This window comes from Anopheles nili, chromosome 2 (assembly GCF_943737925.1).
Source record: "Anopheles nili chromosome 2, idAnoNiliSN_F5_01, whole genome shotgun sequence".
Classification (NCBI taxonomy): Eukaryota; Metazoa; Arthropoda; class Insecta; order Diptera; family Culicidae; genus Anopheles; species Anopheles nili.
Genome location: NC_071291.1, coordinates 22,309,129 through 22,369,911, shown reverse-complemented (window position 1 = coordinate 22,369,911; position 60,783 = coordinate 22,309,129). Strand labels below are relative to the sequence as shown.

Below are 60,783 nucleotides of genomic sequence, written 5' to 3'. Positions count from 1 at the left end.
GTGTATGGGGAGTTGGGAGTGGAATTTTCCTCTCGTTTTCCACCGATCAGACTGCACAATTTTGGCCCCGAACACTGGCTGCACGCTTCCGTTACGCTTCACCTGCACCCGGTCCCTTAAATACGTCGTTCTGAGCGTGGTTCAAGAACTGGTGCGATGGCGTGATTACTTTTTCTGCACCGCCCGCACGTAACGCTGGGGTGAGCAAACAGGCACAACACACAAGCCACCGGAAGAATCCCCACCGAAGGGATGCATCATCATCATCATCATCATCATTGCACCACCACCGGACCTTCCACCGTCACCGGCCGGTTTCGGTTCACTGCGCAACGCGATTTTTGCCTCGTTCGACGTTGTTTGATTTACCAAAAGCCTCAAATGCCGGGAGTCTTTTCACTGGTTTCGATGGTAACGCGAGCCACCCGGGATGATGATGGCGCGTTTTGGAGGTCGCGTTATGCACGATTTTCCTCACCACAAAACCTGCACCGTTCCAAAACTGCACACCATTTTGCACCGTTGCCAGGTAGGCCCTCCGATTGTAACCGCACTCACGGCAGCACTGGGCAAACGGGGTTTAAGAAGAAGAAAAAAAACCAAACACCCTTTTAATGTTATCACACAACCCCCGACGGGAAAACGCGACGAAATGTTGCACCACTAAACCGACGAACGACGGCAAACCCGGATGGCATCCGGCGGATTCGACACCAACGCTTCGACTGACTCAACACCGGCCAAACACGACCCACCGTCTCGTGGACCTACGGGAAGGGTCCTCGAGGAAGGGGGAGACGACCTCGAGGGGGTCGGTTTCCATTATTTCCCAGTGGTGGCATTTCCAGCCGTGTTTTTCCACCCCTTCCCAAACCCAGACCCCCAACGCTAAACCCTTCGATGAGCAACCGGCGATGTGTTGGATCACCACCACACGCAAGCCGGCACCCTAAGGGTTTTGGGGGAAAAAAGGAAAACCGAGCCACGCGAGAGTCAACAATGCGTAACGCTCTCGCTCGCGTATCGGCACGCCAAGCCGATGGCACGCCGCATGAATTAAGCGCCCTTTCCATGCTCAGGAAACCCTGGAGGCGAAATGGTTCCAGCGCATAGCGCAGCATAAGGTGCGCGTTCGCCCTGCCGTGACATATACGCGCCATATGGATCCACCACACACAAACACACACACACACACGGTGAGCGCGTCGAGAACGCAATTATCTATTCGGCGTGGGGTCGTTCGCTCGCATTCTCGCATCCCCGATGTGCCCACCGGACGTGCCAAACCGACCGTTGTTGGGGGTTTTCCATCACCCCGAAAAATGCAAATCAACCCCTCGGGTTCGCGTGTGCATCCCTGCAGGCGAAGCAGATGTTCTTGAACTGTGTGGCGCGTTGGCCCCCATTGGCCATCATTGGCGATGCTAATTAATTCCAATGCCAACGCCGGCAACCGTTCCGAGTGGCAATTTTGGACAAAAGCGCACAAGCGTAACGAGCGTGGGGAGAGATCGCTCAGCGCAACCGACCCTTTACCGGTAAGGGTGGTCGAAAAATGAATAAAAAAGGCCACCCCAAATGAAAGCCACCCACTCGCCATTACACATGTCATTCGCGGAAGCTAAACAAAAGCCTACCTGTTGCATTTTTTCACCTTCTTCAGCACTTTCAACCACGAGCGCTTGCGACATCCCGCGCGAGTTCGTCGCCTGGCGCGTTACATAAATATGTAAACATAAAGCCGGCTGGCTTGTCAGGGCCCGCAATGAAGCCGTCCAGTGGGAAAGTGGTGAGCTTCGAGCTCGAGTTCTAATTGGCCGGCCGGTTTGGGGCTTCCGTGCAGACTTCCGGGCAGCGCAAAGTTTTCCCCCGTGTGTCCGGCGGCCCGGCTTTTCCTCGGCGCCATTGTTTGCTTACGAGGCGTGCGCGTGTTCGCGAGCCTTCCGCCCTGCTAATTGACTCGCCTCCGGTCCGTGGCACAAGTTTCAGTCAGCTGCTCCTTCGTGTCTTCGCAGTCTGGCAAAACGTTGGTGTGGCGGTTTTTTCTTCTTCACAGAAAAACACTCACACTCACACACACACTCGGGCCGGTTCGGAAGTTTCGGGAACCACAGGGCCCCGCAGGATGGTCCGGTTTGTTTTTCCGGCTATCTCCGCTCTCGTTCAATAAACTCAATTTATTGCCACCGTATTGTTGGAAGGCGAAGTTTATGGACTCGGTTCGCTGCACCGCGCGACCATCGGGTTGGCCTTTGCCGGGGTTTTTTTTTTGTTGTTTCCTGAACGCTTGGTCCAAGTTCACTGTGCTCCCGATTTGGTTCGTTTCCGTTGGCAACCGTTGGTTTCCGGCCCACCATCCGCGCCTCCATTCCGGGGGAAATTCGCTCGACTTTCGCGTGCCAAACACGTGGCAGTACGAGGAAATAATCTTTTTGCTGCCACCCACCCCAACCGGGATGGTTTAGACGATGTGAAATATTGCCTCGACAGGAGCTTCGATAATAGTAGCGGCCATTAATATCGGTACCGCGTTCCACCTCGCTGCTGGTTGGGGAGTGATAAAAATGTTTATAGGGTAATGAAATGATATTGCAAACGATTCGCTTGTTCGATTTGTGGCATCGAAAAATCACACTCCTCGCTATATATGCTCCCATTTTGTGTGAAGGAAAAACGACGCTCCGTGAATCAGCTGCCCTCATCAGCCGCGTAAAGCAACTACTAATGACGCGACTCTGGTGCCGTTTCTTGCGACTCTGACAGCTCTCGGGTGAAAAACTCGAGCATTAATTTGAAATCAAAAGTTTATAATTGATAAGCTGCCGTGTTTTGCTTCACCCGGGCAGGTCATTAGTGGCAATGTGTGGCTCGTTGAAGAACGGTAAAATACGGGAAGAAATGCAAGAATTCGCAACAAATCCCACATCAAAACCATTCGCCTCTTTTTGCGCCCGAAGCATCGATTGAAAAGGTGCAACGACATAGCTCGTTCGTGCCACTGAAATGTGGTTTCTTTGGCCATAGTGCTAATGGAACTTGTTTCAAAGTTTACCCTGTCGAGCACTTTCCTTCCCAGATCGAGCACTGAGAGAAGATAAATTAAGCCAAGAATATTCAAACCAAATATTTAAATTCCATGAAGTAATATCCCGCTGCCCCAAGCTCGGCTACTCCACAGCCCACACGGCACGGTACACTTACACGAGAGCCGGTTCCGGAAATGGGAACCGTGGAGAATGAAGAATGCACTTCATAAATAAGCCAAACGGCCACAAATGACAAACGACGGTGGGCCATAAGATCGCAATAATAGATGCCCGCCGCCAATATGGTTAGGGCCAATTTAGCACGGTTTCCATTCGGTTGAGGTACTTTTCCACAGCCGGCAACACACCCACGCGCCTTTTACGCGCGTACCAACGCTTTTACGCTGCTGCTGCTGCTGCTGCTGCAAAATGTGATTAAAATACGACCCCCGCTTGGATGAAGACGTCGACGAGCCCTTCCACCCTGTCCCCTGCCCCCCCTCCGAACCACGCTTATTGCCGAGAGCTGACGACAAAACGCTAGAAGTAATTGATTTCCACGCCCCGTCCCGAACCTCGACGCTTCCCGGTACGATTTGCTTCCACGTTCACGTGCGCAAATTGTACTTCCGGGCTCCATCACGAGAGCACACATGCATGCCAATCTGCCATCAAACGGATATTAGCTAAGCTTTCACGTAGGGCCTGCTCCTCGGTTTCCTCGACATCTTCCACCTGCCGACAGCTTCCTGCCGCCGACGCCACATACCATTACGTGCCTTTACGTGTGGTTGTCTCCGGGAACGGGTGCCATTAATCTGCACTTCTGAAACCGAACCACCCGGTGGCACGAATCTATGCCGTTGGCTAATGTAAAATGGCTCCCACACCCACGTGAACATTCGTTACATCAATCTTTATTTGGATACGTCTCTTACAAGCTAGAGCTGCCGTCTGGAGACGGTAAATGGTATCATGTCAGTATGCCTTTTTGGAAGTCCTTTGGGAGCTGGAGTGTTCAGGTCGCGTGTTCAGGTGACACTGTCAGGACTGTCGGCGTTCTCGTTGCACTCCAGGATCGACTGGAAGGTGACCAAATGCTGTCCACCTGCATCACTCGAGCTTCGGCCCAGTTTGGGACGTGCCAGGACTCGCTCTTCGTCCTTGCCAGCTGGTACGTTCATGTATTCTGAACCGCTGATACTGCCACCCTGTGTCACAGGCAAATTTGACGGGTACATGACGTAGTGGGCCTCCTGTCGCGGTCCGGAATTAGTCCATCCTGAGCCAGCACTGCCACCACTGCTGCTATGGCTACTATGACTGCTAGCGGTGCTAGAACAGCTGCCATTGCTGCATCGGTTTAATGTTCCAACGAGTGTACCACAACCCAACCGGACACCTCGCACTAGCTGAAGTTCCTCACTAACAGGCCGCGGTGATGGTGGCACCATGTAATTCTCGTTCTCCGGTGTACCCTTGGGCCAGGACTTGCTGTGAGAAAGCCGTCGATCTCCAGCACTCTCGGTGGGTGTGATGCCACCCGACGATGAAGCGCGACTTCCGGTTGGTTCCGAGCTATCACTTGCCATACTGTGCAGACTCAGGGAAAGACTCTGTGGTCTTACGACGGCGTACGCGCTTCCTGACGTACCACCACCCAGCGAGAACTTGATTTCATCGCACACATCCGGCGTTGCACGTTCACCGGAAGTCGAACCGGTGGCATTCTCACCACGACGCTTCGATCCACTCCCCTTTCCAGAGGGTTTCGTACGCGAGAAGAAACTCCTCATGCGTTCGAACGGTGTCGGACGCTTCAGTTTGTCCTTTAGCTCGCGCTGGATCTGCTCATAGTGCTCTCGCATCCACTGCAGCTGGTCCTGCTTCTCGCGGAAGCTGCGCTGCACGTCGTTGCGGTTTTTCCACAGTGTCACCAACTGTTCGACCTCCTGAATCGAGAACACGTTGTTCTTGAAGTCGGAGATGATCTCGAGCAGCTCATCATCAACCGACCGGCCAGCTCGGGGTTCCTGCACTGGTCGTGGCACACCCGCAGTCGTCGTACCGTACGTGTCCTCGGTTGGTTGCTCCTTGCGGAAGCTCAACCGCACGTGTGAACCGCTGGTCTGGTCGTCCTGTCGCGTGGACCGCTCGTCCGTTGGTTCCGGCACGTTACAATACGGATGCACCGGGATGTTGGACGGTTGTATCATGTAATCACTGGCTGCATCATCACACGCGGCGGTTGCGAGTGGTGGTGACTGACTGGGTGGAGTATAAGGGGCGTTTGAGGGTTGCAACAGGTAGTCTCCATTTCCTCCGATGGCGCCATCAGTCGATGCGGTCGAACCAGCCTCACAGCTCTCCAACAAATCCGAACATTCGTTGCTGAAGATGTCATACTTTGCTAACTCACCGGGTCGACCATTACACCGCCGAAGTTCGGGTGTCTTGCAGGCTACATCGAAGTTGTGCTCATTCTCACCACACACGTCCTTTTCGTCCGGTCCGGGTGGTGTTAACTCGCCACCTACCGACGATGAGTGTTCGTTCAGGTAGTGCATGTTGGCAACTTCGCGACCACCGGCGTCAACCTGATCCGCTCCATTAGCGCAGCTCATATCGATGTATCCTTCGGCCTGCTTGAGCGCATGCACGTGGGACAGGATCTTCTCGGCATCGGTTTTATTCTGGGCCGCAGGTTGCTTTGGCTGGATCATCACCTGGTCTGGGCCACTGACGCCCTTGAAGTAGTGGTACATCGTTGTCAGCTCGTTCATTTGCTGTTGCAAGAATCGAATGTAAAAGCATCAGTTAGTTGTGGGAGAAAACCGACAATACCAGCCAGTGTACTTACCGAGAAGTTCTTAAGCGCACTAGCGATCTTGTAGTGACCCGCAACTTCCGCGATGTCAGAAGGCGTTCGACCACCGATGTTTCGCATTTCACACGCAATCTCTCCACCAGGTGATTCGATCAGCTGCATGCACAGCCGCTCAAGACCCCATTTGGCAGCAAAGTGCAGCAGCGTTGGGTACTCCTCTGGATCTATAAATCAAGCAAGTGAGTGATCGTGCGTTGGTAGCCTGTCTGCACCACCTGCTATACTTACAGATGTCACGATGGCATCCCATCCCGACATCACTAGCACCGCCGTAATTCAGCAGGTTGTAGTTCGGTGGAACGTTCCTCAGAAAGCCCTTCAGCAACAGCAGATCGAGTTTGTCCCGATCGGTCGTCGAGAGACCAACCGACTGACAGATCAGCTCCATCGGGGCGTCCTTCGACGACAGGATCTGCTCAAGCTCACGCATCTGGCTCTCACACTTGAGCGGACGATACCCGAGATCGACGTTGTTCTTCTCCAACCGTATCTTAATCATCATCGAGATCTCCATACAGATTTCTGTGCGATCGCGTGAAGCACAACATAAAACGAAACAATAAAAAGCGTCAGTTGTCGATCTTCCCATGCATCCATCCATCCATCCATCCATATGCCACTTCCGGTCTCGTCTTCCCATCAGCTGCCCGGGAGCTGTTCCACGAAGAGCGAAGGTGGGAATGGAAAGATCCCAAGATCCGCGCATATGCCACGGACCCACCCATTTACCTGGCACACAGAACTGAATGGTGTAGGGATTGCGCCGCTTGATGTTCGTTATCTCGATCGTTTGGTCCGCCTTTTCCACCTTGATCTTTATCCAATCCTCCTTCGTGAGCGGTTCGTGCAGGATCAGCAGGATCTTGTTCTGGCCCACCTTCACCTTGCGCGGGAACAACACAAACGCCTCGTGGGAACGGTGTCCTGCGGTGATCGGCAACGCTCCTGCCATCGGTCCTGTCGGGGTCGTAGGTGTCTTCGGTTCCGAACCCGATGGCGTGCGCTGTAACACCGTCTGTTGGCGCAACGCCTTCCCAAGGATATCGGTAGCAATGCCAAGCAGCTCGCTCACAAAAGCCGTATCCTTTTCGCGCACCGAACACGTCCTCCAACGGCCATATCCTGGCAGGGCAGTTTTAGCAAACTCACTAGCGGCACTTTCGCTCACATCGAGCAGCATGCCAAGGACACGGTTCGGGTTAAGCAGTGAGCTAAGTTTCGCGTGCAAAAGCATCGATGAAAGGCCCAACATGGCCGGACACAGCACCACTATCTGTAGCTTGGTCGATTCGCACTGCTGCATCACGTGAACCGGCTGCGGGATGGCGTCCTCGTCGAGTTTGACGTGCAGAAACCTACACAATTCGGCGAGAGAGAGGCAAACAAAAAATACCCACAAAATAATCACTCAAAGTTCGTCAGCACGGGTCCGATAACGCGAGACGCGATCGCCCCGCGATACGATCCGGAACGCGTTGTCACTCACTTGAACGGAAGTCGGCCACGTTGTTTGGTGATCTTGTCAAAGCAAACTTTCAGATGGTTCACCCACAGCATGCCATGTTCGCTGTGGCGTGCCGTCACAAACAGCACGTCCATCGCGGCCACTGGCACTCCTGGAATGATGTCGAGATTAGTCACGGATTCGTGGGCGAGCCGGTACTGGGCGAGGTTTTGTGAAAGGGAGCAATTTTGCGATCGCGAACTTTGACGTGCCGCGGATGGAACGTCAACCCTCTGAAGGTACCGTGGCACTGCTGTGACGCGGCTGGGGCTTGAAATGTGACCCTGGCAGGAGGTCGCGCGAAGAGACAACTCTCGCGCGCTCGAGTCGTCGAAGCCGCCGGTGGATGAAATGATCGCTGGAAAAGCACGATCGCGCCGATCAACTGCCACCGCTGATCTTCGTCATCATCCTTGCGGACTCGCGGGGGTCGTAGACGGGTGGGGTGGGAGAGGGGAGGGTAGGTGATTTTGTGTTTGTTTAATGTGTTTGTTTTCCGGTCGTTCCTGTGTACAATGCAAGTCCGTGGTGGAACTGGCAGCGCACCACGAGCCAAGCCCGATGAAACGTGATCAAAATAAAGAAAAACAGCCCTTCCCTTCGTGGCAAGGGGTGGTTGACATGGGTGGCACGTGGAAAAGGGGAGAAGGGGAGGCAAATTTGAATGCATGGCGTAACGTTATTTTCTCTCTCTCTCTCTCTCTCTCTCTCTTCACCGGAACCGCACCACCGTTTCTTGCCGACCGTTTTCACCCCTCAACGAAGGGCAGGAAGGAAAGACCGTCTTCCAGAACGCGAGAAAGAGAGAGAGTGAGAGTGAGAGTACGAGCAAGAGAAAGCGAGATGTGTTGAATGACAGTATGTTGCCTAGAACAGCGGAGGGGGGGGGGGGGATCCTGTAAGGGGGTGGGCCAGATGATAGGGATGCCGTCCGCGAGTTCTAAATGGTCGCAAGCGAATGCGCGCGTGTGTGTGTGTGTGCGGAAATAGACATCAACCGCTCAGTGCGGGAAGCGCACGCCATACAAGGCGGAATGGCACTTTTCTTCGCTTTTCCGCCCGCGCCTTTTGCCAAGTGGGTGGGGGGTTGGGTTTTTGTTTTGTTTCCACGCACCGAAAAAGACAACAGCGCTTCTCGGGGAGACGCACTTTATGGAGAACGGAACCGGGGTTTTTTTTTGTTTGTTCGCTGTCTCTATTTTCGGGGAGATGGGAAGGAGAGATGTTTTTGCTTCCAGCACTTACCCGAATCGGATGCGTTGCCCACGGGATGGCAGGGGGCCTTGGGGGCAGGTGAGTTGGGCACCTGAAAGACACAAGCCAACACACCCCGATCATTCGAGTGGATTTCCCTCAATAAGGACTTTACGACGCGCTTCCGCTCCGATGGAAATGAAACCCGGACACGGACCCGGCACACACACACACACACACTTACCTCATCGATGGAGGTTTCATTTTTCAACATGCCCTCGCGCCCGCCATTGTGCTCGAATGGTTGCAACTGCTGCTGTTGCTGTTGCTGTTGATGGTGCGAATGAAGCTGCGCCTGCTGGCGATGCGTCGTTGTCCCGAAGGAATGTCGGCGGCGTTCTGGTAGCGTCCCCGCTCGGCCGGTCCTGATGCAAAGGGGGTAAGAGAAAGAGAGAACGGAGAGTGGGTTTTGGTGGAATGTTTACAAAGTGCTCTCGATTAGCGCGAAATGCGAGCCGCACTTACGCAAACGGCACCGATGGTGGAACGGCAGATGGTGGAGATCCCGCCAAGGGCCCCGACGCCACATCCGGTGAGACGCCCGAACATGACGCGCTGTTGCTTCGGTAGCGATAGATCGAGGATGGACCACGGGCGGGGCTGGTGGCTTCCGCATATCCCGCCCGATCGCCCTCGATCGTGGCCGAGCGTTTTAGCTTCGAGTAGGTCACCAGGCGCTTCAGATGGAAGAATCGGTGTTTCTTCTGCTCCGAGACGGCGACCGACGCACCATCGTCATTGAAGTAGTTGGGATTATCTGCAACGAGCACGGAGGGGGGGGGGGGGAGAAGGGAGCGAGGGAGTCAATTGAAAAATCGGACTCGAGCATAATCATGCAATCATGAAGCCAAGGCGATGGCAAGAAAGCAACAACAACAGAAAAAGTGCTCACCTGAACACAACGGGAGTGGCTCCATGATTGCACTGACTGCCTGGGGGTGGCTGGGAGGACGAGTGGGGGAAAATTTTCTCTGTCGCGAGAAAAACCAAACACCCTAACGGCACTGCATCCCACACGCCCACAGCTGCACTGAGCGAACGATGCGACTGCAAGTGAGTTCACTGGCTCACTCGACTGGCGATGATCCCGAGATGATCGCACACACAACAGGCACTTGCGCGCACAAATACACCCACACGTGGTGGGGAAGGAAAGCGGCAGTTCCGGAGTGTCCCAGAAAGGGCCGTAGATTGGCACACGGAAACCCAAAAGGGCCGTGTTGGCTGCCGTTTCGATCGATCGTGTGTTTGTTTATGTTGTAGCTTCGAAACTCACTCGTTCACTCGTGAACGATCCTCGTTCTCACCGCGTACTCACTCGTGACTCTGACAACGCACGCACGTCTCACACCCAATGACAAAGGGCAACTTTTCGGTGACACTCGAATGACCGGGGGCGATCCGAAAAAACCGATCGAACCGAAATCGGACATCCGACGCCCGCACAAAACACTCCCACACACACACAACCGCACGCCCTTATCTTGCGATCGCCACTTACGGGTGAACTCGCGCGACGTCGTTCCCGGTCGCGGTACTATCCTTAACTACGGCACGGTGACAAACGATGGCCAACCGACCCGACGGAGACGGCGAGCATCTGATCGAATTATCTAATCTAAAACTAAACTGCGCCCGTCTCGGGCAGGCCTGGCACACTGGCACGGAAAAGAGACATTTCTTCTCGCTTCCGTCACGTTCACGCGGCTTCTACACATCCTCGGCGGTCGTTCATCATCACGCGTGCATCGCGCAGTAGTTGAGACTGTGCGCGGCCACCGATCCTCCCGCCAACACCAGCATTGTGCGTGCGTTTTTACAGGCATGTAATGTTTACGTCGCGCTCGTTGGCTCTCGCTCGCTCCTTTGCGCACGACAAGCTCCTGGCGGGCTGGTGAGATTTGGTTATATTTTCGAGTATGTTTTCATGGCATCGTTTGGTTTGATGGAGGTTTTTTTTGTAGTTCTCGTGCCGCTGCTCGCTCCTTTTCTCGCGCTCGTTCCTGTGGTGTTCCATTCCGTTGCGCTGGGATGGCTTCGTTTGTGCTGCTTCCGCTTAGGACGCGCTGCTTATTGACATGCGCACCACATCGCCCTCATGCACCCCACATGCGCACGCATATTGTAAGCGTATGGTTTTTCGCGCTACACCGAGACCAGAGCGAGAGAACAAGAGAGAGAGAGAGAGAGAGAACGCGCGAGCAGGAGAGCAGGACAGTGCGTGGGGTTGGTTGAACCGATCAAGGGCTGGCAGAGGGTTCCGGGTTCCATTCGACGCGTCTGGAACCCATGTGCGAGCGCAGCAACCGCATCGCAGGTTTCGAGGGCCTGCGCCATGTGCTACGTGAAAGGGAAAGAGTAGACCGAGCACCCGCAATGGCCCATAAGCCACAAGGGCTGGAGTGCGCGGCACATGTTGCGCATCCCTGATGCAGGGAATATCCCCGATGCCGGAGCAAACAAACAAGATAGGGAGAGAAGGAGAGAAAATGCAAGAGGGAAGATGAGAGAGCATGTATGCTGATGCCGGTTTGAATGCATTTGCTTATGCTCGCTTGCATGCACCCTTGGTGTGGAAGATAGTGGGCTCGGATGACTCCACAGCGTGGTCGGAAATAATTTAACGTATTGCTTTACACTGTGTAACGGAAGTTGGGTTGTAAATTGTATCCTGCACGTTATTTGATTTCATAGTCAACCTTATCAGCGCAACATAACGATTATATTGCAAGAAAAATAGCCGGTAACCGTTTTCCTATGATTCCAGCAAGTCTGTTTTACGTTTAGGACCATGTGAGAGTGAACCACGTGTGCTTACGCGCGAAAACGATTATGAATTGTCATGGAAATTCAAAACATGGTTAAGCATATGCATTGCTTCGTTCAAACTATTTTCCGTAGGTAAAATAATTAGATGATACACATTATTGTTTTGAAAACTGTAAAATTGGAACAGAGTATTTTACATCCTGAGCCTAACGTAAAATGCAAACAAAGAATATTTCACAATTAAAATAACTCTAATTATAGTTCATTTCGTACTGCATTGAGAGCCACTGAACTTGCTGTCAAATCACAAACGTCACAAAGCGCGCGAAAGTAAACAATATTTACGTGATAAGCTCGTGCTTCATCTTGCTGCAAGTTTTCTATAAATTAGTGAATTCAGAAACAGCGTACAATCAGGAAATGACTCTCGAAGCAATCAAGTACAAAGCTGGTCAGCTGCAAATTCTCGATCAGCTTCTACTTCCCGCGGAGTCAAAATACATTCCCATCACCGGAGTTAAGGATGGATGGAGTGCGATTCACAAGATGCAGGTACGACGGAGCGTAAAGTAACCCTTACTAATTATCTTGAAAAAGTAAATAAATAATCTGTACAATTACTGCTAGGTGAGAGGTGCTCCGGCCATAGCAATTGTTGGATGTTTATCGCTTGTGGTCGAAATATACGATAAACAGTACGACACGAAAGAGGCTCTCAAGAAGGAAATCGTCGAGCATCTGGAATACTTGGTCACGTCGCGACCGACTGCAGTCAATCTAAAGTTGGCAGCGGATGACCTGAAAACACTGACTGGAGATCTGCTTACCAACGAAACAGTATACGTTGATGGCATGAAGCAAGAGTAAGAGATTTATTTCACCTTCAACAAATCCAAACAAACATACCACGTGTTGATGATATTTATAGGGCGATTAAATCTGTCGAACGAATGCTGGAAAAGGATATAAATGACAATCGCGCAATAGGTGACAATGGTGCGAATGTACTGCTAAAAGGAGTTGATCGACCACTAAATCTACTTACCCATTGCAATACCGGTTCACTGGCAACAGCAGGGTAACAATAATTCTGCTAACAATGGATTCTATTGATTTTTTATACAAAATTTCTTCTTTATAGGTATGGAACCGCTTTAGGTGTGATAAGAAGTGTAAATGAAAGGAATCTTCTAGGTATATCTCGCGAAATTTGAGGCATATAAAACATGCTCACGTTGTTGCTTTTCATATTTTGTTAGATCATGTTTTCTGCACCGAAACAAGACCGTATAACCAAGGAGCGCGGCTAACCGCGTACGAGCTTGTTCACGACAAGCTTCCTGCTACTTTGATCACTGACAGCATGGTGGCCGCTTTGCTTAAAAGCAGGAAAATCGATGCCATCATCGTGGGAGCAGACCGCGTGGCCGCGAATGGTGATACAGCCAACAAAATTGGTACCTATCAGATGGCCGTGGTAGCGAAACATCACTTAGTGCCCTTTTATGTGGCGGCCCCCTTCACCTCTATTGATGTCGCAATTCAGAATGGATCACAGATCAAAATCGAAGAGCGTCCGGAACGCGAACTAACGCACATTGGCGAGCAACGGATCGCGGCTCCAGGGATAGGTTGCTGGAATCCGGCATTTGATGTCACTCCTGCTGAACTGATAACGGGCATTATCACCGAGCGTGGTGTGTTCAAACCGTGCGAGTTGGCCGAAAAGGTCAAACCGAAATGAATGGACCATTTGTTATGAAGCATATAAAAATTATTCATAACCAAGTGTCTAGCGTGTTCTTTTTTTTCTACTAAACAGTTATCTAATCATTCCATATCACCGAAAAAACAGAAAAGTGCCAAGGGAGTACATCATATTCACATATTCAAATTTCTCCAAAAGATCGAATCAAATTTTGAAAAAATACACAAATTATGTAGAACTTTTCAAAGGCAAAAAGCTATTTTGTGTGGAGTTAATGCTTCGATTTGAAGTGATTTGTTAATTATTCATTTCAAAAGAAAATTACATGTTTGCTGTTATTCCAACAACTTGTGCGTACTCAGCTGTACAGCCACACTTACAGAAAAGCACACGGGCTTCGTATCTGTACGCTAATTGCCAGAGATAGCGTGCTTGGGTATGAATAGAACGGCAGCGGTATTGCAATGCTTTGCCCTGTATGCGTTGGCCCTACGTGCGGATTGTTTTTCAATTAGCGTAACAATTGGAGGCTTCTGTATATGCGGTGCAGCTGCTCACCGATAAAAGGGCGCTCCATTACCGCAGGGCTAGTAAATACCCCGCACGTCATCAAGCGACGATGTGAGCGCGAGGCATTCCGTTATCGCTTATCGTTATCATATTCATATAGGCCGTCGAGTGTACCGAAAAAGCCCTTCAACAACCGATTTACCTAAAACCAGCATTTCATCACGGATTAGTGTCGCGATGGACCGCGTTGTGACTTCGGGAGATTTATGGAGCCCTGGAAGCTACATTATTTAGACACATTAGTTGAATCCTTTATTGTTGCTCCGATATCGACATTTTATCTCCTACCGGTGTGCACTGTGGTACTTTGCATTGATTTTTACTGTAGCAATTTATGGTGATATAATACCAAAAGGAGCTATGGTTTAAAATTTAATTGTAGAGGAAGCATTTTTGTAGATAACACACAGGGCTAATGTCTCGTTTGAGCATTGCTGTAGGTCACATGCCAGACGCAAGCTACCATATAGCAAACCGAGGTTCCCGAGTACCTTAAATCTCACGTGACGCTCTTATCACCCAGGAATGATTGTCAGCGGAGGAAAATGAAGATATCGCTATCACAGAACACTTCCAAGATTGTTCACAACTCGTCGAAGCAGAAGCTGCCCAGCAGTGGAACGGGACAGTTGAGAAACTGAAAAGTGCTTCCAAGTCTTCGCGTGTGTTCGTTTTATCCTTTCGGTGGTTAAAAGGAGTGTTCCTCCTTTCAGTATCGGTTTCGAGAATTTTGTAGGAAGGACACTTCCTCACTAAACCCAGGCCGCAACCATGGGTGCGATGTTCCGAAGTGAGGAGATGAGCATGGTGCAGCTGCTCATCCAACCGGAAGCCGCCTACCAATCAGTAGCCGAGCTGGGCGAGCTAGGAATAGCGCAGTTCCGTGATGTTAGTACCATCGTCTTTAAGGGCATTTTAAGAAAGATAGCTATCAACGTGCAGGCGATCGAATAAGCTTTCCGGTTTTCCAAACACACGTTACAGCTGAACGGGGACATCAACATGTTCCAGCGGAAGTACACCAGCGAGATCCGGCGCTGCGAGGAAATGGAGCGCAAGATCGGCTACATCCGGCGCGAGATCCTGAAAGATTCCGTGACAATCCCGGAGATGCCGGAAGTTATTCCACGCACGCCGAACTCGCGCGAAATCATCGACCTCGAGGCGCAACTCGAGAAGACCGAAAATGAGATCGTTGAGCTGTCGGAGAACAACCATGCGCTGTTGCAGAACTTCATGGAGCTGACCGAGCTGAAGAACGTGCTAGAAAAGACGCAAGTAAGCGCAAACAAAAAAAATCCGGGATCCACTCTGTGCGGAACTAAATCGGACTATATTTGACGATCCTTAGGTGTTCTTCTCGGACAAATCAAACGTGCAGAACCTGGAGGCAACCGGTGGTGAGGCGGCCAACGATGGCAAACCGCTAGGATTCGTAGCAGGAGTGATTTCGCGCGAACGCGTAATCGGTTTCGAGCGAATGCTGTGGCGCGTGTCACGTGGTAATATTTTCCTACGTCAAGCAACGCTGGAGGAAGCACTGGTTGATCCGAAAACGGTAAGTTCCCCAGGAGCCAAATCGATGACCGATAGCATGGATGCGGTGGACACGGTGTATGCGGTGTGATAGGTTTTATCTTTTTGGTTCCATGGATCGAGTGGTGTCTTGTACAGTGTTTCACAAGCCAAAGAGCCTCGAATCACCGGTCACATGGGGTTGTTGAGTTGCTGCAGATAAGATCACGAGGTGTACTGGCGTAGGTTGATACGGTTTTACCCAGAGATTGCGCTGCTTCCAAAGGAATCGTTTATTACAAATCGAACAAATCGAACAAGTTGTTTTCAAAATGTTAACAAAAGTGAAAGCATCGTCTGTTAGGCTTTGAATTGAGCTTTTGTTACGTTTTACATATACGTATTTGCACCCGCATGATTCAGTAGGCCGTAACAATTATGTAATTAATACGAGAGACTCTTGATTCCGGATACATTACGGCAGATAAGTCGCTTTTGGCCTCAATTTTTCGAATGACGTGTGCTACATGAAACCGACCAACGGCATATCTCTATTTACGGAGTATTACCATCTGTTGACTGATATTTTTTTATCTTGTTCCGATGCAGGGCGATGCGGTTCACAAGATTGTGTTCGTGGCATTCTTCCAAGGCGAACAGCTCAAGTCCCGTGTAAAGAAGGTGTGCGCTGGGTACGTTTGGAAATGCATCCGTTGGATGGGCCGAGGGGTTGTTGAACATTTTCTTTTTATTCTACCTTCATTTTTTCGTCTCTCCATCCAGCTACCACGCCGCTCTGTACCCATGCCCGAACGAGTACAACGAACGCGAGGAGATGCTCCGTGGCGTGAGGACGCGCATCGAAGACCTGAGGATGGTACTCGGTCAAACGCAGGATCAGCGGCAACGCGTACTGCTGAACGTTGCCAAGGAGGTTCCAACGTGGGAGATCATCGCGAAAAAAGTGAAAGCCATTTACCACACGCTGAACATGTTCAGCGTGGACGTATCGAAGAAGTGCCTGTTCGGGGAAGCCTGGGTACCGACGGCCGGTCTCCAGGACGTAAAGAACGCCCTCGTAAACGGATCGGCAGCCGTTGGCAGCGCCGTGCCATCGTTCCTAAACATTATTGCAACCAACGAGGAACCACCGACGTACAACCGCACCAACAAGTTCACAAGCGGCTTCCAGAACCTGATTGAGTCCTATGGTATTGCTTCGTACCGTGAGGCGAACCCGGCCCTGTACACGATCATCACGTTCCCGTTCCTGTTCGCTATCATGTTCGGCGATCTGGGCCACGGCATGATTCTGTTCATCCTTGGCATGTGGATGGTGCTGTGGGAAAAATCGCTGGCCAAGAACAAGGAAGAAATCTGGCAGCTATTCTTCGGCGGTCGCTACATCATCCTGCTGATGGGCATCTTCTCGATGTATACCGGCTTCGTGTACAACGATATCTTCTCGAAGGGAATGAACATCTTCGGGTCGTCCTGGAGCATCAACTACAACACCTCCACGATCATGACGAACGAGGATTTGCAGCTGAACCCCACGACGGACTATTCTGAGACGGTGTACTGGTACGGATTGGATCCGCTCTGGATGTTGTCCACGAACAAGATCATCTTCCTGAATTCGTTCAAGATGAAGCTGTCGATCATCTTCGGCGTAGTGCACATGATCTTCGGCGTGTGCATGAGCTTGGTCAATCACAAACAGTTCCACCGGCTAGAAAATATCTTGCTGGAATTCATCCCACAAATTATGTTCCTTGTGTTGCTGTTCGCTTACATGTGCTTCATGATGTTCTTCAAATGGATCATGTACACCGCCGTCACCGATGAGGATCACCTGAAGCCGGGTTGCGCACCGTCCGTGTTGATCATGTTCATCAACATGATGCTGTTCAAGAGCCAGGAGCCGCTTCCGACTTGCAGAGAGTTCATGTTCGAGGGCCAAAAAACGCTCCAGATCATCTTTATCGTGCTGGGCCTGATCTGTATCCCGTGGTTGCTGCTGGCCAAGCCATTTTACATCATGGTTCAACGCAAGAAAAAGGGCACCGGACATGTAGCGGAACCGGCTCATCAATCGTCGTCGAATCACCATGACGATGAGCCGATGAGTGAAATTTTCATCCATCAAGCAATCCACACGATCGAGTACATTTTGAGTACCATTTCTCACACTGCATCGTACCTTCGTTTGTGGGCACTTTCGCTAGCACACGCCCGTAAGTTCTTATGATTTCTTCTGGTTACAAAAATTTTGAAGTATTCCAATGCCAATATCATTTCAGAACTTTCGGAGGTGCTCTGGAACATGGTGTTCCAGATAGGATTGCAGAATGACTCCTACATCGGGGCCATACTAATTTGGGTTCTCTTCTGGCCATGGTCCGTTTTGACTATCGGTATCCTGGTCGGTATGGAGGGTCTGTCCGCTTTCTTACACACCCTCCGTTTGCACTGGTATGGAACAAAAGCCTTGGTGCAGCAGATTTCTGACGGTTTTTAATGGAATTATTTATTCTTTTACTCCCTCCACTTCAGGGTCGAGTTTATGAGCAAGTTTTACGAAGGTCTAGGATACGCCTTCAAGCCGTTCTCCTTCAAAGCGCTACTGGAAGAGGAAGAAGCTGAGTAAACGGCCAACGCAGATTGCAGCAAAATTATATGCGCTTTCATGTAGAAACCACTGCTAACCAAATAAACGATGGTTTAGAATGCAACAACATACTGCAACTGGTATATCCTTAAATCCACATAATCTTAGTGAAAGAAAATTGCAAAAAAAAAATTGCCAATTGCACCAATAGAGTTTACATCTATAAAACCTATAAAAAATAAATAAAATAACTGATTTAGTAACTTGTTTAAAATTTGTTATATCGATTTATCATACAGAATGCAGAGGAGAGTTTTCAATCTTGCACATTAACCCTACATTTTGAAAAAATAAAATTATGCTCTGCGTTTTTCCGCATTTGACCAACTGTGCTCACACCATCAGTGGGAATTATTTGATTTCTTATATACCTACTACTAGTACCTGGCTTATTATATTCTCGCTTGTAGTAGAACAGCAAATATTTACCATGCACACCAACATGGCGTTAGAAACAGATGTGTTGTGCTCATCTCAAGGCGTTTCCCGTCATACCTTACTGGGCTAGATTTAAAAAAAACACAGCCACAATTACTAATCCACTTTCTACTAACCCCGTCGCGAGTGCGTACCTACAAGCCACACAGCGAATGCACTCGCCGAGAGTAGCCTGTTACGACCACCACCACCACAACCATCCAGCTAAAAACCAAAAATGGCTCAGATCGATCGCAACAAACCCGCGCGCTAGATCATGGCGACGGCCAAGCCAACCGAAAAGCCTTCGCTCCATTCGAACGCGTGACCTTCCGACCGCGTTACTCCGCGACTACGATCGGGTTTTGGTGCAAGCGCACCCGCACCATACGCAGTTCGCCTCCACGCAAACATCGTGCGCGGCGTCGATAGTATTCGGGTTCTCGATCGCGTGCGGGTGCCGGTGTTGGTCCGCGATCACTTGCATGTGATAACAGCGCGCTACCATCGCGGGTCTACTGCAACCGCCCGAGGGTTCGAATCAGCAGCAAAAAAAGGCACTCCATCACATGATCGAACGCCGCGGGCCGTTGTACGGTGGTTGTTTGCGGTGAAAATTAGTGCCGGTCGAAGCAACGAGTGCCATCGGTCGTCCGGGAGCTCGGGAAAATTTACATTAGCAATCGACAGCTATCACCACCACCACGTGACGGAGCCTCGCGATCGTATCGGTTTGTGTCGTAAGTAAACGTTAAACCCGCAGCCCAGTGAAAGAGGCTACATTGATAAATGGCCCCACGGGTTGAAACTACGGTGATACGAAACTAAAACAATACCAGCGATGGATAGACAAAAGCACCATCGATGACGCACTTATACCAAGCCCGATCTCGATCGATCCGGTGCGTGGTGTGCAGTGTTTACTCACGCACTTTAAGAAGCCTCTTCCGGCTGACATCCCCACTCAGAGCAATGCTTCGTGCTTCCACAGTTCTAAAACGATGGTGGGGAGCAACCGGGACAGCATCGCATTCGACTGGACCGGGCTTCGATCGACATTCGTTCAGTGACACTCTTCCGGAATACAGCATTCTCCGAGCAGCAACGCGCTCGATCGCGTTGCCGTATTCGTCCTTGAACTTTAATATCCGTCGGAACCGTGGCACAAGGCCACCACGGTCCACGGTCGGCTGGTGTTTGCGAATATCGGTGCAAAGTAAGAGCACCCGTTCGATTGGGTCAGGTGATTGAATTCGTAACGGCCGTGTGGAATATTGCTGATCGCAAGCGAACGGTGCTGGTCACGTGGTGTCTAGCTCCGTCACGAGTTCCATCCGCTGCTGAACGGTGAACGATCACGGGATCATGCTCACGAGAACGAGCATTGGGAAAGTGCGGGCGTTTTGAGGGCTTTTGTTGTAGAATTAAGTGAATTGATGGCAATTGGCTGGCTGCTTCTGATACCGCATTTTGGTGCTTCTTGCAATCTTCCAGCCACGTCCAATCTAGATTCCATCCAGTGCGTGTGACCTGAACCGGCCCCACGATGGCTATGATGTTCCGAAGCGAGGAGATGGCCTTGTGCCAGATGTTTATCCAGCCAGAGGCGGCCTATACGTCCGTCTCGGAGCTTGGAGAAACGGGTGCGGTGCAGTTTCGCGATGTAAGACCCGATGTAAGTCCCTAACGCATGAAACCGGATTGTAACGCTTTTTCCTTTTGACTCCTGCACAGCTGAACATCGATGTGAATGCATTCCAGCGGAAGTTCGTCAGCGAGGTCCGTCGTTGCGATGAAATGGAGCGCAAGTTGCGTTACGTTGAAGGCGAGGTTAAGAAGGACAGTGTCCTGATACCGGAGTGTTCCGTCGACGAATGGCCCCGGGCACCGAATCCGCGCGAAATCATCGACCTGGAGACGCGCCTCGAGAAGACGGAGAACGAAATTCTCGAGCTGTCGCAGAACGCGGTCAACCTGAAGTCCAACTATCTCGAGCTGACCGAGTTGAAGCACGTGCTCGAGCGGACGCAGTCATTTTTCTTTGAGCAAGAGGTGATCGTCAGCACGGACGCGACCAAGAGCAACCTGATCGCGGAGGATCCGGCAGCGGCACAAAGTCGTGGCCGACTCGGTTTCGTGGCCGGTGTGATTCAGCGTGAGAAGATGCCAGGATTCGAGCGGATGCTGTGGCGCATTTCGCGCGGTAACATCTTCCTGCGCCAGGTTGAACTGGAGGAGCCACTGGAGGATCCGTCCACGGTAAGCATGCGATAGTGTCTTGTAAGGAATTGCGAAATTCGATCTTACGCACGTTCTTTTCCTCACGTAGGGTAATGAGATCTTCAAAACCGTGTTTGTAGCGTTCTTCCAAGGCGAACAACTGAAGGCACGTATCAAGAAGGTGTGCACTGGGTACCACGTGTCGTTGTATCCTTGCCCAAGCTCAGGCTCCGAACGAACGGAGATGGTGAAGGGTGTGTGCACGCGTCTGGAGGACCTGAAGATGGTGCTTAACCAAACGCAGGACCATCGCTCGATCGTGCTAGCAACCGTTGCCAAGGAGCTGTTCAACTGGCGCATCATGGTGAAGAAGATGAAAGCCATCTACCACACGCTGAACCTGTTCAACATGGACGTCACGAAGAAATGCCTGATCGGCGAGTGCTGGGTGCCGGTGCCGGATCTCCCGAAGGTGCAGAAGGCCCTTTCGGACGGGTCAGCTGCGGTCGGTTCCACAATACCGTCCTTTTTGAACGTGATCGAGACGAACGAAGCGCCACCGACGTACAACCGTACCAACAAGTTTACGCGTGGCTTCCAGAACCTGATCGACGCCTACGGTATTGCTTCGTACCGTGAGGCGAACCCGGCTCTATATACGATCATCACGTTCCCGTTCCTGTTTGGCATCATGTTCGGTGATTTGGGCCACGGTATAATTATGGCACTGTTCGGGCTGTGGATGGTGACGTGCGAGAAGAAGCTGAGTGCCAAGAAGTCGAACAACGAAATTTGGAACATCTTTTTCGGTGGCCGTTATATTATCCTGCTGATGGGGCTGTTCTCGATGTACACCGGCTTCGTGTACAATGATGTCTTTTCGAAATCGATGAACATCTTCGGATCGGCCTGGAGCATCGGCTACAACACCTCGACCGTGATGAGCAATAAGGACCTCACGCTTAACCCGGGCACGTCCGACTACGACACTGAGATCTATCCTATCGGGCTCGATCCGGTATGGCAGCTGGCCAGCAATAAGATCATCTTCCTCAACTCCTACAAGATGAAGCTCTCGATCATCTTCGGCGTGGTGCATATGATCTTCGGTGTGTGCATGAGCACGGTTAATCACAACTTCTTCAAGAAACGCATCAGCATCGTACTGGAGTTTATGCCCCAGATCATTTTCCTTGTGTTGCTGTTCGCGTACATGGTGTTCATGATGTTCATGAAGTGGATTGCGTATACGGCCAAGACCGATTATCAGCCCCGCTCCCCCGGCTGTGCACCGTCCGTGCTGATTATGTTCATCAACATGATGCTGTTCAAGCACACCGAACCATTCCATGGATGCGATGAGTTCATGTTCTCGTTCCAAAACCAACTGCAGCGCACGTTTGTCTTCATTTCGTTGTTGTGTATCCCTTGGATGCTGCTTGGAAAACCATTCTACTTGATGTACAAGCGTAAGAATGTGTCGCCGGTAAGTTTTCGAAAAGGAGTTGCAAAATAACTCCTAACTTGTTCATCATTTGGCTGTTGTTTTTCACACAGACTCCGATCCCCAACAATGGCGACGTTCATCAGGGAGGCGACTCTAATCACACGTCCAGTCAAAAGCCCCACGACTCACACGACGACGAACCGATGGCTGAAATCTTTATCCACCAGGCCATCCATACCATCGAATATGTCCTAAGTACTGTGTCACACACGGCGTCCTACCTCCGCCTGTGGGCTTTGTCCCTCGCTCATGCCCGTAAGTTTACATGAGAGGTCCTGATTTTCGACATAGCATACAAATTTGCTTATTTATTCTACTTCAGAGCTATCGGAGGTGCTTTGGAACATGGTGCTATCGATGGGTCTGAAGCAGACATCGTACAAAGGTGCTATCATGCTGTTCTTTGTATTTGGAGCCTGGTCGTTGTTTACCCTTGCCATCCTGGTCATGATGGAAGGATTGTCCGCATTCCTGCACACACTGCGTTTGCATTGGTAAGACACGACACGTTTGCAAGCCACAATGGGTGGGTCATCGCCATTGATCTCCCGCATCAATATCTCTTTTCTGCAGGGTGGAGTTCATGAGCAAATTCTACGAGGGCTTGGGTTACGGCTTCCAACCATTCTCGTTCAAAATGATCATTGACAGCGATGAGGATCTGGAGTAGTCATTGAACTTACTGCACTAAAATGCACTTTCTCCGCACCATGGTAGTATTTGAAGGGGTAATCGAATTTCATGCAATTTCGCACGAAATCGATCGGAATCAACCGACAGCCCCATAATAACCGTAGTTGTAGTGCAACTGCAAATGCAACCCAAACTGCACTAAATATCAAACTCAAACAAATTCCGTTCATTTGCGTTCCTCTTTTCACCGATGACATTATTGTACCAGGCATGATTTATAATGTTTGCTGTTATTTTATTTTCGTTATTATAATTATTATTATTTTATACACTTATTACGGTTATCTATGAATACAAAGGAAAGGATTGCAGGAGGAAGCGGCATTGTTTCTCTTGCAAGGAACTAAGCGTACTAACCCATAAAATATCGGTATGATTCGTCAGAAACCTAGTCAACTGAATACCACACACAACGGTAATGTTACTAGTCGTCAATATAAGTTAAGTACAGTTGATTCTGACAAATTACCCTGACTAACGTACGAACATTTTGTACAACTATAAAATACGGAGAAATAAGGTCGCTTAAAATACCAAATTTCTCTTACACCCTCTATTCATACTGAACATTTCAGATCTTTCCATCCACTACAACGCGTATGCTTATGTGATTTTACTTCGAGAAGAATGACTGTAAGTCTTGAGAATGACGGCAAACGGCCGTTTACACGGGGAAGGGGTTCCGTGCACCGCCGCAGGCACCAGTGGCCATCCGTTGCGGGGCGTTTCTGCTGCTGCTGGGCGGTGCTTCTGCGTTCAGATTCGACTACAGCTTCGATGAAGCTCTTAACGTTTCGCTATGAACTAGTGAGAGTGTCGATGAGTATCATTAGTTACGGACAGATAGGTTTCTTAGGTTTTTTGAGTTCAGTCTCTTCCTCACCGCCCCGGCGGGACACTTCCGTGTAGCGTTCGCCTTTAAACGAAACGATCTTATTGTCTCGATACCGGATCATTTTCTTCGGTTCGACCTTCGGGGCCACCGGCTTATACTCTCGGTTGTCCTCTTTGTCGACGTAAGAATATCTTGAAGCGAAAAACAAAACGACGATAGTTAGGTATTGTTGAATTTTGCGCAAATTCACGAGCGAGTCGAATATACATACTTTGAGATGATACGATTTTTAAGCTCATGTTCGTCTACCTGCTGGTGAGGTTTGCTGGCCTGCAACATATTATTCGACGGTCCCTTCAGGCTTTGGCCAGCTTCTTGGCGATGCAGGAGAATCTGTGTTGCTCGATCGACATCGCCATTTGCTATTAAAATGCAGTGCTTTACCTGTAAAGATTATTACAGGAGTGAGCGATACCACAACTACAAACTTTACTATCTATTTTTTACCTCAATGAACGAACTATCGGGGAACATTTCCTGCAGAATGTCACACTGCTCGGCAAAGAGGTCGTAATTGCATCCTTCAGTTGATCCTCCATCGCTATCGGACAGATGATGGGTTCGTTTGTGCGAATCGTTTCCCATTGGCTCACGATCGCTTTCAGATGAATGGCGACCCCGTAACTTCTCCTCTGGTATCATATCGACCAACGAGAGCGAACTTTAACGATAGAAAAAGTGTGTCTTCAATAGTTCTTCAATTACAACATTCGAACCTAGCACAGATACTCATTGTACGTACTTTAGAGATAAATTGCTTGATTCTGTTTTTGAGATCGGATTCTTGTTGGAGATCTGATTTTCCAGCTCAAAAATCCACGCACATACCGTTTCCGGTTCGATATTGGAAAATTCGTTAAAGTACGCCGACATCATCTCGATGAAACCTGTTTACAAAGTACCGAAGATCGACCATTGTAAGCGAATGCAAAATGCATCAAATCATATTTTTCTATTTTTATGTTTACCTTCAACATCAAAGCAGGGGTCCTGGGAAGCTTCTTCGAGGATTGATATTACGTATGAGAGGACGATTTCGTCTACGATACTTAAATCCGCTTTCGGTATATGCTTCCGGATGAAGAGAAAAAAGCTTTCCTTAACCACGTCATGGTGCTGCTCAATATTGGTCATTGGTCAGTTTTTCTGTAAATATCACATTAATTGCACCGCGAAACCAAAAAAAGCCGATAAAGCCTACACTACATATGGACTGTAAAAAATCGATAATCCTTACCGCCCTCCGAGTTGTTTATCCGAGTAAAATTCCCTTTCTGCGGTACTGTTCGATACGTTTCTCTTTAAAAATGCAAATCTAACGCTCAACTACCGTTTAAATTACACAATAATACACAGAATATTCACAGATAATTCCAGAACAATTTAGTGGTAGATTCTGCAGGGCGAGATTTGTTATTTTTTGTTAATCCCAAACATCCAAACAAAGCCAGTGTTGCCAGCATATGTTTCACTTAAATGCATCTGACAGCTCCTTTCAGGAACGCTAAGTTTTCTGGAACGTTATAGCACAAAAACCGACAAATTTAATTTCACCAAATATAATGTACAAAGTACAACGAAACTTTCCTGTGACAACAAAAATTCATTCTTCTTTTTTGGAATACTTTTTATTTATTATCAATTTTTCAACACGAGAGCTTATGTGAAGCTACTATCATAGTTAATTAAATATACTGTTGTAAAGTTACAAACATAGTACAGCACTTAACCAATTGAATTTTCTAAATTGAAAAATATAAATGAACTATTTTAAAATATTGGTTGACAAACATCATTCGGTAGTTTATGACATATACAGAAATGCAGAAATACATATATTGCAAACCCACGTGTAAATTCGCACGTGCTGCTGGTCAAAAGATCGACACAAACCGTCGAAAAATGAATCTATTTCTAATGGTAAATAAGGAAAAGATTACACAATATATGAATGATAATACCAGCCGTTCAGAAGTCCGTCTTAGATCGTTTTGCTGGGGATGTAAGAACGGCATGCTGATTGGTATTTTCTATCAAGATCGGTTTCAAAATGCTCATCTCCGACCGTTCATATTCCGTCGCAATGGTGTTCAAATCTAGGTCTGCGTTTAGTACCAGCACCTGGACGAACAATTTGTGTGTAAAAGGAATCACTGAATTAAATATTCTAAAATGGTAACAAAAAATGCTTACCGGTGCAGGACGAGAAGAAGTACCGTGGATGAGCCAGTTTTCATGTAGCTCGTGTAGTTCTTTGAGGTACTCGAGCGGAACGCAGCTTTCTTCCGATCGAGCACGTTCCTTCATGCGATCATACACTACTTCAGGGCTCGTTTGAAGATAAACTAAACATAAGAAACAATACGAACACGTCACAAGCACTGTCCCAAATCCAGGGGTTTCAAGTAATTTTTTTAACTTACCTATTAAATCCGCCTGTATGTGAATGTTGCAGCATATAAAATCATACCACTCTTGCAGCACATTATACATTCCTTTGTGCAGCGAACCGGAAGCAAGCATACTTTCCACAAAGCAATTTCTGTGTCAAACAGTATGTAAATGCATGAATATCGTAAGACAATCCTATATATAATCATAAAATGGATTAAGAATTTTACCTTGCACTAAACAGAGATCGCTCCATCAGCTTCACCGGTTTGTCAGTCTGGCAGGTATGCATATCTAGCATAGTTAATGTAACGTATGTTTGGAATGGCATCGCCCAACGCTGGGGCTCCTTGTACATAAGATCAAGTAGGTTCACCCCAGCACAGTTCCGCCATTTTTCCACCGGTTCTGTGAGCAAATGAACGTCGTCAAATTTTTGGAAATGGTTCAAAAACGTAGTTTTGCCACTGCCGATGTTGCCTTCCACGAACACTGTAAAGGGTTTCTTGCCACCAGCTCCCAACTTTTCACTCGCGATTGGAGCCATGCTATAAATATTGCGTCCTAAAAAATAAGTGGAAATACAATGTGGTTAGTACCACTTTGATTGCATATAAAATATCAAGTCTATTCTTACAAAAATAAACGGAATGAGGATGTACCAAATGAAGGTACAATTAAAAATGTTAAGATAGAATTAATAATAACTGTCTATAACTACCACAGATAGTCTAGGCTAGGTCAAACAATAAAATTTTCCTGCGTAGCGTCGACATGCACACTTAACACGAAAAACACGAATGAAAAACTGTTTTGAGCGCGAAAAATCAACCTTTCAAGTTTGTCAAAGCGTAGCTCAGCAGCTGTAACAAACCCGCCAAAACTTGCGTCACAACCGTAATTTCTATACTAGACTAATTATTCATAGATCCTATTGATCTCATTTTAATTTATACTTTATCGAAACACACTCATAACCATCCTAAACCTGCATCTTAGTTTTTCAAAGTTATCAAATATTTTAAAAATACCGGTTTCTATATATACGAAAAAACCAAAAGTGTTTACTAATATTGCTTGTTTACATGAACGGACTCAAATCTACGGATGGAAATGTTATGTACAAGATTAGACATACATTTATACAAACATAACTTGCTCTTTTCAGAATCGTATATTACCAACTATATCACCTTATACGTTTTACTTATTTTGCTGCTGATAGTCACAATTGAGTAATACATTTAATCTTCTTAACCAACTCAGTACAATTGAAACAAATAGGTAATTTTGGTGTCTCCAATCGAATACCTAGCCATCCGAGATGATATTAGATATTTTATAATAAATTCAATAAGTGCCTTTTTAGGCAGCCCATGATTGACCGTATAACTGCCAATTGATTTTTTTACAATATTGCTTGTGCGTTCGACATAAAAGACACTATGTTAGCTACAATCATCATTTATACTATCGCACACACGTATTCCTTACCAAGCCGACTGTAGCTGACGAATCTAAATGATTGAAAGATCAGACAACTCGTTTTGACCAACATTTTACCTTGACGATTTGTTCAAGAACATTCATGAATCTACAGTACAATAAGGCACTATTTGAGCCGAAACAAGTACCTTAATGTTTACGACGCACATTGTAAACAATATTCAGTCAATCATTTGAGCTGTATTCTATTCTACTCCAGGGAGCTTATAAATTGATCTAGATCAATTCCAGATGAAACTAAATTTCAATGCTGAAAAACATTTCACGAACATTTTTATATTGGATTTATTCTAAATTCAAATTTGATGAAAATCAATCAATTTTCAGCTAATTAGAACTACTTAACTTAAGTTTTTCCATAAGAGTTTAAATTCAAACAAGATATATCAAACTAACATTGACAACTGTCAATCGTGGAACGATAGCTAGGCGAGAAACTAATATTATTTGTTTACTTTCATTGTGTAGCTAAACTTAGTACGATGCCGAAATATTATTGCGATTATTGTGATACCTATCTTACACACGATTCCCCAAGTGTTCGGAAAACGCATTGCACTGGACGTAAACACAAGGACAACGTTAAATTCTACTACCAGAAATGGATGGAGGAGCAAGCTCAGCATCTCATCGATGCAACGACAGCCGCATATAAAGCAGGAAAGATAGCTCCGAATCCGTTTGCCACTGGACCACCAAAGCCGAACATATCCATTCCACCTCCGACAATGAACATGCCGCCAAGGCCAGGCATAATGCCTGGCATGCCCGCTGGCGCACCACCGCTACTGATGGGCCCGAATGGACCGCTTCCGCCGCCAATGATGGGAATGCGCCCACCTCCGATGATGGTGCCAACAATGGGAATGCCTCCGATGGGACTTGGGATGCGGCCTCCGGTAATGAACGCAGCTCCTCCGCAGCTTAACCCGAAGAACTAAATCAATAATAATGTTTTCTTTCTCAATCTATAAGCCTAATTGTACTTGTACCACAAATATAGAAATATGAATGACAAGAGAACTAAATATTTGCTGTTTTTTTTATTTTAGAGAACTCATTCAATAATAACAGTCAAACCTGCATAACGTGGATCTAATAAGATAAAATTATTATACCCATCTACTTCTCGATTTTCAAATAGGTGCAGGAGAAATATATATAAGCTCATTTAGCAGTTACACGCTGGAGCAATTTCTCATTTTTTCGCGTGTAGTTTACCAAACTGTAAATTGTTCAACAATTTTCATGACAAGGGTACAGCCGTTAACCGTAGGTCATCAAACTAAACAAAGCATTTAAGGTACAAGCGGAGGAATAGATGTGGATATGATAGATATTAAACGCTTAAGTTTACAACACAATACAAATACATCGTATTGTAAAGATTCAGGTATGGCTTAATTGCTAAATATGTATATGCTTTATTTTAATTGCTTCGTTTAAATATGTCTCATTCAATAATGCAACAATAGTCAGGACGATTCTCATTCATCAACCGTTCGCAACACAGCTTAGCGTTCGAAAGTCGCTACACATTCGGCGAAACCAAACCTAATAAGAAGGAGAATGTAAATGCATACGATAAGCCTTAAACGCTATAGCCTTGATATGAAACTATATCGAATATGTCTAATTTCAGCAATTTGGGCGCCTCTTTTGATAATACTTGATTTTGGACAACACCACAAGCGATTCGAAATAATGTTGTTTTTGTTTTGAATTTTGTCTCCTATCACGTGGGAGTTTCGTTACATTTTCTACGGGTCTGGGTTGGCACTGGGATCGTAGCAAGCCAGCATGCTATATCCTTGCCCTTGCTCACGAATCGAGCATATTTTATTCTTATGACAATTTTGGCTTAACAAACTATCGAAATCATTGCGCAAGTATTCGTCACGGGTGCTCTCATTCGCGGGATGAAATGGAACTTTCAGGATTCTATCAGGATTTGCAAATCTCTTGAAAGAATCACTTGAGCGATAGAGCAAAAAATCAGTCGTCTAAGCGTAAATGGTGGGCCGAGTAACGTCAACATATAAAAGAAATCGAATTTGCAAGAGCCCACGCGAGAGAAGCTGCCAAAATTTGCTTTAAAATATAAATACCTAAACAACAGACGAACAAAAACGTGAAATAAATTAGAATAAATAAAGATAAATACAACACGACCCAAACGCGCGCGTAAAAAAAAAAGATACACCTATTCTACACCGCACTGCTCCGAAGGGCGAACGGTGTTCAGGCAGGCTCGATGAGAGAAGCTAAAGAGAAAGCGACTGCTGGGGTGCGTTTTTTTCCCGCAGCATGTACGATGTCCTCCACCAATTATTGGTCAAAGGATTGAACACTCTTAGGAAAATGCTCTATGGACGGGCCTAAAGTGCTGTCTCAAGGGCCGCCGCTGCTGCAGCTTGTTTCGAAGCCATCTGCAGGTCAGTTGAGATGACCTCTCCGGCCTCTTGGTCCCGTGACATCAGCTTGGCGGCCATATCTTTCACCAGCCGGCCACTGGCCCGTGATCCGTCGCTGGTGGAAAATCCGGCCAACGTTTTCGCTAACCGTGGCACTTCCCCACGCATGAAATTGTTCTCGTCCTCCTTGAGGAAGATGTTCTCCTTAAAACTACAACTTTTCTCCACCACGTCGTCCTCGCGCACAGCTCGTGGGCTCCCTTTAACGGAATGATGCGCTTCGACACTCGAATTCCGGTCCACTGGCAAGATGTCCTCTTCACTGTTTGCCTCCGGAATGGCCGTTGAGATGACGCCAGTACGCATATTGTTGTACCGCCAGTTAGATCGTGCCACCGAACCCTTGCCACTACCAGTCTTCGTCGGCGAGCCACCATACCCACCCTGCTGGGCCATCCGCCGGAAGCTGTACATCTTGGGTGACGCCGACATGTCCAGGATCGCCATGCCAGGAGAACCAACAGGTTGGCCATCTTTAGGACGAGGGTTGTTGGCCGTCTCCTTGCTTTTCTTCAGCAGCTCAACTGCGGACAACTTCGAGCCTGGGCTGGCGTGCGATTTAGTGCCGTGTGCCAGTAGCAGCTTTTTGAAGTCCATTAGGCTCGTCTTGGGTGTCCCCAGCCGGTCCGAGCAGGTCTTCGGAATTTCTACACTATTCGATGCCCAGCTATGCCGCCCACGAGGTGTCTGCGGTTCAAGCATCTCACGTGGAGTTGATCTGCCCGAGTGCACTGGCGAGCTGCCCAAGGACCTCACGGAGGTGGAGCTGTTCAGCAGCCTGTGGGATGGGTGATGGACACCACCCAACAGCACCGGTGCGTCCTCGTCAGCCTTCGATGGGGTTGACGTCCTGAAGGGATTCGTTTGGCATGGCCGGATCGGTGACAGTTCGCTCTGCTCGGCCAGGATAGTGCGTAGGCTGCGATCCGTTGGCCTTGGCAGGACACTCCGTCCGACCGTCAGGGGTTTCGGTTTGTTCGGGATCGCGTACAGACTGTTGGGGTCTGGTGTGACAGGTACAACCGGGCTTGCAGACGGGCTCGAGAAGTTTCCCGTCATCAGAGCCTTCGGTGGCTCGTAGTCAGCACCGGTTCGGTACGTACGTGCAAAGTCCCCACGGGTAGGCAACGTTCCGCAGGTGTTCCGCTCAACAGTGAGCTTGTCCGGGTACCAGTTCCTAACGCTAGAACGGTCCAGTGAGTGTGCACCTGCAACGGAAGCGGTAGATTCAGGGCCGGGTTATTTAGGGTAGCACGCTGCCTGTGTTCTGTGTGCGGTAGGATACCATCCCCGGAGTGCAGTGCTGATGTGGGTGTGTTTGTGAGTGTGCATTATTGCAATGGATGAGTGGATGAAACGCGTGAGCAAATTTAAGAAGCATTGTTGCCATAGAAATGTACCTGCAGCCTGCCATAAACCTATTTGACTAATTGTTTAACCAAACTAGAAAAATATACAACCGTTGGTGCGAAATACGAACATGTGCAACTTAATACAAAGTTAAATTGAGACAACATACACAAAAAAGCGATATTAAAACCATAAGGACATCCAATTAGATACGCAAGATGAGCGTGTTAATAACTTCGAAACACAAACACGGGTATGTTTTAACCGAGGTTTATTTAAAAAAAATAGAGCAAAATAGAAGCTTAGCACGAGAAATAGCACCGCCTGGCCTTCGTAACCCTCCCGGAAGGAGCGCATTTGTACCTTAGTTCCGAGTATAACCATAAAGCTAGTGTCAATGAAATGCAGTTCGAACTGCGTCGTGAAGGGCGGCTTTGGATCCCCGAAATGCGCAGTAAATCGTAAAGGACAAGTGCATTTTAAAATGAGTTTTAAAGCACTACAACGCTTCATTATGTACAGCAGTTTGCGTAAAGTATTGTTAGTGGTCACACGTAGCACGCAAAGCATGAACGTCAAACGGTGCAAAAAAAACACAAGCGTACATAGAGAAGCATAAAAAAATGGCGATTCTGCGCGTGTTTTTTTTTTGCGCGTTCTACATCCCCACACTACCAGGTGGTGCAGAAGTATAGCTACGGGCTGTGCAGAGGATTCGTGCACACGCAAGAGCGCTCGCTCAGCTTACCTTCAGGATACGGTTTTGCAGGATATCCTGCCGCAGGCACAGCACCTGCCGCTTGATAGGCCATCGTCTGCTGCTGAGTGGTGCCAGCACAAAATGGCGCACTTTCGGTCATAGCACCACGGTACGGCGTGAAGGAGTGCATCCTGGGAACCGATTGTTGGCACTGTTTGGCACTGTTCGGGAGAATGGTTGCGACGAGCGCCTTTTTCGGTGGTTCCTGCCCAACAACGCCACCACCTCCGACCGGAGAAGGACCAACTCGGGTCGCACCGTAACGCGTCGAAACGAGCGGTCGCTTCAGCTGACGCACCACGGGAAATTGTGCCACTACGTCACTGTTCACCGTGCCACCGCCACCAACGCCACCCGCGTACTGTCGTGACCCGAGCGGCGATTGTTTACATGGCGCCTCGCGCGACGTCACATCCTTTACGCATGGGCCAGGCGCGAACGTCGTGTGGGCTCCTTTCCGTCGTTTCAAGCTGTCAGATGAGAAAATTGCCCGCCCGTTCGCATCCAGCATCACACGCGCAGCACCCTTCAGCGCAGCGTACCGCGTCCCTCCCGGCGTCACCGTCGTCGTCGTCGTCGAACTCACCGAAGGGCTACTGGCGCCATTTTGCACAGGGTCAGTGACAGCACCAGACTCGACGTCCATTGCTAGGAAGCTGGCAGGACCACCGGTGGTGCCATCACATTTGATGTTACATGGCAGTTCGTTCAGCGAGACGTACTCAGTTTCCTCGTTCAGGTTGCCAGACAAAACCGTTGCTAGGTTACGACGAACTGTCAGCTCGTTGGGTGTCTTACGGCCCTTCGAAATCTCTACGTACTCGCCGTCACCGGCGCCTTCTACCTGTTTCGATGTGTCCGTTGGTAGAGGGACTGTGCCATCTGACTCCTTCGTGGGAGACTTCTTAAGATGTGGCAGAGCGCCTTTGATTCGGTCGAACACGCTGTTGAGTGGCAACAGTGCGTGCTTCCGAATGTCCTTGGGCTTTTTAAGCTCAAACGATCCTGACGTCGACAATAGTCCTCGACTCTTGGTGGTCGTCCGGTCCTGCGATTTCATCGAATCCTGCTGCTCCTGCGATGGCTGCTCGTCATCACTGTTGGTCGGTGTGATGATGCACATCGACGGGATGCGACTGGTGTTGATGGTCGTCTTCACCTTCAACCGTTCGGTACGCTCCACACACTCCACATCTGAGGACTCCGAATGCTCCGGATCCACCGTCGTTGTCGGTGTCGTTGAGGATTTAGATACATTGCCATCAGCCACATCGAGTCGGTTGTTGTTCTCCTGTCGCAACACACGCAACACCTCCTTCTGGATGAGCACACCATTGCGCTTTATCGTACCGGTACTGTCGAGTGTGCTACCCAGCGTACTGCTGGAATAGCTCCGTTCGAGCGTACCGTTACTGGCCGTGCTGTTGCTTCGATTCAGTTTCGTCAGCGAGCTTTTACGCTCTGGGATCTTGGGAAGAGACCCAGCAGGAGCTTCAGCCAACACCGTACAGATCGTCCCTGCCGAGCTGGTCGTCGTTGAGGTCGAGCCTTTCCCGTAGGCGTCGTAGTCCGCGTCCTGTGAGACCACTGTCGTATTGCCTGAGCTCGAGAACGACGTAATACTGGAAAGGGCCGTCGTTGACTGAAGTGGCGTCACCGGGTCCTCTTCCTTGAGTGTTTTGAGGCCCGAATCGACGTGGAAGGACGTGTAGTAGCCCTCGGTGTCACACGAGTATACCGAGCTCGTCTCGCCACCTTCATCATGTCCGTCAAACGTCTGCAAGTCAGGTGTGATGGTACCCTCGCTGGTTACGCTGCTGGAAGCGGAGGTGTTAAAGAATCGCCGTCGGCTTACGATTGAGCTGGGTGGTGCACTCGAGCTGACCGGGTTGCTGTGGTTCAGAGACGTGCTAGAGGCACTCGACTTCGGGTGTGTGTTCGAAGTCGTAATCTCACTTCCGATCGACGTCCTGCCAGACTCCGAGCTCGCGCTCCAGTTTCCGCTCGACGAATGTGGCTCATCACGGCTGCCAAGAGCGGTCCTTCGCTGACGCCGGATCGTGGAGGTTTCGCGTAGTTTCACCGGGTTGATCGAGGCTGGCAGGTACGCCCCGCCAAGGACACCGGACGAGCTACGCTCCGAGGACGAGTAAGACGGCTTTCGATCGTGCGAAAGGCGCTTCTCGCGGTCGGAACCTCGCCGGCGGCCACCGCCAGTGACCAACTGCCGCCCGACGGTGGCATCGTGGATATTGAAGTCGTCAATGTCCTGATCCTTGTCGCGGTGGCTCACCGACTCGCGGTTTATCATGCGCAACCGATTGATGCCCCACTGCTTGAGCGAGTTGAAGTGCGACATCTTGTTGAAGCTCTTGGCCCACTCTGCCGAGAAGGATGGCTCCTTGCGCAGCAGATCGCCCGATTTGCTGCGTAGGGCTGGCATCAGCTCACCGAAGTCACACACCGGATGTTCATCCGTGGCCGCGTTCTCGGGCTCCCTGCAAGAGAGAACCGAATCGTGTTAGAACTTTGTTGGAGCTCCGGCCTGACCGTGCCGGAGGGTAATTGAAGGTCACCAAAGCTGCGCCAAGGTCGGCCATGTTAGGAGGGCTCGACTGGCGTGTGTTAGCAGGCAACACGTAACAAAAAAATAAAAGACACAACACATCTACGCCACACACACAAACGTGGTTCAGTAACAGACATGAAGCTCTTTTCGCAGCGCTCTTCTAGCACACCCCGATGGAGGAGATGACGAGAAGCGTGATGATGTCGTTCCCTGATCGTGCCCAGGTGGACCATTTCGGTAGGATAGCTGCCCATACGTACCCCTTGTTGATGACCTCGGCGATTTCTCGCTGGTCCGTTCCTGCGATCGTATTGCGTCGCTTCCCTCGAGGTCGTCGTAACCGCGATCGCCTGCGAACCGTGTCTTCTTCCGGTTTTCCGTCGTCCTTTTTGGGACGCGTCGCTGTGTAGCACATGAGGGACTTCCGCATGGAGGACATCCGATCGAACGCCCGCCCGGATGTGTCGATTTTGATCGTTTCCGCCGGGAACCTGTGGTAGTTAGTTTTGGAGAAGTAAAACCGGAAGTTAATCCTGTTGATCTGGTGTGAAACTTTCGCGATGGTGGGACGTACTTGGACGCCAGGATTCGGCACTGTTCGACCGGTGAAGGCAGCTGATGGTCGACTCGATCGTCTCCACTACTACTACTGACGGTTGCCATGGGTTCTGGCAGAGTCGTGATGGCGTCAAGGTCGGTTTCGTGGAGCGTGTTGGAGGTCGTGGCAGGCGCGTCCGTTAGATCGGATGGGGTGGTGATTATTTCCGGTTCGCTGACATTCTGGGGGACGGAGTTGTTCGCGAGGTTGGGTGTGATCTTCACGGAGCACGCAACTCCGGTCGTGACGTCACCGATCGCTTCTGAAGAGGTCCATTTGCGAAGATCCTGCACGGCCGTTGGCTGGGGAAGGACACAAAACGTGGGGTTAGAAAATGATACCATTTTTGAGACCAGTGCAAGAGTTGTTTCTTTGCTGTCTATGTATAGAAGGATAAGGTCTACAAATGTTACCGAAAAGCCTTTGTTTTCAAATAAATAGATCATTATCTTGTGGTACACAATTTAGTGTTGAAAAAGAACATTAAAAATTCAAAAGTAAATCTGATAGTTAAAGATACACAGTCTTAGTGAAACACAAATTAAGCGATGTGAAACATTAAGTGAGACCGACAATGATGGTATGTCTATAAAGTTTGGCTTGTCGTTGTTTTAATAGCATCTGTGAGCCATGAAATAAATCGCATTATCAATTGTAATATTAATTTCATTGTTTTCAATTCAACCGCATGATAATGAAAAAAAGTAAAAATAAACTGATTAAAACATGCTATTACGCCGCACATAAATAAACTAATCTCATTGTGTAAACCGTCACGTGTGTGTGTCTGTGTTTAATTTAGTAACGAATTAAAAGTTGCCCTTTTTTATAGCTGAAAGAAGGAAACAAACCGGTGGGGAACACACATTTGTCAACAGCAAATTAAACACCACACAATGGCACTGTTTGCTTTGCACTTGGTCCGCCACGGTGTTTGCTTATCGATAACGGCCCACTGATCGCGAGTGACCGCAAAGAACACACTACATCAATCAGTGACACACGATCCAGATTAGATTGGACCCATTTTGAACCGCGAATGGGAGCAGCACCTCTTCCAGGTGTTCTCCAAGAGCGCTACTATCAGGTTTCGAAGGCGACGGACCGGACAAGAACCGAGCAGAAAATAGCAGCAATCGAAGCCAGAGAAGGAACTCGAAGCTCGAAGGCATTTTTCGAGGCCGGCAAAATGGCGGCTCCGTTTGATTAACCGACCACTCTAATGAAGCCCACCTTCACCGGTGTAACACCGACCGTAACGCGATACCTACCAGACTGACTTCGATGTCCATGTCCACGTTGTTGGCCCGGGCAGTACGGCGTTGGCGACTCAATACCGGCGTGCAGATGAACGCGTCCGAACTGTGGCCAGCGATGTTGCCCATAATCCGGTCCATCTCGGCGATGGTCGCGACCGGCGTCTTGGCGGCCGCTTCATACAGCTCCTGCACCGTCTCGGACCGGGTAGCCACCGTGAACAGTGCCGTGTCCACATGGTACTGCGTCTGATAGTGGCTCTTGATCTGCACGAACGTGTCGAGATCGCTCTCGGCTGTTGGAATGGAAACGGAAAGCGGGAAATTAATCCTAGTGTCGAAGCAATCGAAGCGGCAAGACCAGTACGTATGGGTGGGTGTTTGAGAGAGCTGTAGACCCTGGCGACAAATGATATATCCTCCCACAGGGTAGGGTGAGGTTTTCCCGCATGTAACGCATGCCTGAAACCGAGAAACTCGCTTGTGGCGATGTTAATTTGCCGTCACTGTAGGGCCACCCGAGTCGTGCCTTTACGCACTAAGCGGATTGTTTTACGGCACGCTGATAATTAATGCCGAGGCCGCTCAACATCGACCGCACGCGGTAAAACCCCTTGACACACAAACCAGTCCCTCCGAAACCCGCAATTGATTAGATGCGTACGAGGGTGTTGGTCGGAAAATCGCACGTATCGGGTGTCGGGTGTCGGGAAATGCAGAGCCGTTGACTTTCGCTGCTAAAGCGCTTGATCGACTGCACCAAGGATGGGCAATGGTGCATCGGTCCAAGAAACGCTTCTTGATGCCATTGTTGTCTCACGGTAAACGGAAAATGGCAAAGTCCGATTTAATTTCTCCTCTCGTCGAAGGATGCAAGGGACAGCAGCTGTGTGCCAGAGCGAAAGAGAGAGAGAGCGAGATCGAAAGCAGTGCCCTCCTGTGACACATTCCGGAATCTCCGCGTACCTTAACGACCTCGTCGACGATGTGTATTTGTGTGCATGTGCCACGCATTCAGCACCGCGGCGGAAGTCCTGAGCATTCAAACCGAAATAATGGCCGCTTCATGTGGCGCTCCCGAAAGCGATGAGGTGAGGTGGCAGGAGGCCAGGGCCATGTTGTGCTCTCGATTTAAATAACAAGCGGATGGTTTCGTTTCGACCTAAAAACCCGGCCCCGGGTTCGGCGAACAGCAAAAGGGCAAGAACGCGCAAAGAAGACGCTCGAATGGGCTAAGCTGCGCAGCGCAACGAGACCATCTGTCAAGTCCCGCCCGGGAAGGGCTCTGGCCCTAGTGGGCTGCTGTCGGGTTGGCTTGGCTGGCTGCGATGGTTGCAAATGGTTGCTATGGGGTTGCTATGGGCAGATGAAATGAGTCGTGAGCGCATGAGAACCTTCCACCATCCGGTTGGTGGGCTAGGGATGAGTGAAGGGCGCGTCGAAGAAGGGTCTGGCGGGACACGATCGTAGCAGGGAAGAGGAGGGAAGAACCACTTCCATTTGAGAGATAAACTCAGGGGCGTCGAAGGCAGCATTCTCGCTCCAGAGCAGACGGAAATGGTTGCCTTTCGTTGGTTAGCTTAGGCAGGAAGTCTAAGTCTTTTGTGTGATCATGTTTAAAACATTGTTTAAGCTCGAGAAGCCTTGACTTTAAAAGAGATGTTGTGTAATCTTTGAAAGACAGAGTCATTTTTGTATGATAAAGCAAGACCAGTCTTGTGCTGCAACCTTTTTGAGACTTTCTCTTTGAGTTCATTCAGAAGTGGTCTACGAAATTGTGAATACCTAACACAGCGGAGTTAGGTCAGGGCCAAAATTTTGCAGTCTACTGAAAGGTATTGTATTTTTTATACATTCAGAGATCAAAGCGCTTTAACTCATGATCGTTGGGATGTAAGATATATTGAAAAGATATTATCCTTTATATGGCAATCAACATGTTAAGCAACACCAACTAATCTTTTAATGCAAATGTGGTGAAAGAAAAGAGTTTCATTTAAAGTGTTTTAAACCTATTTGTAATATAGCTCTCTACTCTGCTTTTGCTGCTTCAAATCTCTCGGAAAACCGGTTGCCTTACAGAGCAAAATACGGTCCAGAAGCTCATTTGCTCAATCAAACCCATCTACAATTGCGCTCTCCAATTGCGATCCATCTATTTGGTGAACTTCTTCCATGTCTCCATCAGGCTACCAGTGTTTCAAATTTGTGAGCCAATTATCGGCTGGTGTCTAATTTGATTTTCTGATCACCAAGCCCGAACCCACTCATTACATTCGAGTAGTCATCGCTCCATCCAGCGCTCGATGATCGCTTCCCCAAACGCCACAACTACTGACCCCATCAGCAGACCACGGCACATAATAATTGCTCTGTTTCATCCCCTCGGCGTTTTCCCACCCCCAGACACCTTGCTTTGACAGCCCTGCCACCAGCGAGGGCAGCGATTTAATGCCGACTCCGGATGATGGACGGGTTTGCGCGAGAAGCACGCGTGTTTTTGGTGGCGTCACACCAATGTACCTTTGTATGTGTGCTCGCACACCTTTTCAGCCGGCCAGTGTGAACGTACAGATCGACATCGATCGTGTTTGCGGTGGTATGCGACAAACACACACACACACACGCGCGAGCACCGTGGAAAGCCAAACGAGTTGTTGCGCAGCTCTCTGCAGCATCCCTTGGCAGTTTCCTCGCCCTTCACAAGACGACATTCCAAACGGGATCCCGGCAGTCACACGAGCGCACACACGAAGGGCCGACGCCACTCTCGCAAAAGGGCATCGAGCCGTCGCGACGAGTTCCGATTTTGGACGTAAAACGGGCCGCAGCATCCCGCGGGAAAAGCGACCCTTCGGTGACAACTGGGCCACGGCAGCAGCACTTACCGCGGGCGTGAAGATGCGCTGGTGGCAGCTGCATTCGGCAGCTAAAAGGGCAGCTCGAAGGGGCGAGAAGAAGAAGAAGAAGCTAAAGAAAAACTAAAAGCAACAGCTACCGACAGCCGTTTCCAGGACTGGAGCCGCCATTGCGTCACGTAATCTCGCAGGCCTCGAGGCCTCCCATTTCCCGATATGGCTTCCAACAGGGGTGGGTTAGCCATTGCACGCGCGCGCACGACTGTGTGTGTACGCGTGGAAATGCAGACATCCCGAAACGCCAGAGCCGCCAAAGCCGCCAGACCGACCAGGGCCGCTAAAACATCCCTTTCAGGGTTCTGGTTTGTTTCGATCGCAACCCCTCGGCGTGAATGGTGGGGTTTTTTTTGGGATTGGGATTTGGGAGATTGGAGATCGAACCCCGGTGTGTACTTACGGACGGTGACCTGCTTCGGTTCGAACTTATCCACGCGTTCCGACAGCCGGTCGATGCGCCGCTTGATACCGACGGATCGTTCATTCACGCTGGCCAACTCCTGATGCAGCTCGGTGAAGATCTGGTTCGAGATCGAGACGAGTGAGGCGAGCTGGCGTAGGGCGTTGCTGAGGGTGACGTTGGTCAACGCCTCCAGCTCATTGTCGGCCACGGGTACGACCGGGGCGGCCGCATAGGGCTGTAGGGCCAACTTCGACGAACGGGCGATGTACCGTGGAGTGACGATACGCTTCACGAACGGCATCTTGCCTCATGTTGGGCACCCCTGGCGGGTTTTTGGGGGAGGGTTTTTCCCTCACCTGGGTGGCCCTCACCGTTAAAACAATGCCTACACACACGCGCACACACGCGTACGAGCGTACACGTCCACTCTCACACAGGTGCACTCGATCGCACAAGCGACGCACAAAAAAAACCTCACACACAAAGCCACAACGAAGAGGCAGTTGGCTTTTCCAAACTGAACACGGGTGGGTGAGCTTTTTCACGATTCGATTGGTTTTTCCTCGCGAATCAACCCGCGCACACACTAGGCACTTTTCGCAGGGCACAATCGTACGCAACCAACACTGGCACCCGTCGCTTGACGGCACATCGGAATGCGGTCACAGACCGCGGAAAATCGCCACCCTTGCTGGTGATGGGGGGGGGTGATGTGCTTGGAAAAACCGGCAACCCCGACGGGGGTTTGAGGCTTAGCCGACCGAACTGACGAAAGGCCGCCGGAAGTGCATGCTACGCGCAAGCTAAGCCGAATTGTCGTGTTGAGCAACGCGACGCAGCCCAACTGCTGCTGCTGCTGCTGCTGCTGTGTTCGCTGCTGTGTGCTGGGAAACTACTGAACCGGGAAGGGTCGAAACCGTGTGAGCATACGGCACGGCTCGCGGCGGCAGCGGTGGCATGCGCTCTCAGCATAAGGGTTGTTTTTTCTTCTCTCACTCTCGCGTGGACGCGCCTTCGGCACAGTAGGCATGGATGCGCGCCTTACGCACTGTGGAGTTGTTTGGGAAGATGTCGAATGATTAATGGTATGGTTCTGTCGCTCGAAGGTGCACCTTTTGAACGGTTAGCATCGGTGAAATGGTCCCATCAAGCTAGGTTTTCAACCACGAATTATGCATGTCAGCTGGCTCTTCTGTGCGGGAAAATCCGCCCTAGAGAACAATGTCCTAATGAGGAAGAAAAATCAGCATAAAGACCATTTTTCGGAACCACAAAAACCCGCTTGGTGGTCAAACAAAGCTGCAGTACCATAGTTCAGCAGTCGTTGAGTAAAAAAAACCCAATAATTAAACATTGATTTCCACTCAAACCGTGAGAGCGAAACGCGAGCAAACGAAGAGAGCGAATCACTTTTTTAGGGGTGAGTTTACGCACACACACACACACGCTGCCATGCACGGCCTTCTCTCTCTCTCTCTCTCTCTCTCTCTCTCTCTCCAGTACGAATACAACCACAAGCAGCCCGGTACGCACCTTGGCATTCCACCGTGCAAGCGAGACAACGTGATCGCGTCTTGACGATCGCGAATGATCGCGCCTCTGTGTAGGTGAAACTCCACAGAGGATCGCATGCTTTTCCTACCATGCTCTTCCGGTGAGCCAGTGGTGTTGTATAGCTTGACCGGTGTTTTTCCGGTTGCAGGACATCGGAAGATCCTGTAACGGTCCTTTAGGTGCATTTCCGGCCATCAATGGACGACCTAACCGTGGCAGATGGTTGCACATGCAACCCCTGGGATGTGCTAGTGTTGGTGCCGGTGGTTTCGATGGTTGCTTACCCACACATACGCGCTTATGCTGGAATCGTACGTGCCGTTACATTTGCCCAGCGGCTTACCGGGTTTGCCTGCGCTAAAGGAAAACCCGATGGGGGTGGTTTGCGAGGGAAAGGGTGGGTGGGTGGCGATGGGCGGACCCGGTTTTTTGACGCCACTTTGACACTCGGTACCAAGCAGAGTGTCACGACACACCGAAGCCAGCATAATGCTACGCGAGCCTTCAGCACTCTCTCTTTCTCTCTTTCTTTCGAGGGTGCGACTTTTGGGGGGTTGTAGAGGGCTTCAACCCACGCACTACACGATCGCACAGAGTACTGAACATGCACACGTCTACGGCGGGCATGGGCGCGTGTGTATGTGTGCGCCTTTCCCTCCAACAGCAACCACTTGACCAGCGGCGACGGACACCGCGGCGCTTTCTCGTTCATTCATGCGCAAGGGCAGGTCAAAGCCGTCGCTAAGGGCCTGCGGCATATAGGGCCACTGCACGGCAGAGGGACGGTGCAAGGCTTCTGGAGGGCTCTGAAGGGCTCGTACAATCCCGCCGAGTCCCCCACCGGACGTAATTACGACCGTGTTTTACGAGTTCCCCTTTGCGGCGATGCATTCGAACGCCACCTGAAGCCGTTAGCAAGGGCCCGTGAATGCGTGTATTTCAAAGTTTCCCAGCCGTACAGTGGACGTTTCGAGCGTTACATTGAACGTTTCTAAGCTCACCGAGAATGAAACAAACTAAAAGCGAAAAAAAACGAACAGGAACGTCGCGCCGTCTGGCCGCCTCGCGACGGTGGGCGTTGGTCCGGGCTGGCGGTCAGGTCGGGAAATTGAAAAGGAAAGCCCTCAACGGTCGCATTGGAATGGGGCGCGTGGGCCCGCATGCTTAGGCCCGCACACCGACCCCATTGGGTTGGGCGTAATTTAAAGCAGCAGTCTTCAGAAAAACGCGCCCCCTAAAAAGGGAAAGGTCGCCGGCCGGCATGTTGGACGCCAGAAAGAGACACCTAAACGTTCCAGCAACATTGATTAGAAGGTCGTCTGCTGCTTCTCGGGAGCAGCAAGTTGGTTGCTTAATTTTAATTTCCTGTAAATCAGTTTGCCTGGGGTCGACTGGCGCTGCATTCCGTCAAAGGCAAAAGGGCGTGAAATGTTCGAAAACCCGTCTCATGATGTTCCCGTAATAACTCGCGCACTAAACGACGTGCATCGTGCGTGGTCATTTATCTTGAAAACACACCATCATCCAACACCGATAACGTGGGCTTATCGGGGCCGGGTTGTCGGTTTGAGCGGTTGTAAAATTACCTTCTTCGAGCGGGCATTAGTGTGGGCTTTTTTTTTTGTCACGCCCGGCTCAAAACGTGAGCATAAAGCCAAACAAAACCACCCTATGGGGTGGCCCACCTAAATCGGATCGGTTTCACTGAGCACGCGGCACTGCAGCAGATAAGGCGCTTGTGATATGCTTTTAAATGGTGCGATTACGGGTTTTAGACCTGCCTTTTTCTTTCGCCCATCGTCTTCGCTTGTGGAGGGTTTTTTTGTAGCTTCTTTTTGTCTATTTTACCCGGCCACCCAATGCCCCTTTTGGTGGGTTGCAAAGCGCAACCCTTAACACCACCGTAAAGGGATGCTGATAAGCTGATTGCTTCTTCCGAAGAGGTCCAATCTTTGGTGGTCACACGATGGACGGTAGTTGCCGTGGGATGATTTAGGACGAAACCTACCGGGGTACGAGCAGAACCAGCCAGCACAGCCTTTGGCACAGTCTCTGCACGCTGGGTGGTAATCCGAATGGGCTGTGACTCGAAGACCGGGCGTAAGACCTTGAACAGAGACGAATCCTTACCGGTTCAGGTGTCCAATTTCGCAGTCAAGACACTCGTTTCCACCGGCTCTAGGGGCTGTTCGAAGGACGAACGACCACACACACACACGGCCGCTTGTGACGAAGAAATGTAACAACAAAAACTGGCGAGAAAAATCGTCGAAGGTGCGGGAAAAACCCACCATCCTGAAACCCGGCGGCATCGCTTTGTACCTGTACCAGCTGAGCCGGCGGGTGGTTTTCTTTCACATGGTCTGACTTTCGGTTCTTTCCCTGTTGTCTGTACGTGTCATCATAATTCACATCAGCCCCCGGACATCCGGGTGGGCCCTTCGAAGGGCCCCGCTTCCTGTCTGCCTGCGTCAAAGACCATCAAAAGACCATCACCACCGGAGGCTTCAACCAAGCAAACATGTTTATTCAGCTAAATATTGTAAATACGCATCATTACAAAGTGTGAATGTGTTTATGTGTGGGTGTGTGTGTTTGTGTGTGTGTGTGAGTCATCATGTGTAGGTGTGTGTGTGTGTGGGAAATGGAACCAAAGGAATGGGTGAAAAAAAAACGACCGGAAAAACTGTGCGTAAAGCCGTCGACAAGTTCCCGAGAAGGCGAGAATGCCCACCGACAGAACGCGACATGATGCTTTCCGGTGTTCCGAGTTCTTCTCTAGGCTGGCCTAGTCTCTATCCTAGCTCTTCTTGCGCCGTGTCTACTCGCACGAGAGGTGTTGTGTTTTATGTCCGTTTGACTGATGCCTATGCCTGCGCTTGCTTGGAATGCTTTGGAATGGAATGGGTAGAGTAGAGTATTATTATTATTCGTAATTATTATTATTATTTGATGATGATAGGAATCTGATGGGCGGCATTAGGTAGACCGTGTGTTCTTGTGTTCTGCTTTCCTGCTGCTGCTGCTGCTGCTTTCTTCGTTTATTCTGCTGTCTTTCGTGCGGTGTTTACGCTCGCACTAAGGTCCAGCAGCCATTTGCTTTGCATTTCTTTACCTTCCCTTGTGCTAGCAAACGAAATAAAAACGGTTTCACTTCCCCAATTTTGCGGTTCGCTTCTTCCTCTTGGGTTTGTATTGCGTGCTCCTCCGTGGCATAAAAAGGGGTTTTCTTTCCCGCCTTCGCTCGCACGTTCACGCCCGCAAGTCAGCCCGGTTCCATTGATTGTACTGAGCAGTCTGAGAGTGTTTTTGGGGAGTTTTCCGTTGGCCGAGCTGTTCACTGGGCGAGTACCGGTTTAATAAAAAAAAACAAAAGAAAAGATGGCCGCGTTGGTCCGATCCCGGATGGAAGGATCCTGCCAGGTGAGCCACTCCCGGAAGTGACTTCCGCTGCATTTCCAACGGCTTTTTTTTACTGTCTTTGCAAATGGAGGGTTCGGTTTTTTGTTTGTTACCAACTTCGGAGGGAATAAGGATTTCACATTCCAGTGTAATTTTTGGTGTGAGTGAGCGTGTGTGAACTGTGTGTGTGTGTGTGTCTGTCCTGTGTGTATGATAAGACCATCTCAAGGAGCTGGTTTAAGCGAACGTTTGACGAAATTATTCGATCCTACCCATGTTCCCTCTATCTTGCTCCTGCTCTCTATTGCTCTCTTTCTTTCTTTTCCTCTCTCTCTCTCTCTCTCTCACTCACTCCATTCATCATTCTGCCTTTTTCAATATATTCCTCCCACAACGCGCTGGTGTCCTTTCTTCCTTCCGCGGTCCAAGCGGCATCGGTTAAGTTTCGAGAAACCCTCACAGAATCGCCGTCATCGTGTTCGATCGTACACGATGCATTTCCGTTACATTCAATTGGTATTGTTTCGGCCGAAACCCCTCAAAAACTCGTGCCCGCATGTTCGTCAATTTTGTTCCGACGTTGAACTGCTTCCTTCCGGTTCCTTGGGCTCCCTCAAGTGGCTCGCTTCCTGTCTCGCGTCACGTCTAACCTGTCCCGTGTGCAGTTTATCACTCCTGCAATCCATAAACGCTGCCACGACAACCGGGATTGCATCGGTTGCACTCGAATTCGCCTTACATGGGCGGCATTGTGGCCTTTTTCTGCGGTCTTTCGTGTGGCTTTTCGTCTCCTGTTCTTGTGTATACTTTGTCATCAAACGTGCCTTTGTAATACAATTTATCACATTTCGCTGCTGCCTGCCTGGCTGGGGTCTGGAGCCTTGGGCAGCAACAAAAAAAAAGCAAAGGAAGCGGTACGTGAGTGTGAAGTGACCGCCAGGATGTTGACGGGGATCCGCGTGGGGAAGCACAAAAGACACGGGCAGAAGACAGAGGGACATACAGAGAGAATGAGGAACAGAGAGAGAGAGAGAGAGTGAGAGAGAGAAGGAGATAGTAGAGGGAGCGTTGGGCAGAGTGTTGCGAAAACAAACGCGGAGATTATGCAACGCCACATCATCACTGGGTGGTTAAATCACTGCTCGCTGGTCAAAAGGGAGCGCCACCTTGAGCCGTGGTCTTGGGAGGGTGGTTTTTCTTGCTTCTTCGTCTTCTTTTGTACCCTCGGCAAAGGCGAATGTGATTTCCTTCTCTGTGTTTTTTTTTGTTTCATCCTCTTCTTGCTTCTTGCTGAGTTGTCCTCCGAGTTGTGCGCTGAGCTGCGGCCCTGCCCCAAGGGCCAGGTGACGTTGTCCCTTACGCCCTACGGGAAGGTCACCACGGCCCAACGCACACGCCCCAAGAGGACCTGGTTTCGGTGGGTATGAGCATGATATGGTGGGGTTGCCATTGCCGAACGGTGCTCGAGACTCGGCGCGTCGCAAACGGCGTTCATTTTCGCAAATTGGGATATTTCTGCTTCATCTTTTTCTCCAGTTTTTTTTTCTTCCTCGCAACACCGGATGTACCGCGTATTCGCGCCGCTGCTTCAACTTTTGTCCCGGCGCCCGATCCTGGCGCTTCCGTGCTCTCGCGTGCGTGTCAATATAATACTCAATATAAACTAAGAATATGTATATGTATATGTATATGCATGTGTATATATAAATACGCCCAACCCTCTTCGGTGGCCTGACAATTGCTACGACAATGTTATAATATGAAGCACGATTTTTTTCCTTTTCCTTCCGGCCGGCGTTTTTCTTTCTTTGCCGCCCACCTGCAGCATCACGATTGCCTTTTTTTTCTTCTCTCCGTTCCGTTTCCCGTCACTTTTCCAAGCCACTGCCCCGGATGTTGCCGATGGCTTGTATAATATAATATTGGTTGATTTCCTCGCGGCGCGTCCTTAATGCGTCACTTAATGCTTTCTCGCCTTGGGGTTTATGGTTCTGATTTCATCCACCTGCGGTTTGCTCCGGTTTGTTACTTCGTTTACGATAAGCCAAACTTAAGCACAACTATACAACGATGCGGCGTATGTATGTACATGTTCCGGGAGGGTGACAACGCGCCCTAAACGCGCCATGAAGGGACTTTCCACCCCACTGGATCCAGCGCTTTCGTATTTCTTGGGGTCGACTCGTTTCGTCGGGCTGCCCGGGAAGCTACTTGCGCTGGCTAAACGTAACGTAAAAAGTAAAACGGGAAGCGATCGCGTCGGCGCGGTTTAAGTATCGTACTCGGCGTTGCTGTGCTCTAGACTAGGTGGCTCTGAAACTACTTTGAATTCACGATTACTCACGCCAGGGCTAACGCAAGGGAAGCAAGGGCAGGCAAGCTAAAATGGGCCAAAAGTGTGAGGGCGGGCGTGAGTAAATGGTCGCTTTGCAGGGGTTGGGAGGGAGTTGTGTCTGGCTGTTTTCTTCCTCTTCATGCTCCGGCGGAGGGTGCACTCGCCTACGAGCGCCCTTTTGCACCGACCCACCGACCTACCGGGTTCATTTGGCGTGGCTGCATATATCGCCCTAGCCCTAGCTACTTGTGCCTCGATACCGTGCGCGAGTGAAGCTAACGTCTAACCTTGAAATATAGCTGCCCCCTTTCGCCCTTCGATTCTCCCCGTGTTCCCGGTTGGCAGACACAAACGCAGGGCACCCACTCTTGGGTGTGGTGTGTGTGTTAGTTAGGAGACGTTCCTGGCTGACTAACAAGCGGTAAGCGTTGTCAGAGAACGAATTAGCCCTTAAACAGCCAAATTGTTACCGTTGAATTGGTGGTTTTTGGGTAACGATTAACAGCTCCTAACCTAAATGTTCGCCAAGTAGCGACGGATTTGGTTGTGGTGTTTTGAAATTTACACCTTTTACTGCTCGAAATACGTGGCGTTAGATGTGCCCCAATCGCTGCAGCTAATCCAATTACACGTTCTTGTTCTTAACGCGATTTGCTATGAGGTAACCATCACCCAGCTGATCCCGGCGGTAAAAAAGTGACATTGCCCCTGAATCGCTGCAATGCACTCGTAACGGCATCGTAACGCCTGTCAACCATATGGTCGTTGCAAGGGCATTCAAATTGCAACGGAAACGCAGCGAAATCCACGCAAAAAACGACCACAACCAGAGTGTGGGTGTGTGTGTGTGTGCGTGCGTTTGTGTGCCAACGGGGAGCAGGGAAAAGGCCGTGATTTACGAGAAGCAAAGAGTAAAACACTCGCAACCGGAACACGGGAGCAGTAGGACCTCAGCGGGTCTGCGCTCTGTGTGGCCTCTTGCTCGCTACTACATGCAGTACTGTAACACTTATGATGATTAGCATGACATGGGTCAATGTACGTGGGGATGTGTGGGTTGTATTTCCTCTACCTCGTCCTGTTCTGCTTTGTTTATCGCGTTTGTTTTAGCGCCGGTTCCTACGATTCCTACCCACGGGTTTTTTTTTCGTCCTCACTCCAGCGCTCACCGGGTGTCACGCCACGTTTACATCACTATTATTGATTTCTATCTACGTTATTGTTATCCACGAATATGTCTGCCGCCGGCCGTGTGCTCTGCTGCAAACGGCAAACTGCTACTCCTGCACCGAACGCGCAGCTAACGAGAATATAACTCTTACTCCAATCGGTTTACCGTTCGCTTCGGTTCGCGTTACATCTACTGCGCTCATGATACTACACTCTGATCACTACCGTGCTGCTCTGCGTGTGTTCGTGTGGCTGTGGTGTGTCTTGTCCTGTGCACCAGGGCGCCTAACGGTGTATCAGGCCGCGAGGATCTCGCGTCCTCGATCAGGACCACGAGGTCCAGGGTTCCGGTGTTCGTTTCCAAACGGTGCGCATGTTTGTTCTTTGTTTGGTTGCTTTGTTTTAGGTTTTACTTTTTTTTCTTTGCCTGTTCGTTTCGCTTACTTTCGCTTACGACGTGTTGCGCGAGAAATTTGGTTAAAGTTTTTTTTGTTCCTTTAGTCATTTTGTATCAAATTTGTTATCCTGCTTCTAGGCGTGCCGCCGTCCGAAGGGCGACCGAAAGGGTGCTGAAAACACGTACACATACAGACACGCACACACACGAAACGTTCGAAAAACTGATAAACACGCCCCCACGCCCTTCGTAGGCGTTCGTGCATTCCACTCTTTTCCCTACGTCCCTTTTTTATTGCTGGTTCAGCAAATAATCGTGAGTCAATTGTATTGAGATAAATTTGTTCTGGTAGTTGTTTCCCTAGGTTTTTTTTCTTTTGTGTTTTTTTTACTTTTATCCCCCCTCTCACACCTGCGCCAAAATGTGCCCATTTTCCGCAAAGCTTTGGCACGTCCGCCAAAAAGTACATGGAAAGTTTTCCCGACCGCGCTCACTTTCCACGCTAATTTCTCGCTCCTCGCTGGTCGCTTGTGAATTTGTATTATTGAATTGGTCTTTTGCTTTCGTAAGAGGTTTACTAATGTAGTGCTTCCGTTTGTATGTGGAATTTTTTTGTTGTTGCTTGGTTCCAAAACTAGTCGCCTCGTGTTTGTGTGCGCCCTACGCGTGTACGTGTACTTGTCTGGGTCCCCCACCGCGGGAGGATCGTGATTGTGTGTAGCCCGTGATCGGTGTGTGATGTGTGTATGTCTAGTGAGATCAAAAGGAGCGAAACGGAACCGAATCGATTGAACGTGTAAATACTATCTGTGCAAAAATAGTTGTGTCTTTTTTTTCTTCCTTCTTATGCTCTCGATTTGTTGTTGCATTGAATACTTTGTTCGTGTAGAGATAGGTGGGTCATTTCATCAATGTTTTGTTTGTTATCCTTTTTTTTGTTTTCTCGCATTCTAATAACCTTTGTGAGCTTCTTCTCCCCCGTGCTCAGCCTCGTGCCGGCTAGGGGCAAGAAGAACACATTCCTTTTCGATCTTTCGAAACAAACTCGCTTCAAGCTTCGTAAGCCACGCAAAACAATGAATGTAACAAGCACACGCCACGCTGGCGCTGACGGCTCTAGCCTTCGTAAACTATCGGTATGCGAAAGGACGGTTGAGAAAGTTGCATCCCGTGGCGGGTGGCGTCAGGAAAACGTCGGGAAGCACCATCCTCGGGTTGGTGGAAGGTTGGCCCGAGCAAAAGGACACGCGTAGTGTCCTTCCGCTCAGGTACAGCCTCCCACCTGATTGTTTCCACCTGCCTTCGCCGCTACCAAGCCCGAGGATCGGATCCTGGAACCGTCGAATCGAATAAAAAGCACTGCAACCGCCGCGAACATCCTCCCGAGCAGGCGGATGTACTGATATGCTGGGGTTTTGCACTCGTCACTCGTCGCGAAAGTAGTCACCAATCTCGATTCCTGACGCGGTGTCCACGTGCCGCCCTCGGACAGGCTCGGTGGAGTGCAGGAGCAAACGCAAAAACTCGCAAAAACTCGAAATAGATACTGCGCAAAACGGAAGAGTAGCCCATAAAACTCGCCCTTCATCGCACTGACGGTCTTTCCAGACGGTTCGGTTCGATGATTGGCGGGTTTTATTTCTGGTGATTTCAGTTATCCACCTCGTGGCAGACCTCCATGTAGTCCGGATCGTGCATGATGTCCTTGATCATGTCCTTCAGCATCGTGTACCGTGGGAAGATGGGGTAGATCTTGGAGTTGCCGTACTCAGACTGAGAAACAATGGAAAGAATCGCGTCAGCTCAGCTCAGGCACCCACGTTGCATTCCTACGACCCTGTTACCTTCAGCTCCCGGATCAGGTTCCTCAGCCCGGTGTACTTTTTGAGCAAGCGGTACAGATCGTTGATCATCTGCGTGTTCTCCTGCTCGATCTGAGCCGTCGTCATGGCTGCGAACGAGATGTTCGGACGTAAGTCTTAGAAATCCCTAAAATATTGTGCCCCATTTTGCTTACTTTCGAGTCGTTCCATCCGTTCGCGCCTTTCAGCCGCCTCCTCAGCCAACTTGGCGGACGTTTTGACTCCCTCGCCGGACTTCTGCGACTTCTCCATGATGCTGCAGGCCCGCAGCACGAATGCCGGTACCGTTTCCAGTTTCTCCTGCTTCGGGATCTCGACTAACGTCCAGTACTGCGTCTCCAGTCGGATGACATCCTGCCGAAAGGGAGAAGAATGAATCACGACACTCGGTCTCAGTCTCTATGAGCAATTTTTGAGGCGCTGTTTACCTTGATCATGAGCTTTAGCATCGGATAGCGGTTGAAGATGTTGCGCTGGCTCTTGGAGTCACCGTACTTGTTCATCAGGTTGACGAGTGCCTTCTTGGCGGTGTCGTACGATTCCTCCAGTCGGATCCGGACCGCACGAAGCCGTTCGTTCGTCTCGATCAGCTCCTCGCGGCTCATACCACCTGCGAGTCGGCAGAGGGAAACGCGATTAGGTGGTGATCACCTAAAAACCCCACCCACAAGAGGGTCTCGTCATACTCACTTGGCGATCCTTCATCCTTCACGTCCTGCACTATTCGCCGGACGCTCTGTGTAAATTTGCCAACTAAATTTGTCGAAGCTAGCGAACGACGGTTAATAAATGGAAATGTATACTTTGCTATCGATCGTGCCGCTACGCTACCCTACTTTGAACTTGAAAAATAAATCACCCCTAGAAGGGCGCTAGTAAATCGCGCTAACGTGCAATCAAACCAAACCTCGCGCTAGGTGACACTAAAACCTAACCTACCAAATGGGATCCTTTACGCTATTCTATTGCCAGGATCTGGCGCTACTCGACTCCACAGAGCTCTGCTGCAACACTTACCGTAATGCTTGGGGGATTCTGAAACGAAAAACAGGCAGACACGTCAGTAAGGATTCCGTCACTGCATCCTTCGCGCAGGTTCGTGTGTATGTGTGTCTGTTGCATTCGAGTATCTCGCACGGCTGCGAGGTGACTAAAACCACTACAGAAAAGGCAGAAAAACGATCCTCTACGAAACAATAACGCTAATGGCACAACTTACAGTGTCGGTAGTGATGGTGGTGGTTCTGGTGTGTGTCAGTTGTTAGCGCAGTGTGTGAGAGATAGAGATCGGGTCGGGAAGAACGAAGGGATCGTGTGTGAGTTGTTGGTAGTGTACTCTGCCGCTAGTGTACTCTGTAGGAAAGAGACAGACAGAAAGAGACCGCTGGAAGAAGAGAACTAAATCCCTAACCCCGTATGAAACGTGCACAATCCCTCCGCTAGAGGGCGCATGTAAATGGCATTTGCGTGACGGCACAGTTCACTTGTAGAAGGGACAACAACGCGCCATTCCAGCCCATATCACTTTATGGAAGTCAGCCGCAACAGGTGCGACTCGGGTTCACCTTTTTCCGCGTACGACAGGATCTTGGTGCCGGCGAAGAGATTGTTCCGGTCTCCACCGGGCCCACCGCTCTCCTTCCCCTTCGTGCGAGCCCGTCCGGTGTGCTGGACGCCTCCCGAGCCGGAACCGGAAGTAGCAGCCGCATGGGGTACTGATCCCGCACCAGAACCTGCTACGTGAGCACGATCGGTGGGAGCCGCGTCAGGACCTCGGAAGAACGCATCCACAAAATCCCCGGACAGGTCGGCGGACAGGTTCGTGGTGAGATAGCGCCGGTAGTAGTGCTCCTCGGCGTAACTGCTGCCAACACCGCTGATTTTGTTGCCGTAGATACGATCGAACGCCTCGAACACGTGCTCACTGTTGAGGTGCTTCGTGAGTCGTGGCCTCTCGCGTAGACCCAGCTTATGCAGGATCTGATGCTTGATCGTCTGCAGCAGGATCACCTCAATGGGTGGGTTGCCCTTGCCCGGATCAGAACCCGCCGGACGACTTGTGCTCTCGTAGAACAGCCCATTCGCGTTAGCAGCGATACGCCGGTTGTAGAACTCCGACAGCACGTCCGTCACGAGGAAGATGGTGCTGAGCACGATCTGCGAGGGTGGCTTTAGTCCGGCATGCTCGAGCCCAAACTCGTACACCTTTCGGTGGGTCGAAAGCAGATTATTTAGGCTGCAACCGGTCGGGTGGAAGTCACGTCTGGGTCTGCGAGGGCTTGCGAGTCGCTCGAGACGACGCAGTTCCGTCTCCTTGCGTAGTCGGCAGAGAGCCAGCAGGGTGGATGGATCGAAGCAGTAGTACGTGCGCTCGAGTGCGTCCTCTTCTGCCGGTCCTGGTGAGAAGCCGTCTCCCGTGTGCATGCACTTGCGTTCGAGTTCTTCATCGTATAAGGCGTACAGGTCGCCGGCTAAAGGACCTTCGTGTGTCCATTGGCAGGAGGTCGCATTTGGGCCAGGTTGGGTCAATGACACCGAAACCTCAGTGGGACCACGATCTGTCAGCCCGTGTTCGTTGGAAGCCTCCACCGTCAGTTCGTATGGTCGTTCACTCTCCTCCACCAACAGGAAACACTCGAGACAGGCGTCTCCATCGGGCGGCAGGACTCCACGAACGCCCGAGGTCAGCGCTAACAGAAGCAAACCCAACGTCAAGGATGCTCCGGATTGAGTTCGACCTAAACCAGAAGGAGGTGCACGAGTGTGTATGTGTGTAAGATTGTGTCATTGTATGCGCGCGCGTGTGTGTGTGTGTGCGTGTGTGTGTGGAGTTTGCCAAGAGCCAAACCAACCGAAAAGCGCAAACGACGCCAACCACGGTGGGAAGAAAAGAAAGAAAAACTCGATAAAAAACCACCCAAGTAGCGCGTGTTTCGGTGTTGAGTGAGAGCCCCGGGAAGGTACCGTAGCTGGACCTGTAAGGACGAGGTCACTCACCGCCGGCATCCGAGGATCGCTGGGAAATGCCGCGCTTCATGTCGTGCTTGCCCATTCTGGCCGCCAGCTCGTCGCGCTGTTGTTGGCCCGAGTTTCGTCGACTGGTTCGCGGTTCACCGCACGCGAGGGTGGAAGAGGTGGACGGTTGGGGTGGGGGTTGGTGGTGATGCCGGCGAGGGAGCTGTTGCGATGCTGTGCTGGAATGCGAGGCGGATGCTGATGGCTGCTGCTGCTGCTGCTGCTGTTGCTGCGGCGAGGGTCTAGAGGATGTGGGTTGCGGACAAGGCAACGGAGGCGGCGGCGGCGGCGGCGGTGGCGGCTGTTTGCTGACTTTCCTCGGATGACGTAGTTTCCGGCCGAACCCTTTATTAGGGTATGTTCTATACTATCGGTTGGCTTTGCGGACCCAATCTAGGTTAGACTCATTGTTGTACCAGATGCCTGTAATGATACGTAGGGTGGAGGGTGGAGGAGTGGGTGGGTGGGTGTGGGAAGAGAAAAAAAAACGGAACACTATTATTGGCTGCATGCGACCCCTGGCGGTGGTAATCGGAAGCGTGCAACAGGGCTGTGGGAATGATTGAGGCAACATGGCGCCGAGCTGTGGAAATCGTTGGAAAGCGAGGAAATGATCATGAAGCTACGGAAACTATCGGGAAAGTATGGGCTCTCTACCACTAATGCACGCCAGTGCCGGTGTTTCTAAGCACATCAACAAGTCGCCCCCAGGTGGCTACACCGGTTTACACCGTGGGTGTCCACTACTTCAACTCAAGCTACTCGAGTCCTTCGAACGCAAGCTAATTCCTTCAAAAGGTGGAACGGCCGTTCTGTAGAACTGGGGATGAAAATTCTAATTATAAATCCTATCTATCGACCTGCTAGTAACTATCTATCGACGTTCTGCATGTTTATGCTAGTAACGACTACAGACAACCTATGCCCCTTTACTAGCGCCCAATCAGGAAACGATAAAACCGCTAGCACAAACTTTGAACAAACAAACACACACTCACACAATCACACACACACACACGTACACTATTTGGGTGAGCTTTTCCACGGAAGCGTCCCTCACCCCGATGCAACCGGGACGCTTTTCCGGGACGCTTTTCCACGGGCTAAGTAGCCTCTAATGCGCTAGAGCGCTTGGAAAACAATAATATTAACACTAACACTAATAACCGACACCCGGGGAACTGCCCGGCCCAGCTGTCGACCCTTTGGATACCCTCAAGCCCGCCCCACCCCGTCTCACATCCCTACAGGATGCCATACCGGCATCAGGACGAACCACTTCCACTTGATTTGATGCCCACTTGTTTCGATCAATAAGCGGGTTACGCTCGGGGAACGATGGGTCAGGGAAGGGTTTGCCTTTAGGCTAAGTGGAAACAAAAGTGGGAGCAGGAGTGGTTGGCCACAAAAACCACGGAACAATTTTGCCAGGAGTAGGGCGAAAGTACCCTTAAGTCATAATGGGCGCGCAACAAGAACGTGTATTTATAAATAGTGGCTTTGCGCGAGTGCGGCCACCCGTTGAGATTATGCCACCCGATTGGGCCACCCTTTCGCAGGAACCCCATGTAGCGGCCATTTTTTGTCTCTCTTTTTCGCTCTCCTTCACGAAAGCATCTCAGCTCGCTTGAGCCACGCTTTCGAGTCACGTTCACCGGAAAGTCTAGCAAACGCATTGGAAAATTCAGAACAGCTTTTCAATGCGCCGTGATGCTCACGTGATGCTTTCCCAGGCCGGTGCGGTTCGTTATTTTCCACATTGCCGAATTTCATCGGTCCTCGGAACGGGCCTGAGTTCTCCAAAACTCTGATCCAAGTTGAAACTAATCTGACAGCTCGCTCGATCGATCTGTCATCTGAAGGGGAGGGCCATGGAAAACCCGACCGAGGCGCCCCGAGCTGTGGAAATGGGCTGTCTGGAATGTCAACCGGGGAAGCACCGACTCGCAGACGAACGAATTCCCTTGCACTCAAGCACACACCCGGTGGTGATGGGAGCTGGCAGATGGAAAAGTCCGATGAAGAATTGAACGAAATGATGCTTTCCGAGTGCCGTCGCAGCGTGACGGCGAGGAAAGCGAACGAATTCCGACGAAGCCGGATGGAAACGAGACAAAGAGCGAGAGAGAGAGAGAACGAGAGAAAGATGGAAAACCGCGAACCAACGGGAGCCACTCTCCGAAGCAGCGGGAAAGCACGACAAATAAAACAAAGCGGCAACTAAACGGCCAACAAATGCCATTGACAGCCATTTCTTGAATCCTTGCCGAGGGTCTGGCGATGGCCTTCCCGATGCTCTTACGCGACCCGGTGCTTGGTGTGAGGGAAGGGGCGAGACACCAGCGCAGCAGGGGTGGCATCGCGATTTTTCAACCCCCGGCTACCCGTGGGAAGGTCCTTGGGCGGGTTAATGGAGGCGCATGGTGGTTGACGGAACCGGTGGGTGCATTATTTCTTGTTTGGGATTTTTTCTTCTACCACCCCCTTAACCCCCCCCCCACCCCTCTCCACTCCTTTGCAATCCAACGTGTCGTGTGCTTCGTCGGCATTCGCTTTTTCCAACGGCATTTTCCCGACCCAACCGAGCCGTGGGTGGAATGAGACCACCCAGTTTTCCCTCGCTTCACTTCATCATTTCTCGTATTATTGTGCCGGCCCGTCAGGCTTTTTGTGTGCGCCATGCTGTGGCACGGTACGATGGCAACCAGCGAGCCACCGTTAGGCTCGCCAATTAGGAAAGGATGTACATTTCGTCCCAGTGCGAAGAGAAAAGCGCCCCATGAATGACGCGCACTTCGCTCGTTTGTCTGACCGTCCGTGTCTGTTCTGTTCCGTGGCGGGCTGCTGTCGAGTCCTTTTGCTGGTGTACCCGTAGCAAAACGGACAGCGACGATGGCACTCGCAGGACACCAGCCACCGTGTGAGTGAAGTGTCAGGATATTAAAAAAAAAAAGGAACACGACGACAAACAATATGGGGAAGAGAAGCAAAAAAAAACACACACACACGAAACGCTGATGGAAAACAAGGCTCTCTGGCAGAAGGCTGTGTGTCCTTGTCGTCGGCATATTGGGAGCATAACCTTCCACTTCCCGCTTCTCCTTCCTCCTATCATCTCTCTACCCCACCCCCACTTATGCGGGCATGTGTGACAGGTGTCAATATTTCATAAATTCCCTCACCAGCGCGATACGGCACGCCCAGGCCCTCGCGCACTGCTGGACTGCAGCTTCCAGCGTGATTAAAGAATTATCGCATCGTGGCGTCACGCGCGGACTGGCCGCCATCCTGTGGCTCACGTAATAATGCACGCCGACGTGCCGGGCGTGTCGCGGCCCGATAACGCCGTCCTTGAGCGGCGGCACGAACCGGCGGCCTTCGCGGTAGCTCGTAATTATTCCGTTTCACCGGATCCGAACGACGGTGGAATCCGCAATGCTGGCTGGTTGAAACGCGCACGGAAAGCGGATTAAATTAATTAAATCTCGCACCTTGCCGCCTAGGGGGGGAGGGTGCTTTTTCCGAAGGAGCTTTCCACCGGAAGGTGCATCGTGCGCAGCTCGACTCGACAATCGCTTCCGCCTTGGGAAAGGCCTGTGGAAAGCGTCGAGAGTGTAAAAATAGAAAGCAAGACATAACATTCGAACCACCCTGCACACACACACACACGTGCTCGAGATCAAACAGAGGCAGCAGCAAACGGACGGGGAAAACGGAAAGGCCCCTTTTATTGCCTGTCCTGTCCGGCACGGACGGTGGCATTTATTGCCTCCTGCTAAGCCAACCGATGGGCTCTTGCGCCCGGGAGGAATGTGACGCCCTTAAAGGATGTGCATGAGTCCGTACATGTTTTGATTATGTTCCACTTCTCGTCCTGGGGGCGGTCCGGCGCGATTTACTGCTCGGTCACTCGTCAAACTCTTTACGGGCTCTGGAGGCTTTTAATATCCGCGCCGGCCGACCAGGACCAGGATGGGAAAAATGGGCTCGTGATAGTGGCCCTAACTGTGGCAGAGTGCCCGTCTGTGTGTGTGTAGACACGTTACGCCCGGACAGGCCGGAACCCGGTGGGGTTTATTGACTGGAAGGGCATCGGAAAAGTGCGGTCGACCGTTGGGACGTCGGTGGGCTGGAAGAGCGTATGAAGAGTGATCCATAAAAGCTTGTACCCGTAAAACACCGTCCCAACTCGCCCCCAAGCGTAAACCAGCACACCATAACGATGGCCTTCCGGCATCACGCGCCGCGAAAAGGGCCGGGATTGATGGTGCCGGCGTGTGGGTTATGTAATATTCGATCCTTTTAATATTCGTTATCCTGTGTCACATCCGAAAATCGGCCCCAAAAAGGCACGGCTCATTACTCTCGCGGGCGCATCGAACCGTAGGAAAATGGGGAAGAGAGAGAGGGCTGGGGGGTTGGCAGTAGTCCTTGCTCCTTGCGAAAGGGCCATCCCTGGGGTGAGCGTGCCGAATGCAGACTTTGGCCCCGCTGTTGGAGTGAAGGACGACGAGGAAGGACGAAGAACGCGTTTCGTTTCGCTCGCACTCGCATTCTCGATCGCTTTCCATTGTGACAGGGAAATGATAACCTCATTTCCGGCTAATTACGGAACCGCCGGACGGGGAGGAACCAAAGCGCGAAACGGAAAAGCGATTCCCAGCGCCCCCTAGCGAGGACTGCGCGTACCGCATCTGCATCTGCCTTCGCGGCTTCAGGACGAGCGAGCGAGCGAGCGAGCGAGAAAGCGACCAAGCGAGAGAGAGTGAGAGAGAGAGCGAAAAAACGTACGTGAGAGAGAGAGAGAGAGAGAGAGAGAGTGAGCCGGAGAAAAGCGACCGCCGGGTGATGAAAAACGGCAAGGTGTGAAAATTATGAACACGTTTCAGTGCCACCTTCACTCGCCCCACCTGGCAGGATGACAGCTTAATGGTGGCCCAGCGGGTGGTGGCTTTTCCGGGCGATGGGGTGGTACCGAAGGGCGCTGGAAAAATCGATAGCCAATTCAGGCGAAAAGCCCACCCCAAAGTGGAGGCGCCGGGTGGCGGGAAAAACGAAATAATTGAAGCGCTATGGGAAATCGCTTAAAATGCCGGTGGCCGAACGAAATGGAAGCGTACGCTGTTGCACCATCGTGTGGCCGCTCTGGAACGCGTCCAGAAGCGTCGAAGGGCTTGCTGCGAGCAACAGTTTTGGAGTGGACATCCCCACACCCGATTTCCATGGCAACCGGAATGGGGACCGTTCGTTTTTTTTGCGCGCGATTTTCCACCGCCAACTGGACCGCAAGCGGAAGTGTCAGTTTGATGGCTGCCTGAAAGTTCGCTCCGTAGCGGCTTGGCGACCGCAGGCTCGTCACCATGGTGCTGGGTAATAACTTCGTTACCGCTTTGTGCGCCAAAAGGGGTGGCGGAAGTGCGCCCTAATCAGATGACAGATGAAGTAAGCGCCTGAACGGAGCGATACGGCGAGTTTGACGCACGAGAAGCGCCGTAGCTCAGCCAGGAAGGCTCTACTCCGTCGGTCACCGGGCTTCCTGGAGAACTCGTGTGCCTTTCCTTTTATCCACCCACCTCTGGGAAGGGGTAAGAGGGTTTGGAAGTAGGTAAAAAAAGAAAACGAGCCAAAGAAACGCGCAACAGCGCCAGCGAATCAGAAAGGGGAGTGAATTTTGATCAGCCAAAGATATCGCAAAGCCCGACGATGAGCATCGGCACTGTGGATAAATTGAATGAAAGCCCTCCCACCCAATATGCGTGTGCGTGTGTGTGGCTGTGTGGGTGTGTGTAGCGTACAAATTCGGGCCAGGTTTCCCTTTGTCAGGCTCTCGGGGTTCGGTTTTCGCTGGAAAAAGGACGTCGGTGGCGCGGAACACACCGTTCACATTCATGCATTCATTTCCATCCAAATGGTCTCCAATCCGACACCGACTGCCGACGAACTGAAGACCGGGTTCGGATTGGAGGGGTGAGATTTTTCCGGCTTTTCTTTCGCTAAATTTGGCCACCGAAACCGGCTGGCAGCAATCACCCATCGCGGAAAGGAGACCCCCAAAACAGGGGGACCAAAAAAGGGGAAAAAAATGGCGCCCCACGAAGCTGCGAGTCCTTGGCAGTTGTATGTGTGTGTGTGTGTGTGTGTTTGGTTGGTGCTTTTTTGCTCTCACGCTCGACACGCTTTCCCGGTGGGATTTTTCCCCGGGATCATCGCCATCAGCGCCGTCTTCATTAGGCTCCTATGTGGGGCTTTTTTTTTTTCTCTCCCGCCCACTACCTTGTAAGGCCGTAAAACAATAAGGGCCCTCAGGTGCGAACCACCGTGCTCGTAAATGCACGCCACGCGTTGATCCTTGACGTTTGGTCCTCGACGAAAAGGGTGCGAGTCGCGTGCAATTGCTCCCAACCCAGTGAAGGGCCTCGGCGAGGGTGAAACAAATCCCAACCCGATGACGAAGTGGGATGACGAAGGTGAGATGGAAGGAGGAACTGAACGAGAAAAAATGGAAGCCAAAAAAAAAGCACAACCAAAGGATGCAGATCACAACGGAGATGACTCGAGGAGAGTGGAAACAAAAAAAAAGTTAACGAATAACACATAGTTAGCAGGACGAGCCGAATGGATGGACCCACGGTGGTGCGAGGACACACACCGGTCAGCCAGACACACACACACACACGCGCGCGCGCACGCACGTATGCACACTGGAGAGATGGGAAAGTCACGCGCAGCGGCCACTGAGACTTACTAATCATTATGGTGGAGGCGCTTGTCAAATGTCTTCGCACGGTTCGCTCGTCGGCGGGTACGATCGGCTCAGGAAGAGGGGTGTTGCCCTCTGGATGGGGGGTTGCGGTGTGGTGCCTCTCGCTCACTCTTTCTCCCTCACTCTCTCACTCTCGTTCTCTCTCTCTCTCTCTCGCGCGCGCGGGCACTTTTCGCGACGCTCTCTCACTCGTACACTCGTCGCTCTCGTGCTTCGGTTTCCTTTTCCCGTGCGGATCCTTTTTCCGCGACCGGGATGATCTCTCTCGTCGGGGTCGGGCTGAGGGGTGGCAGTCGGGTGGGGAGATGCCCTTCTTCACGCGCGTACTAGCTCGTTGGCACCCGTACGCACACAAGTACACAAGCACACACTCACAGACACAAGCACAAACGCACAATCTGCACAGTCGCGCGCCTGGGGCGGTCAC

The 60,783-nt window shown here is 50.5% G+C and overlaps 9 protein-coding genes across 11 annotated transcripts; 4 read left to right on the top strand and 5 right to left on the bottom strand.

The window, feature by feature from the left end:
* Positions 1 to 3,946: 3,946 nt before the first annotated feature.
* On the bottom strand, positions 3,947 to 9,588 carry LOC128730547 (uncharacterized). The gene is made up of 9 exons (XM_053823600.1): positions 9,564 to 9,588; positions 9,137 to 9,428; positions 8,856 to 9,036; positions 8,657 to 8,723; positions 7,400 to 7,526; positions 6,643 to 7,268; positions 6,142 to 6,435; positions 5,887 to 6,077; positions 3,947 to 5,812 (listed from the first exon to the last, which is right to left on the bottom strand). Exons 1-9 carry the CDS (start codon positions 9,586 to 9,588, stop codon positions 4,058 to 4,060), a joined length of 3,558 nt encoding a protein of 1,185 aa, XP_053679575.1. The 3' UTR covers positions 3,947 to 4,057.
* Positions 9,589 to 11,860: 2,272 nt separating this feature from the next.
* LOC128731934 (methylthioribose-1-phosphate isomerase) lies at positions 11,861 to 13,217 on the top strand. Its single transcript, XM_053825091.1, has 5 exons — positions 11,861 to 11,992; positions 12,068 to 12,303; positions 12,369 to 12,518; positions 12,582 to 12,634; positions 12,700 to 13,217. The coding sequence occupies exons 1-5, from the start codon at positions 11,861 to 11,863 to the stop codon at positions 13,182 to 13,184; spliced, it is 1,056 nt and encodes a 351-aa protein (XP_053681066.1). The 3' UTR covers positions 13,185 to 13,217.
* A 1,030-nt stretch (positions 13,218 to 14,247) lies between these two features.
* On the top strand, positions 14,248 to 17,967 carry LOC128720716 (V-type proton ATPase 116 kDa subunit a 1-like). The gene is made up of 7 exons (XM_053814408.1): positions 14,248 to 14,606; positions 14,703 to 14,996; positions 15,070 to 15,276; positions 15,843 to 15,925; positions 16,017 to 17,470; positions 17,537 to 17,708; positions 17,790 to 17,967. Exons 1-7 carry the CDS (start codon positions 14,490 to 14,492, stop codon positions 17,881 to 17,883), a joined length of 2,421 nt encoding a protein of 806 aa, XP_053670383.1. The 5' UTR covers positions 14,248 to 14,489; the 3' UTR covers positions 17,884 to 17,967.
* A 1,656-nt stretch (positions 17,968 to 19,623) lies between these two features.
* Positions 19,624 to 22,891, top strand: LOC128720134 (V-type proton ATPase 116 kDa subunit a 1-like). 3 transcript variants are annotated; one of them, XM_053813782.1, is made up of 6 exons: positions 19,624 to 19,984; positions 20,056 to 20,580; positions 20,651 to 22,018; positions 22,099 to 22,303; positions 22,371 to 22,542; positions 22,622 to 22,891. In XM_053813782.1, exons 1-6 carry the CDS (start codon positions 19,868 to 19,870, stop codon positions 22,716 to 22,718), a joined length of 2,484 nt encoding a protein of 827 aa, XP_053669757.1. In that variant the 5' UTR covers positions 19,624 to 19,867; the 3' UTR covers positions 22,719 to 22,891. The 3 variants fall into 3 exon arrangements, with proteins under 3 accessions (XP_053669757.1, XP_053669756.1, XP_053669755.1); XM_053813781.1 differs by having other exon boundaries at positions 20,651 to 22,027; XM_053813780.1 differs by having other exon boundaries at positions 20,651 to 22,048.
* A 124-nt stretch (positions 22,892 to 23,015) lies between these two features.
* LOC128731712 (CUE domain-containing protein 2) lies at positions 23,016 to 25,011 on the bottom strand. The gene is made up of 6 exons (XM_053824844.1): positions 24,874 to 25,011; positions 24,605 to 24,782; positions 24,379 to 24,523; positions 24,084 to 24,297; positions 23,848 to 24,020; positions 23,016 to 23,767 (listed from the first exon to the last, which is right to left on the bottom strand). Exons 2-6 carry the CDS (start codon positions 24,768 to 24,770, stop codon positions 23,575 to 23,577), a joined length of 891 nt encoding a protein of 296 aa, XP_053680819.1. The 5' UTR covers positions 24,771 to 24,782; positions 24,874 to 25,011; the 3' UTR covers positions 23,016 to 23,574.
* A 299-nt stretch (positions 25,012 to 25,310) lies between these two features.
* Positions 25,311 to 27,674, bottom strand: LOC128731557 (deoxynucleoside kinase). The gene is made up of 5 exons (XM_053824687.1): positions 27,591 to 27,674; positions 26,258 to 26,591; positions 26,060 to 26,178; positions 25,830 to 25,981; positions 25,311 to 25,757 (listed from the first exon to the last, which is right to left on the bottom strand). Exons 2-5 carry the CDS (start codon positions 26,572 to 26,574, stop codon positions 25,605 to 25,607), a joined length of 741 nt encoding a protein of 246 aa, XP_053680662.1. The 5' UTR covers positions 26,575 to 26,591; positions 27,591 to 27,674; the 3' UTR covers positions 25,311 to 25,604.
* A 320-nt stretch (positions 27,675 to 27,994) lies between these two features.
* Positions 27,995 to 28,502, top strand: LOC128732056 (U1 small nuclear ribonucleoprotein C). Its single transcript, XM_053825217.1, has one exon. The coding sequence runs from the start codon at positions 28,016 to 28,018 to the stop codon at positions 28,472 to 28,474; it is 459 nt and encodes a 152-aa protein (XP_053681192.1). The 5' UTR covers positions 27,995 to 28,015; the 3' UTR covers positions 28,475 to 28,502.
* A 307-nt stretch (positions 28,503 to 28,809) lies between these two features.
* LOC128730272 (mucin-5AC) lies at positions 28,810 to 40,159 on the bottom strand. The gene is made up of 6 exons (XM_053823309.1): positions 39,856 to 40,159; positions 36,556 to 36,836; positions 35,261 to 35,586; positions 34,947 to 35,177; positions 32,106 to 34,615; positions 28,810 to 31,215 (listed from the first exon to the last, which is right to left on the bottom strand). Exons 1-6 carry the CDS (start codon positions 40,157 to 40,159, stop codon positions 29,912 to 29,914), a joined length of 4,956 nt encoding a protein of 1,651 aa, XP_053679284.1. The 3' UTR covers positions 28,810 to 29,911.
* Positions 40,160 to 50,366: 10,207 nt separating this feature from the next.
* LOC128732011 (uncharacterized) lies at positions 50,367 to 53,630 on the bottom strand. The gene is made up of 7 exons (XM_053825173.1): positions 53,576 to 53,630; positions 51,596 to 51,613; positions 51,269 to 51,346; positions 51,007 to 51,188; positions 50,734 to 50,932; positions 50,561 to 50,667; positions 50,367 to 50,489 (listed from the first exon to the last, which is right to left on the bottom strand). The coding sequence occupies exons 1-7, from the start codon at positions 53,628 to 53,630 to the stop codon at positions 50,367 to 50,369; spliced, it is 762 nt and encodes a 253-aa protein (XP_053681148.1).
* Between the last annotated feature and the right edge of the window lie 7,153 nt (positions 53,631 to 60,783).

Bases quoted from the DNA above. Each gene is read 5' to 3' on its own strand.
- LOC128720134 (XM_053813780.1), top strand. From the start codon at position 19,868: ATGGCTATGATGTTCCGAAGCGAGGAGATGGCCTTGTGCCAGATGTTT. The intron at 19,985-20,055 runs GTAAGACCCGAT...ACTCCTGCACAG, and splicing joins GTGCGGTGCAGTTTCGCGAT to CTGAACATCGATGTGAATGC. The intron at 22,049-22,098 runs GCAAAATAACTC...TTTTTCACACAG, and splicing joins TAAGTTTTCGAAAAGGAGTT to ACTCCGATCCCCAACAATGG.
- LOC128732011 (XM_053825173.1), bottom strand. From the start codon at position 53,630: ATGGGCAAGCACGACATGAAGCGCGGCATTTCCCAGCGATCCTCGGAT. The intron at 51,189-51,268 runs GTGAGTATGACG...GCCGACTCGCAG, and splicing joins GAAGGATGAAGGATCGCCAA to GTGGTATGAGCCGCGAGGAG. The intron at 50,490-50,560 runs GTAACAGGGTCG...ATTGTTTCTCAG, and splicing joins ACCTGATCCGGGAGCTGAAG to TCTGAGTACGGCAACTCCAA.
- LOC128730547 (XM_053823600.1), bottom strand. From the start codon at position 9,588: ATGGAGCCACTCCCGTTGTGTTCAG. The intron at 9,037-9,136 runs GTAAGTGCGGCT...CCTTTGCATCAG, and splicing joins CCACCATCGGTGCCGTTTGC to GACCGGCCGAGCGGGGACGC. The intron at 5,813-5,886 runs GTAAGTACACTG...TTCTTGCAACAG, and splicing joins GTGCGCTTAAGAACTTCTCG to CAAATGAACGAGCTGACAAC.
- LOC128730272 (XM_053823309.1), bottom strand. From the start codon at position 40,159: ATGCCGTTCGTGAAGCGTATCGTCACTCCACGGTACATCGCCCGTTCG. The intron at 36,837-39,855 runs GTAAGTACACAC...CCATTCCAACAG, and splicing joins ACCGAAGCAGGTCACCGTCC to CCGAGAGCGATCTCGACACG. The intron at 35,178-35,260 runs GTACGTCCCACC...TAACTACCACAG, and splicing joins TGCCGAATCCTGGCGTCCAA to GTTCCCGGCGGAAACGATCA.
- LOC128731557 (XM_053824687.1), bottom strand. From the start codon at position 26,574: ATGGCTCCAATCGCGAGTGAAAAGTTGGGAGCTGGTGGCAAGAAACCC. The intron at 26,179-26,257 runs GTAAAATTCTTA...TGTTTGACACAG, and splicing joins CGATCTCTGTTTAGTGCAAG to AAATTGCTTTGTGGAAAGTA. The intron at 25,758-25,829 runs GTAAGCATTTTT...TTGTTCGTCCAG, and splicing joins CTTCTTCTCGTCCTGCACCG to GTGCTGGTACTAAACGCAGA.
- LOC128732056 (XM_053825217.1), top strand. From the start codon at position 28,016: ATGCCGAAATATTATTGCGATTATTGTGATACCTATCTTACACACGAT.
- LOC128731934 (XM_053825091.1), top strand. From the start codon at position 11,861: ATGACTCTCGAAGCAATCAAGTACAAAGCTGGTCAGCTGCAAATTCTC. The intron at 11,993-12,067 runs GTACGACGGAGC...AATTACTGCTAG, and splicing joins GTGCGATTCACAAGATGCAG to GTGAGAGGTGCTCCGGCCAT. The intron at 12,635-12,699 runs GTATATCTCGCG...ATATTTTGTTAG, and splicing joins AAATGAAAGGAATCTTCTAG to ATCATGTTTTCTGCACCGAA.
- LOC128731712 (XM_053824844.1), bottom strand. From the start codon at position 24,770: ATGACCAATATTGAGCAGCACCATGACGTGGTTAAGGAAAGCTTTTTT. The intron at 24,021-24,083 runs GTAAAAAATAGA...TAATCTTTACAG, and splicing joins CCGATAGTTCGTTCATTGAG to GTAAAGCACTGCATTTTAAT. The intron at 23,768-23,847 runs GTATGTATATTC...TTTCGCTTCAAG, and splicing joins AAAAATCGTATCATCTCAAA to ATATTCTTACGTCGACAAAG.
- LOC128720716 (XM_053814408.1), top strand. From the start codon at position 14,490: ATGGGTGCGATGTTCCGAAGTGAGGAGATGAGCATGGTGCAGCTGCTC. The intron at 14,997-15,069 runs GTAAGCGCAAAC...GACGATCCTTAG, and splicing joins ACGTGCTAGAAAAGACGCAA to GTGTTCTTCTCGGACAAATC. The intron at 15,277-15,842 runs GTAAGTTCCCCA...GTTCCGATGCAG, and splicing joins CACTGGTTGATCCGAAAACG to GGCGATGCGGTTCACAAGAT.